The sequence below is a fragment of the Culex quinquefasciatus genome, chromosome 2, assembly GCF_015732765.1.
Source record: "Culex quinquefasciatus strain JHB chromosome 2, VPISU_Cqui_1.0_pri_paternal, whole genome shotgun sequence".
Lineage (NCBI taxonomy): Eukaryota > Metazoa > Arthropoda > Insecta > Diptera > Culicidae > Culex > Culex quinquefasciatus.
The window spans coordinates 155651290-155712237 of record NC_051862.1 but is presented as its reverse complement, the minus strand read 5'-3'; the positions used below and the strand labels follow the sequence as shown (position 1 = coordinate 155712237).

At 36.0% G+C, this 60948-nt stretch overlaps 3 protein-coding genes and 1 long non-coding RNA gene across 10 annotated transcripts in view; 3 read left to right on the top strand and 1 right to left on the bottom strand.

The window, feature by feature from the left end:
- Positions 1-1029: 1029 nt before the first annotated feature.
- Positions 1030-18227, top strand: LOC6050508 (neprilysin-3). Of its 7 annotated transcripts, XM_038254940.1 has the most exons (6): positions 1030-1868; positions 9521-9574; positions 14090-14366; positions 15260-15783; positions 15841-16259; positions 16321-18227. In XM_038254940.1, the coding sequence occupies exons 1-6, from the start codon at positions 1857-1859 to the stop codon at positions 17474-17476; spliced, it is 2442 nt and encodes an 813-aa protein (XP_038110868.1). In that variant the 5' UTR covers positions 1030-1856; the 3' UTR covers positions 17477-18227. The 7 variants fall into 7 exon arrangements, with proteins under 7 accessions (XP_038110868.1, XP_038110869.1, XP_038110873.1 ...); XM_038254941.1 differs by lacking the exon at positions 9521-9574; XM_038254945.1 differs by lacking the exons at positions 1030-1868; positions 9521-9574 and adding an exon at positions 6278-6372.
- Positions 18228-21077: 2850 nt separating this feature from the next.
- LOC6050512 (ovochymase-2) lies at positions 21078-27313 on the top strand. The gene is made up of 6 exons (XM_038250858.1): positions 21078-21759; positions 21816-22112; positions 22199-22360; positions 25953-26097; positions 26164-26190; positions 27034-27313. Exons 1-6 carry the CDS (start codon positions 21078-21080, stop codon positions 27311-27313), a joined length of 1593 nt encoding a protein of 530 aa, XP_038106786.1.
- A 23585-nt stretch (positions 27314-50898) lies between these two features.
- LOC6038728 (regucalcin) lies at positions 50899-52060 on the top strand. Its single transcript, XM_001848416.2, has 4 exons — positions 50899-51089; positions 51148-51567; positions 51623-51761; positions 51819-52060. The coding sequence occupies exons 1-4, from the start codon at positions 50927-50929 to the stop codon at positions 52015-52017; spliced, it is 921 nt and encodes a 306-aa protein (XP_001848468.2). The 5' UTR covers positions 50899-50926; the 3' UTR covers positions 52018-52060.
- A 7057-nt stretch (positions 52061-59117) lies between these two features.
- LOC119767544 overlaps positions 59118-60948 on the bottom strand; it is an 11313-nt gene continuing 9482 nt past the window's right edge. The window contains exon 2 of the long non-coding RNA XR_005277584.1: positions 59118-59198. This is a non-coding gene — a long non-coding RNA (uncharacterized LOC119767544). The remainder of the gene's footprint in view (positions 59199-60948) is intronic.

The window sequence follows — 60948 nt, the reverse complement described above, 5'->3', positions numbered from 1 at the left end:
AAAGTAGCTAATATAGCTTTTTTGAAAAAATCAATTTTTATAATTAGTTTACTGTGTTAATAAGCGTTTAACAAAATACATAAAAATTTTAGGTAAAATTGTTAAACAGTCAGAATTTTTCCCGACATTTTTTAAAACTAGTTTAGTTTTTTTTAATATCGATTTATATTGCATTTTAAACTGAATTCGAAGCACGAGTCAAAACATTACACATTTTATATGAAATTTGTTCTACTGGAAATACCTATAAATTTGGAGATTTTTCTTTAATTGTGTTTCAAAAACACAACATATTTTTTATTTACAAACAACATATTTTTTATTTACAAACTTATTTTACCATCTCCTTGAGGAAAACTTGTCCGAAGAATCCGAAAATGCATTCCATTTTCCGATTCAAAACCATGTTCATTGAGAAAATCATGACACTTTGAGAAGATTAAAATAAAGCTATTCATCGATATTTTCATAATTATAGTTAACTAACTTTTTAAACTTTTAAAATTTTTATGAAAACTTCTTATTGAGGTACTTTGAGCACTTCTTTACCACGGTCAGTATGATTCCATACCATTCCGCACGTATTTGATTTGTACTCCTCATTTAGCGGGAATATTTCATACCTATCAAAGTCACCCCGTTTTACGGTATGTATTCAAAGATTTTGTTTTTTTTTTTGCGTTAATGTTAAACAAATAAACAAACCATATAAATTTTTTCCAAAATCACGTGATAATAAAACTAACATTTAAATGTCTGAATAAAAAACTGAAAACTATCAGATAATGTCAAAACTAAATAAACTTAACATTGAAGAAGAAACACAAAACAAGACAAGTCATCACGACTCGCCATCCGTTACGCTACACACGTTGTATCCGATTTCACGCGCCAAGAAACGGCTCGTTACAGTGGGGAGTTCTGTCAGCGGAGGGCCGTTTGTTTCCCGGCGTTTTTCTGACAGCTGGTGGCCACGCGCAGCCGCCCTGGCCCCGGGACCGGGAGCGCATGCTCGCCGGGGCTCTGTTTTTATCGCCACTCTCACATATGGCAAGTGTCAGAAGACCACAACAACAGCCGTCGTGTATTTTTTCGTGTTTTCTGGACCAAATTGGCGTTCATAATGGGTGTTTTGTGATAAAATTTCCATAAAGTTCGACGCAGATTGCGGTCCGTTCAAGTGCGGGATTTGTTCCGGTCCGGTATCGACTGACCATCACAGGTGGTCGAGGGATTTAAATGCCTCGCAAGGGACGTTGGTGAAGTTGGTCAGCGTTCTCGCAAACAAAAACATAGTTCGAACAAGTGTTTAGTGAAAGTTTATTAGTTTAACATAAAACATTCAACAAGGATAGTGAAAAGCGGAAACAGTTATTAGAACAAAATCACTGCAAACTTCAACAAACTCCAACGACCTAGAAATACGCAAATTTCCAAAGTGAGAATGATCTTCTGTGTGTTTATCGATTTTCCCAAGGATAAACAAAGCAAAAAATAAAAAAACTTTTTGCTGAGCCGGAAACTTGTGATAAAATATTTACTAAAGGTGCCGGAAGAGTTGCGATAAACTTGTGTGAAGTTGCTCTGTTTTGGATAGATTTGATTTTGGAGGTGCCACCAGCAAAAAGGGGCACGGTTTCGAAAAGTTTTTGTTTATATTTCAAAGAGGGAGAGAGAGTGTGTGTGCCAAAGTTTAGCTCTTCCTTCCCCGTCCCGTCTCCTTGAACAACCCATGTTGAGTGCGCTTTGTGTGCGATGTGATACGTAATATATACGACTACAATACAGAGTGGTGGATATTCAGCGTACGACTAGAGTTCGCCACCAGCATCAATCCTTTGGAATATATTGCTACTATGTCGGTTCAGGTAAGATTGATAAGTAAACCTGTTAGTTATATTAGCACATGTTATACTATGTCAAAATACTAATCATTTGAACAATCGAGTTTAGATGGAATTTGATAATTTCATTGATATTTTAAAAACCCTAATTGAAAATAACTGATTATTTCATGCTTGGTTCTCAAGATATTAATTGATTACATTAAAAATTTAATAAAATATCATATTTGCAATATTGACCAGACAAGAAAGCTATTATTAATATTCTCGGCCGTTATTACTAAGGTTAATAAATTGTCCGTACATCTGATTGATCTATTGATTAATTAATTGATTATTGGGGTTGCATACATGTAAATGGGCAAAAATGTCAGAGGTTGGTATGAGCATACATTTAAACTTTTTCAAAATCTGTTTTCAGGGCATTAAAATATACAGTTTTATCAATTGTCAAAACAAATTTGAAGACTATTGGTTGTATCATTACCGAGATATAGCTATTTCAAGTTAGCTAATTCTAAAAACGGGTGCCACGATATCTCAACACTGCTTTGATCAAATCGGCTCAAAATTTTAGTGAAGACTCGATAAACCGGACCTGTGTGCATGAAGAAGGCTGATCTTCAAAAAGATTATATATAAAAAAGATAAAAATATTTTTGATTTTTTTCATATAAAAAATCGTCAGTTTTCAAAATCAGGCTTCGTCATGCATATGGGATATATATTTAGCGTCTTCACCCCAAATTTCAGCCAATTTGGCCCATCCAATCTCGAGATATCGTGGCATCCGAAAATCAAATCTGTGTTTAGAGAAAAACGTTCACAAAGTTTGACAGTTCGCTTTGCGCATGGCAAAATTTTGCACTTAAGAGGCAGTATTTGTAGATTCTGCTCGGTTTGTTCTAGAGGTCGTATCGAGGTGCTTCGATTTGGATGAAACTTTCAGCGTTTGTTTGTCTATACATGAGATGAACTCATGCCAAATATGAGCCCTCTACGACAAAGGGAAGTGGGGTAAAACGGGCATTGAAGTTTGAGGCACTTACGTGAAATTGACCGAGGATTCCGAATATGACAAAATTGAGACCAAAAAGTGCCGTCTTCTTGGCCTGCAGGGCAAAAACTAACGTTGTAAAATGTTTGTTCTAGAAAAATCGTAAAACTATGAGAAAAATTGCGATTGGCCAAAAAGTTAAAACCGTAAGCTTATAGTCCATGAAATTACCTATCTTTTGACCTATGGGAGTATGGGTGTTGGAGGCTGTTGCAAAAAGATATTAAGGTTTTAAAAAATTCAATTTTTAACAGTAATTTGCAAAAGCTATGAGAAAAAGTCAAACCAATCCTAGATGTCTATAGCACATTTTGAAGGGCTTCAAAAGACCATTCGAATGCATCTAAGAGAGTTCGAATTGATGAAGTTTTACGGAAATGCGAGCAATTTTAAGATTTTTCATGTTTTTTGGACCTCAAATTTCAATGCCCGTTTTACCCCACTTCCCTTTGTCGTAGAGGGCTCATATTTGGCATGAGTTCATCTCATGTATAGACAAACAAACCCTGAAAGTTTCATCCAAATCGGAGCACCTCGATACGACCTGTTTCACATCGGTGAAAAACTCGCTCTTAAATCGTCTCTTACTCAGTTCAGTCACGTAATATCTTCATGAAACTTTTAGGAGTGATTGAAAATCATCTTTTTGGTGGATTCATTGAATTTTCTGTATTTCCAAATTTTTGATTTTCTACATGTATGTAACCCCTTAAACAATATTGTTAGCTTGTCAATTTTAACTGCCTCCGATACATTTGGAGTGATTTGTAACTTTAGATAACTTTGCTCAGTAAGTTTATATAAAAATAAAGTACAAATTTACATATTTATGATTGTTTTTAGCAAAATATGACAATTTAAACATTTATTTTAAGAAAATGATTTTAAATATTAAAAGAACACCTTTCTTACAATTCTCAACAAAAACCGTCTGAAAAATCATCTATTTTTTTTCTTTTTAAATCATTAGTTTATCATAAAATATTTGTAATTTGAAATTTGTAATTTATTGGAAACGATAGCCAGTTAGTATAACGCTTTGTATCGGGTTAAGGAGGAACGTTGTGATGATTACTTTAGATACAAATCAAGATGAGAGATTGGTCATCATCTAAAAAAAACAGAAGATTAATTTTTGGCATCGGAAAATTATAACATTTTATGTGGGTAAACAAAATTCGAGATTTAACAAAAGACAATTTGTTCCCTATTTTTTTTTAATTAAACAGAAAAAAGTTCAGCAACATGAAGAAGAGTCGTTTAGAGTAGTCTATTTAAAAAAAATCTATTTGAGGTTATTGTTAATGAAAAGGTGCACTAAAATAATAAAAAAAACCTTCAATTTAGATCTATCTTATTTTCAAAATGATCACCCTCATAACAAAAACCATAACCCAAGTTGAAGATTTTGTTCTAAATCATTTGATGGCTTAATTATTTAAAGATACAAGTTCATGGATTTGACAATTAGAAGATTTGAAATTTGGTGATTTGCAGACTTTTTAATGAAACTGGTTTAGAATTGTTTTAGCAAATAAAATGTTGAAATATTCGTGATTGTCTATAAATTTGCTAATTTAATTTCTCTGAGTTGCAGAAATATTTTGACGATTTCAATATTACTCGATGTATGCAAAATATTTCAATTTATATTAAATTTGTTTCTCAACATTTGTTTAATTTTTATTATGGTAAAGGTTATTAACTAATATTGTAACAATTTAATGATTTTTTTTGTAAATCAACTGGAGCTTAATGCCAGAAACTTCAATATAATTCTTCAGAATTTTTTTAAGAGATCCAATAATAAAATTTCTATTTTTTTTGCTTTTTGTGTGTTTTGAATACATCTGACTCAAGGCAATTTCAAAAACACCCGAAAAGCAAAAAAATAGAAATTGTGTTTATTGGTCCATTAAAGAACAATAAATAAACTTTAGAATTGTTAATTGTACAACAATTTTACTGTCACATTTAAAAAAAATAATAAACAGAATGCCAATCGTGTTGCGCTTTCCAAAGGCGCTCATTCTTACGGTGATAATATTAATATTTGGTTATAACTGGCTTTTTCTACATCGCACACACACGGGTAGCCTTCCGATTTCAGACAGATAAGATAACGGATGTGCTGTTTCGCCAATCTAATTTGATTCAAGTTCGATTCACGAACCGTACTGATTCATAATGTAGGCAATTTTTACTGAAATTGATCAATAGTACTAAGAATTGTTCAAAATCCTACTAAATGATTGTGGCAACCTATTGATCAAAATGAAGAAATTTGAGTCTTGAAAAAGTAAAGTTATGTTTAAACTAAAATTGTTCATAGATTTTAAAAGCAAACCGCTTAGATAATTATTTTTGAATGCTTATCTACACATTCAATAACATTTGGGCTCAATTTCAATATTCAAAATCAAGTTAGGCTTGACGTAACTAATTTTTTTTTGTAAAGTTACTTTCGAGGTAGACGTGCTATTGTCGATATGAAACTACGTTTCTCCAAACGTAGTAGATATTTTGATACGCCAGTCAGGAACAAGCGTTTCATTCAATTGATGCAGTCCGTTGTTGCCTATAGGATGAAGTACAAAAATAGTTCACGAGATGATTTACCGCACATCAAGCGCTCGAGTTTGGAGCTTCTTTAGAAAGCGGGGAATGAGGGTTTAAAATCTTGAAATTTCGATTATTAGTTCATAATTTTTATTGTTAAAAAATTAATTTTTATGTGTCGTTTGTTTTAAAATGTGAAAGTTGATAGCATTGCTCATTTCACCCCAGACAATATCCAAAACTTGATACTCCCTTCAAAAGCTATAGTACACAATGTAAGTCACTGTACTAAGCGCGTCTATCATCACTGGAGAGCAGCAGCGAAGCGATAATAAAATAATGCGCGCGCAATTCGTTCTTTGCCCGAAGCCACACCTACACCAGGCCAAACCTCCCCAGAGATGGTTCTTGGAACTACAGTGGAACTGTGCGTCGTAACAACGTCAAACAAGGCCAGCAATTCACTGCCATGGCTTGTGCTGGGGGTAACTGGAGCAGGTTTCGACCTTGTCAAAACTTTTAATGGGATTTTTGAAATTTGCTGAGAATTGATGATTCAAGAATTGGGTTTGGTAACCTAGAAGTAAGATCATCAAAATAAACCTAGTAGACTCAACAAATGACTGTTTAACTAACTGAAGTATAACACCGATAGTTGAGAATGTTTAATTCAGAGAAGTCTAACTTAAATGGCAACTATGGTGTTGCCTTTCTTTATCTATTATTGATGGTTATTAGTTGCCTTGTCAAATCAGCAGGGTTCCACTGTAGCTGACTTACCCCGGCGGGGTGCCTTACTGGATGAGCGTAGTTTAGTATCTCGCCAATTTTCCCTGTGCAAGCATACTCGTCGGAGGAGCTTCCAAAGCCGTTGTGTGTGAAGTGTGTACTTGTTTACGCCATATAAAATAAGTGAGAATCCGGGGAGTTTGTGTGCTACATACAGACTGTTCAGTAGAGTGCAGAGATAAACATTGACTCAAGGTTGGGAGTTACTTTTTGATCATCTCAAAGGTGAACAACTGCACCAGACCGACGCACGTTAGTGGGTGGATGGCTTTTGAACTTGCACTCCGGTATCGAATGCATTAGCTGTCCGTCGATCCGACTGTCTGTCGGATAGCTGCAGGGAACCGGTGCAGTGTCCTTGGGGCGAACTAATTTGCATCTATCGACAATTAGATAGTCTAGTGATTTACCCCCGCGTTCATTGGCACAGTGGGATAATGTGTGTTAGATGAATTCTAAAAAATCAATCCCATGGATTTTCAAAAGTATATTAAAACGAAGAAGTGCACGATTGTCTAAAAAGCTTAAGAGAAACACAATCATTCAAATGATGGTTTAGTTTAATTTTAATTAATTTAAAAAAAAAAATTATGAAAAACACTTGAAATGGCTTTAGTTCTAGTTTCCAGATGATTCTTTTTTTTTTGCATGAAACTTGGCGGGGCAAAATTCGACCATGATAACAATTTTACTGTAACATACTCATTTTTAACTAAACAAAACAGCACGATTCGACAAAAAAAGAAATTTTCGTAATTGACAGACACATTTTGACACTCAAAAAGTAAAAGTCATAGATCAAATTTTCAAATCCCATAAAACATATTTTCGGAAAAAGGCTTTTTGGTCGCTAAGTTTCATACGACCTTTCAAAATGATAGGCTAGATTTTTGAAATTCCAGAGTGTGTTTTTTTCAAAGCTTTTCTAATCAATTATCATTTGCTAAAATCGGTTGAATGTAATGATTTTTAGAAAAATGTGGAAATGCGAATCCGGCAGTTTTTTGGACCTCCCTTTCACGGCGTAGGTCACCCTAATAGCCGAACAAAAAAAAAAGACAGGTCTAATTATTCTGGCCAAGGAATACTCACGCCAATTTTAGCCCGATCGGACAACTACTTTATCGAATCGTGCTGTATTCGTGAGGTAGCTGAATATTGAAAAATATATAAAAATACCTGGAAAAATGAGTACAAGGCAGTGTTGCGATCCTCACGCGCTCACGCGCTCGTGAGCGCTCACTTTTCGCTCATTCGTGAGGAGGAGCGCTGCGCGAGCTAGCTCACGTTTGCCCGCGCTCACGTTTGCTCCGATTTTTTCAGCTCGCGTTTGCCTCACGCTCACGCTCGCGCTCATTTTTCGCTCACGGAGCGCTCACTTTGGAAGTATCGCGAATCGAATCGTTTTCGTTTTTGAGAAAGGTTTTGTTTTTCAATCCTAGTTAGTTTTTTTGCCTAAGGAGCAGCATGTCAGTGGAAACATAACTTAGGAACATTTTTTTATATATTAATTTGAATAGCTTATTTTCATTAACTATGTTTTTGAATAATAAATTGGATTCGCAAGGTCAAATCATATTGGAAGCCAGAGTTGAAATTATAAATATTTTCGAATTAATCGGCCTTACCTTAATAATAGTTAAGGTAAGCAGAGACAATTGCTGGGAGAAGAGTATGACTGAAAACCTTTAAAAACTTACAAAACAATTAATTAATTCAAGAAGATTTATACTGTGGCAAGTTCGATTAAATGTAATGCTAAGCACATTGATTAAAATATAACATTAAACTGTTTTATGTACCTAAACAGTTTGTTGACTACCATTCCAGTGTGCTAGTGTTTGAAATAACCCATTTGAATGAAATAATATAAATTGGGTACTAAAGCCCTATGTAAATTTTTATGTACAACGGTAAAAAACACGATTAAAAACCATTTCTGAGCACTTTCTTTTTCATTTTAATGCAAACATTTTTTTTTTTTTGACGACATTTTTTCGTTGGATCAACTATGGTCCCCTTGGAACGAGCTGTCAAGTAGGAGCTTCTCTGTCAAGAAGGACCGCGAGGTTATTTTTTCAAAATTGATTTAAAAATCCATTTTAAACTCTTTGTGGTCGTACAAAGGGTCATTGTACTCAGAAAAAAAGCTTTATCGCTGTAAACAATAATATAAGCAATCTAAGCTTCATTTTAGGACCCAATTGTCATTGTTTTGTTTTACCACATAAAGGGTGGCTCCTCTTCGCCCAAGTAAATTATATTTAACACTTCCATAACCAAGCCTTTGAAAATATTCAATTACAGATTCAATAAATGATTTTTTGAACATGGACATTATCTAAAATATGAAAAAAATATTATCCGAATATGAGGGATGATTAAACGGATAAAAAAGAGTTCCCAAAATCGTGAACAAGCGTTCATGAAAATGGGAACCACGAACAAAGTGTTCAAATTTCATGGTACGTTTTTCAAAATCGTACCATGGAATTTGAACACTTTGTTCGAGGTTCCCATTTTCATGAACGCTTGTTCACGATTTTGGGAACTCTTTTTTCTCCGTGTATAACTTTAATAAATCTGCTGTTTTTTGTTAAAGGTCCATTAACACAAATTTTATTTTTTTGCTTTTTTGGTGTTTTTAACCCGCTTTGAGTTCAGATTCTAAAAACTTAAAATAAACATAATTTGTCAATTTTTTTTTGTACATATCAGTGCATCTCTTCACGTCAATGAATTTTACATTAAGAATGAGTTAGCTCTTTGTTAGCTCACTCAAGAGTGATTCATTCTGCCCCTTGGCTGATTCTGAATTTAAAATAGAACGTATATTTCGGTTCGCCGACTAAAACCATTTGATTGCTTACTTTTGTTTGTTTGACCACTTTCTTGTTTGTTTTTGCTGCCTGTGCTGAGATAGTTCTAGAAACTTCGTTTCAAACAGGCAGATGCTTCAACAGGAAAAAAACAACTACCTACTTTGGCTCACCAGCTCACGTGAGCGCAAAACGCTCCGGTGAGCGTGAGCGAGCACGAGCTACCTGATAAAAACTCACGCTCCAGCTGGAGCGAGCACTCCTTCCGTGAGCGCTCGCTCATTCGCAACCCTGGTACAAGGTTGACATTTTTTACATTTCTGAACCTCTTCATCTTAAATTCATAAAAAGTCCAGACTATTTTTTAAGCATTAATACAATTAAAAAAATTCATGATGCCCATGTTCATGACACTGAAAAAGTCAACTTTCCAAAATTTTACTCTTTTCTAGGCTATACCTCAGCAACCAATTCTTAAAAGCCTGAACAGTACAAATAACTCAGAGGTATGTACTGTTTTGTTTTAATTTTAATTTTTTGACATGATTATACACTTGTGCAAGATATTTCAAGTATTGCCTCATGGCTCATGGTTGAATTAAACATGGGTCCTAAAATTTCAGAAATATCAGAGTTTTTTTTTTGTTCTTTAGCTTATTGTTTGTTTTGTATCTTGCATTATTTACGACGTTTCAAATTTCAATCTTTTTTCAAAACAATGAATCAATAAAATATGTTACTAAGGCTTAGTGATTTTTCACGCTCAAAAAATACGATTTTCACGGGTACACATTCCAAAACACCAAATTTCACGAAAAGTTCATAGAACGTATTTTTTTCTAATTTCTTCGATAATATTATGTAAAAATTACAGAATTATTTGTATACCTAATTATCTATAATTCTTCAATCAACTTTAAATTTTCTTCACCAATTTTTATCGTAGCACTTATAGAAAATCTTTTCTAATTTTTGTTTGTGCCTTTGTCACGTAACGATTGTACTGATCGAACAGATAAAAAGCACTAAAATATGTAAAACTGACCTTAAGCTTAAAAAAAAACCTTTTTTTCATTTTCCACGGTAACTATCAAACCAGAACATAAAATTTCGTGAAAATTTCTGGGACTCAGAAAAAAACTTAAATATTCTTAAAAGGCCTGATTGTTTAGATCATAAAATAATGTTATGAAAACAAAATTCAATTAATCTTGAATGAACCAAGTTTCAGCTGACTTCTTTTCTAATTTTGCCTTCAACATATTTAAATTTAAAACGGTAGTGAAAATGACATCACAGGCAATGAAAATCTGATTTAATATCAAATGTTTTGGAAAAAGCTTATTAAATATTATCGATGCTCCAAATAGCGATCTCGGATTTCTAATTTATTTTTTTCTGCTCAGGAATTTTCAGTCCCCCTTCTAATAGCTAATAGACTCATTCATTTTCAAATAAATCTCAGCAATCTTTTACAACTAATCACAATAAACTCGCAAGGTCAATTAAAAGAAATATCGAAAAAATATAAAATTACAAAATAAACACAGAGATTATGTCTGTTCCTCAAACTTAAAAATAGCCAAAATACAAAGAAATTTAAATAATGTTTGATGGAAGAATAAACGCAATCACATACCTGTTACATTTTGTGATAACTTTACGATACCGAAGCTTTTGTTTCAACTGTTATTAATTTAAATCATTCAGGACATTTAGATTAATTAAATTTAAATTTAGTATTAAATTATGGTTTCCTTTCAATTCTTTAAATAGTTTATTCCACGCATTTCAATTTTAAGTTCTCTGGAATCATTCTTTGAAATATGTAAACAAAATAAATTAAATACAATTTTTTGATTGAAAACTTCTGAATCAAGATTTGAATGTTTTTCTAAAAAAAACATGGCCGCCAAATGGCCGATCGGGAATGATGCCTTCCAGAGCCTTAAATGGGAAGAAAGGCCGTAAGAGCAATGTCGTTCCGCCCCTTTCAAATATTGCTCCAGAAATATATTTGAGAAGAACAAATAAAACCATAAAACATTATTTTAGAGAGAAAGTGAGCATCAAAGAGTGTACCGTTGCAAAATGAAGAACCAAGGGTCCTGATTTTCGGCTCAAAGATCAGAAATCACTCACTCGACGCCGAATGAATCTTTGCCGACCGGAGCGCGCAACCATTCGCGAGTGAACACGACCGATAGCTGCCAGCGCCTTGGCCAATCGCTTCACACAGCGAAACAAATACTTCGTGAATTTTTTTGCCTACTCCGTCCGTCGACCCGACTCAGAAGCGAATATGTTTAGAGAGGAGAGAATCTAGAAAAATACCATCTAGAAAAAGGCCTGCGCTGTCACAGTTTGCCGTAAATTTGTATTTGGCAAGTTGGAAATTTCTCTCAAATGCGCCTTTGATGTTGTGTTATCAAAAAAAAAAAAAAAAAAAAAAATGCAAAACATATTTGATAGCAGAGCTGTGGAGTCGGAGTCGGAGTCGGAGCCGGAGTCGGTGGAGTCGGGTCTTTTTGGGGACCTGGAGTCGGAGTCGGAGTCGGAGTCGTCAAAACTCTAACAGCTGGAGTCGGAGTCGGAGCCGGAGTTATCTTAAATTCAACAAAAAATATGTTTTTTTATTGTTCAGTATTTCATATAGAACAGCTTAATTTACAAAACATCTTGTATTTTTAATTGATTTATCAGATGCCATTGTGTTTTTGAAGCTTTTTATTGTGATTGAAAAGCTCTAATTGTGTTATTACACTATAATCACTAAATGATAACCTCTTACCCAAGTATGAAGTATCATAATATTAAAAATAATAAAAAAATATTGGTTATGTAGTCAGACATATCTAATTGATTCTTGAATGCTTCCTTTTGCCTATATTTATGTGCCCTTTCAATTCAAATTTGACCAAATTTCATCCAGTTATTTCTGAAAAAAAGTACACACACAGTCATCTTTTACCCCGATAGCATATGTCTTGGTACGAGGTACATAAAAAGATTAAAAATAGTAATCACTGTTTTTGCTAATCGAAAAAGAGTCACTGACAGCTTAACTTTTGTAACAAATAATCAACGATAATAACAATCTCTTACTTGGAACTCAACATGCGCATTTTGTTTATCAGTATAGTACAAGAAAATCAATATGTTGCATTTAAAATAATTGAAACTAACAAAAAATATCAAAAGACAAAGTTGTAACAAATTTTGAATTAATCATTGATTGTTGAAGTTGATGATGATTTTAGCTAAACTGTTTTGATATCGTTGCAAATTATCGTTGAACAAATCTCAAGAATTCAGTACAAAAATGAACTAATAAAAAAAATTATAGAACAAAATGTCGTCCTTTCCACGAAGAAATTGTTTAGATACATTGATTTGCAATAATAATCTCCTTCAGCCATGGCATGATGTTCATGTACGTCTTAAAAAAACCAAAAAAAAATGTTTCGTTTAAAAATGTTAGTACAAGGAAATCAATATCAAAAGAAGTTGTAACAAATTTTGAATCAATCATTGATTGTTGAAGTTGATGATGATTTTAGTTAAACTATTTTGATATCGTTGCAAATTATCGTTGAACAAATCTCAAGAATTCAGTACAAAAATGAACTAATAAAAAAAATTATAGAACAAAATGTCGTCCTTTCCACGAAGAAATTGTTTAGATACATTGATTTGCAATAATAATCTCCTTCAGCCATGGCATGATGTTCATGTACGTCTTAAAAAAACCAAAAAAATGTTTCGTTTAAAAATGTCATTTTAAAAACAAGGTGTCTGTCACTGTACTTCTTACAAATGTCAGCCTGAAAGTGAGCAAATTGAATTTTTATGTTCAATAGATCATTAAGGCCAGATTTCTTTTAGTTATTCTTTCAAAAATAACAATTTAATATTTAAATTTATTAGCTTTGAAAAAAATATTTTCAAATTTGAGGTTAAGCAAATAAATCCAAATTTACTTACAAAACTGTTCTTCTCAAAATGCCTCTAAAACTGAAGAATTTTTTTGATTTTTGTTTCCATAACGTATAAAACTTGTAACCTAGAAACTTTTTGTCCGTTTATTTACTTTACTTTACTTTTACTTAACTTATTTTTCTTGAGAAAAACATGACGCTTAGAGAGTATTAAAATAATCCTATTTATCAATGTTTTAAAAATAATTAACTAATAATAGTTAACTAACTTTTGAAACATTTAAAAATATGTGGAGTCGGAGTCGGAGTCGGAGTCAACCATTTGTTGAAAGCTGGAGTCGGAGTCGGAGTCGGCTAGAGTTGGTAGGCCGGAGTCGGAGTCGGAGTCGGAGCCAACCATTTGTTGAAAGCCGGAGTAGGAGTCGGAGTCGGAGTCGGCTAATCTGAGAAAGCCGGAGTCGGAGTCGGAGCCGCTTGAAATATGACCCGCCTCCGCAGCCCTGTTTGATAGCATAGATTTTCAGCTGTTTAAAAAACGATCAAAGCAAAACCGATCGCAAACTATTTCGAGTAAGCTTTGGGCGATATAGCGCAATCAGCCTCTCTGAGCCATTTGCTGTACTACCCGATTGGAGTGAGAGGGAGAGCAAAGAGAGAGTATTCGGTAGCGATTGGTGTGGAAGTGATAAACGGTAGGAAACGGTCAGAGCAGTTTTTCGTCGCCTTAGATTTGTGTTCGCGAGTGATTGAGTCTTTTTGGGGGCAATCAGGGCCCTTGCACAAATATCTCTCAGGTGTTTTTTTTTAAATTCCGACGATTTTAATGAACACATATCTGGTTGTAAAAATATGTAATTTTAGATTAAAAAAGATTAAAATTTTTAGATCATTCATAAACAACGGTTTTGGTGACTTTACTTTCGAGCACTGTCGACACGAATATCTCACTGTGTCATTGCGGGGGTGCCTTTTAGTCGTTAATTGAACCACAATTCTTCATTGTTTTATATCTAGCCTGCCTTCGAGGCACTCTTCGGCCTCATCTGAACCGAACGTCTTCTTGTCTCTTTCTCTCTCCCTCAGATGACCCGCTACAAGCAGGCCCAGTTTGCGGACGAAGACAGCAGCAGCATCGGGTCGATCCAGATCAATGAGACGACCCGGAGTCCCACGATGCACATCCGGTACCACACGGCCAGGGGCACCTCCCTGTGGCACGCCCGGTCCAAGCTGGAGAAGGTGCTGCTGCTGTTGATGCTGGGCTCGCTGGTGACGATCGTCGTGCTGGCGTCCATCCTGGCCACCGAAAGCACCCGGATACTGCACGTGCAGCCCCACGTGGACTCCAACATCTACAAGGGTGATAGTGGGGTTTATTTTATCTTCTTTTGTGGGGTGGTGGCAATATGCGCTTCATGGAAATAGAAGTTATCAATTTTCATTTTGTCGATAGCAGCTTTCGACGGAATTCAATTTGTGATTGACGCTTCTGCAAACAGCGATGTAAAATGCAAGTAAAACGTTGTGCATGAATATCGTGCTGCGCAATCGATGATTTGTGGCGAATGAAATTTGCAGTCTTAAAATAGAATATTTAGATTCAGGGTGTGTTTTTGAAACGATTTTGACGCTGTCGTGCTAACTTATCGCACGTCGCTTTATGACGTTCCCAGAAAAACGTGTTTTAATATTTGACCTTGAATAAACTAAAACAATGTAAACAATAACAAACACATTATGTTTGGTTGACCATTCTGTGCATTGTCCCGAAGTTTCGTTCAATTTGGTTGCCGGAGTCCCGAGTTATAATTACAAATGTTTACGGCAGTCGGGCACGTACGTGTGTCAAACGTGTTCTGATCTGAAATCCCTTTGGCAAGTTGTCGCACTTACATCTATTTTCAGGCTGCGTCAAGATAGCACGACCAGCTTGAAAGTTTTTTCATATGAAAAGTGACATAAATGCACGGAGTTTTTTTTCGGTTTTTATTGAATATCTCAGGATTGAAATCGACTTTTGGGGATCTGTGGAAGTCAAAAAGTGAGTCATTGTGAGCTGTAAAAAAGGGCGTTCTTAACTCAATTTGGTCCAAAATGCACGTGCGACAAGTTAGCACTACAGCGACGATTTGCTGTGCTGTCAGGGAAATTCAAATAGTTTTGAACTATTATGACTCTCATTCTACTTTAAAATGAAAATTAAATAAGAATATTTGAAGATAAAGAAAATTGTAAACACTTATAATCTCACAGATGGCTCGATGCTGTCCGGCGACTCGCCGATGCCGTGCCTGAACAAGCACTGCATCTTCGCGGCCAGTGAGATCCTGCACTCGATCGACAGCAGCGTGGATCCGTGCACGGACTTTTACGGGTTCGCGTGCAACCAGTGGATCAAGAACAACCCCATTCCGGACGGCAAGTCCATGTGGGGCACGTTCGGCAAGCTGGAACAGCAGAACCAGCTGGTGGTGAAGAACGTGCTGGAGCGACCGGAGGCGGACTTCAAGTCGAAGGCGGAGAAGAAGGCCAAACTGTACTACGCGTCGTGTCTGGACGAGGACGAAACGATGGAGAAGCTGGGCGCGGATCCGCTGCTGAAGCTGCTGAAGAGCGTCGGCGGGTGGAACGTGACGGCCAATGCGAGCGGGTTCGATCTGAGCAAGTGGTCGCTGCAGAAGTCGCTGCAGGTGCTGCAGATCAAGTACAACATGGGAGGGCTGTTTGGGTGGGCGGTCGGCGAGGACGATCGCAACTCGTCCAAGCATATCATTCAGGTATGGGTTGGGGTGGGGCGGAGGTCATTTATGGAACGCTAACGCTTTCTTTTTCAGATCGATCAAGGAGGGCTAACGCTCCCGTCCAGGGACAACTATCTGAACAAAACGGCCAACGCCAAGATCCTGACGGCTTATTTGGACTACATGACCAAGGTGTCGGTGCTGTTGGGAGCTAACGAGTCCGAGGCTCGTCGTCAGATGACGGAGGTGATCGCGTTCGAGACGAAGCTGGCCGGGATTACGACGCCGCAGGATCAGCGCAGAGATGACGAGGAGAACTACCACCTGATGACGATCCACGAGCTGCAGGAGAAGGCCCCGTTCATCAACTGGCGCGATCATTTCGAGGAAGCGTTCCGGTTGGTCAAGCGCAAGATCACCGAGAAGGAGAACGTGGTGGTTTACGCGCCGGACTACCTGAAGAAGCTGAACGAACTGATCGTGGAGTTTCAAACGACGGACGAGAAGAAGATGTGAGTATGTTTTGGGGGCGGTTTGGTGAGAGTGAAGTTTGACAACGTTGATTAATTACAGCATCTTGAACAACTATCTGGTGTGGCAAACGGTGCGAACATTGACGGCGTGCTTGTCGAAGGCGTTCCGGGATGCGTACAAGGGTTTGCGGAAGGCGTTGATCGGATCCGATGGTGGGGAGGAACCGTGGAGGTATTGCGTCAGTGACACGACCAACGTGCTAGGGTTCGCCATTGGGGCGATGTTCGTGCGGGAAGTGTTTCACGGCGAGTCTAAACCTCGGGCTGAGGAAATGATCAACGAGGTTAGGAATGCGTTCAAGGAGAACTTGGACACGTTGGTGTGGATGGATAACGAAACGCGAAAGCTAGCGGAAGAGAAGGCGGATGCCATTACGGATATGATTGGATTTCCGGATTACATCTTGAATCCGGAAGAGTTGGACAAGAAGTACCAAGAGCTGAACATTGATCCGAAGGCGTACTTTGACAACAACATCAACTTTAACATTTACAGCTTGAAGAAGAATCTGGAGAAGCTGGACCAACCGGTGAACAAGAGCCGTTGGGGCATGACTCCACCGACAGTGAACGCGTACTACACACCAACCAAGAATCAAATAGTATTCCCAGCCGGGATCCTCCAGCTTCCTTTTTTCGACATGAAGAACCCAAAGAGCTTGAACTACGGAGCAATGGGAGTGGTGATGGGACACGAGCTGACGCATGCGTTCGACGATCAAGGTCGCGAGTACGACAAGTACGGCAACCTTCACCAGTGGTGGAACAACAAAACCGTCGAGCGATTCAAGAAGCAAACGGACTGCTTCAACAAGCAGTACAGCTCGTACAAGGTGAACGGGAAGAACCTCAACGGTAAGCAAACCATGGGCGAGAACATCGCCGACAACGGCGGACTCAAGGCGGCCTTCCACGCGTACATTAAGAACGAAAAGTTCAGCACCACCCCGACGGACACCCTTCCCCTGCCCGGGCTGAACATGACCCACCGGCAGCTTTTCTTCGTATCCTTTGCCCAGGTCTGGTGCTCGGCCGTAACTGACGAAACGACCACGCTACAGATCGACAAAGATCCGCACTCGCCGCCGCAGTACCGGGTGATCGGCTCCCTCTCGAATCTGCAGGAATTCTCCGACACGTTCAAGTGCAAGCTCGGCTCCCGGATGAATCCAGAGCGCAAGTGCGAGGTGTGGTAAAGGCGTTCGCCGACGAACTCCAGAGGAGTGGATTTATATCAGTGTAAAGCTTTCGTTTTTTGTCTTTTGTACAAATAATCAGTTAGCAATCTTACCACAAATCAAGATTCTGTTGGCTGGTACCATTTTGACTTCTATTACGAGAGATTATTCTTGATCTGAAATGCCAAATTTCCCCCCAAAGAATCTGTGTAAGATACATACCCTTAATGGATAAAAACACAAATAAATATACAAACTTACTATGCAAATGAAGAAAAAGAAACATTATTGTCCTAGATCAATAAGATAAAAAAAAACAACCATTTGGAACCATTACTAAGTGTACTAAAAAAAATCAAGAAAAAAAAGTTACTAAATGTGATTAAAAATCTGAAGGTGGACAAAGTGGCAGCGCATAGTAGGACAAGCACACTTATCAGACAACGGAGAATCAAATTTTCTACCAAAGAAGAATAGAAAGAACAAGTGTAAACCGTATTATCTAATAAATCTATTAATGTTTCAAACGTCAACACAATCTCAAAAGACATTCGGTTCCTCACACACAACTGTATCAGGAAGAAAAAAAAGTTTATGTTAGTGGAACAATTTAGTTGTATCGATGTGAAATATTTATTATGTTTAGTAAACGAAGTGGCAGCGATTCAACCGATGCGCGCACGTGCGTTGTCAACAACAGCAGTCAGCAGCAACAGCAGCACAATTCAATTAAATTTGAGAAATAAAATAGACAAATTGATACTTAACACTGGTGTGTGGTTGATTTTTTATCCGAAAGTTCCTGATTTTTTCATGTGTTTTTAAGTTCAATTTTAATTTACATTACATACTCAAATTTTCATAATTTGCTTTAACAAATCGACTTTTGGTCCTATTTTGGGTTTGAATGATAATTTTACATGGAAACCCAAAATATGACCAAAAATCGATTTTACGACACTTTGACTCAATTCTGAGGGCAGATTCAGATTCAGCGGGCAAAATTACACGGAAAAACATATATTTGGACAATTTTTGAATTTCGTTAGGGTGGTTCCATATGGTTTTCCCTTGAAAATTAGACTTTTTCAAGTGAAGATATCTTGAGTTTAAATTAGAACATCCCTGAGATTTTCTCAGCGTTTGTAGTTCTGGATCTCCTCTTTCAAATGCAACCTGGCGCTTAAAATTTGACTTGCGCCTTTTTGAGATATTTAGGTTTTAAATTTGCATCTTTCAAAAAATAAAAATATTCGTTATCCAGAGCTTTAAAAGTGCCCCGAATATCACTTTTCTCTTGAAAAGCTCTGAATTGCAACGTTCAAAAACTGATTTTTGAAGGTTTGCTCAGATGCTTTCTATAAATGTGGTCGTAGAAGGCGTAGATTACGAGATACAATTTTGGTGTTTTCAACAAAGTTGCTTGAATTGGCAAGCCTAACAACTTTCTAGAAGACGAAAAAAATTCCTGAAAAGTCAGAATTTCAAAATCACCCTAATCGTGAACCACCCTTATTATCAACCAAACCAAAAGTTGCCTCTTTTCATTTGCAACAACTCTTCTCAAGACACCAAAGCTCCAAAACTTCACAATTTTTCGGAAAATCCATTTTCCACTTAATTTTGCGATGTGGACCACTGTGCACTGGTATCAAATGAAGCGAAATTTGGTTTGGGTTTTCACTAATATCACTATTTTTGTAAAATACCTACTTAAATTTTAACAAAATTCAGTATTTTTTCAAAAATGCTACAATTTTCAAAATTTGCAATATGGGTATCAAACGCTTTGAAATTTTGCATGCATTTTCACTGTTTTAGATTTTTTTTAAGGGAAAGTACTAAAATTTTCCCAAAATATAGTTTTTTTTTGAAAATACTAAAACAAAAATTATTTGCAATTTGGGTATCGAACAATTCGAAATTTTGAATGGAGTACTTTCAAGAAAATACGCTGTTATGTTAAAATTTTCATTCAAAAAAACTCTAAAACAGTAAATAAACAGGCAAAATTTTTAATCGTTTGATATCCATATTGCGCAACATTAAAATTTGAGTATTTTAGAAAAAAATACGAGATTTTAACAAATTTTCAGTATTTAATAAGGCTGGTACAAATTATATACAAAGTTTTTGTTTTTGTAACAAGAACAACAAGAACAACAAGAACAACAAGAATAACAAGAACAACAAGAGCAACAAGAACAACAAGAGCAACAAGAACAACAAGAACAACAAGAACAACAAGAACAACAAGAATAACAAGAACAACAAGAGCAACAAGAACAACAAGAGCAACAAGAACAACAAGAACAACAAGAACAACAAGAACAACACAAACAACACGAACAACACGAACAACAAGAACAACAAGAACAACAAGAGCAACAAGAACAACAAGAACAACAAGAACAACAAGAACAACAAGAACAACAAGAACAACAAGAACAACAAGAACAACAAGAACAACAAGAACAACAAGAACAACAAAAACAACAAGAACAACAAGAACAACAAGAACAACAAGAACAACAAGAACAACAAGAACAACAAGAACAACAAAAACAACAAGAACAACAAGAACGTAATTCGATTAGTTTTTGTTTTTGTAGCAAGAACAACAAGAATAACAAGAATAGCAAGAACAACAAGAACAACAAGAACAACAAGAACAACAAGAACAACAAGAACAACAAGAACAACAAGAACAACAAGAACAACAAGAACAACAAGAACAACAAGAACAACAAGAACAACAAGAACAACAAAAACAACAAGAACAACAAAAACAACAAAACCAACAAGAACAACAAGAACGACAAGAACAACAAGAACAACAAGAACAACAAGAACAACAAGAACAACAAGAACAACAAGAACAACAAGAACAACAAGAACAATAAGAACAACACAAACAACACGAACAACACGAACAACAAGAACGACAAGAACAACAAGAACAACAAGAACAATAAGAACAACACAAACAACAAGAACAACAAGAACAACAAGAACAACAAGAACAACAAGAACAACAAGAACAACAAGAACAACAAGAACAACAAGAACAACAAGAACAACAAGAACAACAAGAACAACAAGAACAACAAGAACAACAAGAACAACAAGAACAACAAGAACAACAAGAACAACAAGAACAACAAGAACAACAAGAACAACAAGAACAACAAGAACAACAAGAACAACAAGAACAACAAGAACAACAAGAACAACAAGAACAACAAGAACAACAAGAACAACAAGAACAACAAGAACAACAAGAACAACAAGAACAACAAAAACAACAAGAACAACAAGAACGTAATTCGATTATCCGAAGACCCATAATCGGATAATCGAACTTTGAATAATCAAACTTTGGATATCCGAGGCATAGAAAAACCGAATCTGGGCTGTATTGTTACTTTGTTATCACATGCTGTAATGTAAACAAACTTTTACATGGAAATTCCACATCCGTACGCACAATCAATCAATTACATCTACGCGATTATCAAAAACAACAACATGCGTTAATCTCACAAGTTGTCCTTCGCACCAGTCCACTCCGTAATCTCGTCAAGTTCAGTGTCTAGCTCGCGCAGTTAACCCTGACAAGATGACCAACTTCGCAATACTTCCCTTGCAGCTTCTCCTTCCCGTCATCGCCGCTGCCCTCCAACCAAAAGCCACCGACCTTCTCTTCCGCTGCGGCCAACGTCCGGCCAACTCGATCGGAGTGATCACCGCAGGGCAGTCCACCTGGCCAGGGCAATTTCCGTGGCACGCCGCTCTGTACCGACGCCAGCTGCTCGGCAGTGAGTATATCTGCGGAGGATTCCTGGTGAGTGACCGCGTTGTCGTAACGGCTGCTCACTGCGTAACGGCTCCGAATGGGTACCAGATGGTTCCGGAAGCGCTGTTGGTGAGGTTGGGGGTTCATGAGCTGTTGGCGATGTCGAGGGATGGACAGGAACATCGCGTTGAGAGGGTTTATCGACACGAGGAGTATGAGGGTAGTTCGTATCGGCACGACGTGGCGGTTCTGATGCTGCAGACTGTGGTGGAGTTCACCAGGTTTGTTCAGCCGGTTTGTTTGTGGAACGTGGGGGAGTTTGGGACGGGGCTTGACCTGGTTGGAACTGTTTCTGGTTGGGGACTGACGGAGTATGACGTGTTGGCGAACTCGCTGAAGTCCGCGAGGCTACCCATGGTCAGCTATTTGGATTGTTTGGAGAAGGATAGGGACGTGTTTGCGCCGGTTTTGTTTGATGGGATGTTCTGTGCGGGACTTGACAATGGTAAAGATGCGGTAAGCGGTTTAAGGTTAGAGACTAAACGAGGTTATTTTGGACAGGAACCAACGTCTGCAACGGTGACAGTGGAGGAGCATTCGTAGTGAACATAAATGGAACGTGGATCGCACGAGGAATCATTTCATTCACCGGATTAAGGGAGTCTACCGTAACGTTGTGCAATCCCAAAAGCTACGCCGGATTCGTCAACTTGCCCAGATACGTGGAATGGATTGAAAAAGTTGCTAATGCAAACCGTTTTGTACCAATTGAATCTTCCACAGACAACGGAAACGTCACGAAGAATGATTATCCCTCTTCCGAGTCCTTCTCAGCGACACAAAGCATCAACACAAAAAGTATTGAATTAATCATCTGCCATCCGATTATTCGCCAGTATCAATGAAAGATTTCTAATTTTTCATCCTCTTCCCCAACCCCGCAGAATGTGCCCAGTATCGGAACGGTTCCGGCGGTACGGGCCAGGATTTGTCCTATCTGGCGTTCGTTGCGAGGGAGACTCCATTCATGCGTGTGATTGATTGTTTCGCCGTATTGATAAGTGAGCACTTTCTAATCTCAACGGCAGACTGTCGTCTTGCCAGTCGTCGTCACTCGGCTCGGAATTTCTCCACCGAAATGAACCGCTCAGGTGTGTCCGGGGATTCTCTGTGGGTGATATATGGATATCGGCGTACACCCAAACGAAACGTTCTCCGACAAAAATAAAGTTCTTCATAACAAACTTTAAAACTTTAAAACTTTAAAACTTTAAAACTTTAAAACTTTAAAACTTTAAAACTTTAAAACCTTAAAACTTTAAAACTTTAAAACTTTAAAACTTTAAAACTTTAAAACTTTAAAACTTTAAAACTTTAAAACTTTAAAACTTTAAAACTTTAAAACTTAAAAAAAAACTTTAAAACTTTAAAACTTTAAAACTTTAAAACTTTAAAACTTTAAAACTTTAAAACTTTAAAACTTTAAAACTTTAAAACTTTAAAACTTTAAAACTTTAAAACTTTAAAACTTTAAAACTTTAAAACTTTAAAACTTTAAAACTTTAAAACTTTAAAACTTTAAAACTTTAAAACTTTAAAACTTTAAAACTTTAAAACTTTAAAACTTTAAAACTTTAAAACTTTAAAACTTTAAAACTTTAAAACTTTAAAACTTTAAAACTTTAAAACTTTAAAACTTTAAAACTTTAAAACTTTAAAACTTTAAAACTTTAAAACTTTAAAACTTTAAACTTTAAAACTTTAAAACTTTAAAACTTTAAAACTTTAAAACTTTAAAACTTTAAAACTTTAAAACTTTAAAACTTTAAAACTTTAAAACTTTAAAACTTTAAAACTTTAAAACTTTAAAACTTTAAACTTTAAAACTTTAAAACTTTAAAACTTTAAAACTTTAAAACTTTAAAACTTTAAAACTTTAAAACTTTAAAACTTTAAAACTTTAAAACTTTAAAACTTTAAAACTTTAAAACTTTTAAAACTTTAAAACTTTAAAACTTTAAAACTTTAAACTTTAAAACTTTAAAACTTTAAAACTTTTAAAACTTTAAAACTTTAAAACTTTAAAACTTTAAAACTTTAAAACTTTAAAACTTTAAAACTTTAAAACTTTAAAACTTTAAAACTTTAAAACTTTAAAACTTTAAAACTTTAAAACTTTAAAACTTTAAAACTTTAAAACTTTAAAACTTTAAAACTTTAAAACTTTAAAACTTTAAAACTTTAAAACTTTAAAACTTTAAAACTTTAAAACTTTAAAACTTTAAAACTTTAAAACTTTAAAACTTTAAAACTTTAAAACTTTAAAACTTTAAAACTTTAAAACTTTAAAACTTTAAAACTTTAAAACTTTAAAACTTTAAAACTTTAAAACTTTAAAACTTTAAAAAAACTTTAAAACTTTAAAACTTTAAAACTTTAAAACTTTAAAACTTTAAAACTTTAAAACTTTAAAACTTTAAAACTTTAAAACTTTAAAACTTTAAAACTTTAAAACTTTAAAACTTTAAAACTTTAAAACTTTAAAACTTTAAAACTTTAAAATTTTGAAACTTCAGAACATTAACTATAATTGTTTAATTCTATTCTCATTTTTTTCAACAAACTTAAGGCTCGTTACAATATACTAGGGTAATTCTTTATCAACTCACTCGAAATCGGGAAAAGTTGCCCCGACCCCTTTTCGATTAACGTGAAACTTTGCCCTAAAGGACTTTTGTCCCTGATCACGAATCCAAGGTTCGTTTTTTTGTATCTCGTATCTCATATGTAAAATTAAACGGCTGATTGGATGGCGTACTTGAAATTCCAAAAAATGTATTTCTCATAGAAAAAAATACAAAACAAAAGTTTTAAAAACTCTGCCATTTTCCGTTATTCAACTGTAAAATTGTTGAAACATATAATTTTAATAGAAATTTTAATGTACTTTTCGAATCTACGTTAACCCAGAAGCGTATTTTTTTCATCTAGAACAAAAATTTTCGTTGTAAAATTTCGTGTTTTTTCTAACATTGCAGGGTTCTTTTTTAAAGTGCAATAATGTTCTACTCACTTCAACTTTTTTTTTTTTTTTAATTGTCTGCTCTACAACTTTGTAGAACATTGTTACGCTATGAAAAATAACCCTGCAAAGTTAGAAGAAAAAAACAATATTTTAAAATGAAAAAAATCGTTCTGAATAAAAAAATAACCCTTCTGGGTTAATGAAGATTTGAAAAGTTCATTAAATTTCTCTAAAATTGACATGATCCAAAAAAAAATACAGTTGAAAAAAATACCAGGGTTTTTAAAACTTTATTTTTGATGAAAATTTCGTATTTTTGGAATTTCGAGTACGCCATCAAATCGGCTGTTCAATTTTACATAAAAGCCCCATTGACACAAAATTTCCATCTCATCAACTTTGCAGGCTGCAAATTATTGAAAAAAAACACCTCTTTTTTGACATGTTAAAACATGAAAGGGGTCGTACCGCCCCTCCGTCACGAGATATCAAAAAAACGGACCTCGGATTCGTGATCAGTAGGGTGCCCAGAATATGGGACTTTTTCTCAAAACCTCGCTCCACAAGCTGAATATTGTTCCTTGAGCTATTTTAGGACTGTGGGACAAATATGAGCAAAATCGGTCAACATTTACCCATTGATACTCGAAGGTGAAGTTTGTATGGGGAAAATCGAAAAAATGTATGAAAAAACCCAATTTTCTTACGGTTTGGTCTGCACGTTGCGCTACTTTCACCAAAATATTCCCAAAAGTGAGATTCTTATTGGAAATTTAATGCTCTACAACTTTTTAGAACATACCAAAGCTGTAAAACTCGATCCTGAACAGTTATTAGCGATTTAAAAAAGTCATTTTTGTATGAAAAACATTTTTTTCACCAACTTAAAATACCCAAAAAACCGTTTTCCGCTTGTGGAGCAGGGGGTCATTTTTTCTGGGCACCCTAGTGATCAGGGAAAAAAGTTGCCCCTTAGGACATAGTTCCACGCAAATCGAAGAGATATTGGAGCAACTGCTGTGTGAGTTGGTGGAGAATGACTCACTAACAAATCGACGTCGTCGTGCTATCTTGTCGCACCTACCATGTCGACGTTCTGAGATAAACGCGTTTTAATGTTTGACCTTGAATAATATTTAAACAATAACAAACACGTTTTGTTTGGTTGACCATTCTGTGAATTGTCTTGACGTTTGGTTGAGTTTGGTTGCTGGAGTCCCGAGTTATAATTACAAATGTTTACGGTAACGGGGCTTGTACTTGTGTCGAACGCGTTCTGACCGGAAATCCCTTTGGCCAGTTGTCGCACTTACATCAATTTTCAGGCTGTGTCAAGATAGCACGACAAGATTGAAACTACTTTCATATGTAAAGTGACAAAAGTGCACGGAGTTTTTTCGGATTTCGTTGAATACGAAATAAATATCTCAGGATTGAAATCGAATTTTGGGGATCTGTGAAGGTCAATAGGTGAGGCATTGTGAGCTGCACAAAATGGCGTTCTTAACTTAATTTGGCCCAAAATGCATGTACGACTAGTTAGCACGACGGCGACGAAATACTCAATAACTTCGTCACCGAATGTCACAGCTCCTTCGTTTGGGTGTACCCGGCCGCTGTCAGCCGGGAACATAATAAATCGAATTTATTTCCTCCCCCAATTCCTTCCGCAGAAGCCTGCCCAGAGCAATTCGTTATTATCGAAACGGAAGGTCGTACGCTCCGGTACGGGATTCGGAATTTTCATCAACATCCCAAGTTCATCGCCAGCCCGACCGAAAACAACCTCGCACTAATTGAGCTGGAAAGAAACGTATCGTATGGCAATCCGCATGTGTAGCTACCACTTTTTATCGATTTTATGTTTCTTCTTTTGCTTTCCAGAATCCCTAGCCAGCAGCTTGTGTGCCTGTGGAGCCGGGAGGAGCTCGATTTTCGCTTCGCTTCGCTTCGCTAGGAGACGGTGATTTTAGCGGATTGCAGACTGGATTTTCGCCATGTGATGTGATGATTGTCTAAGTCAAGTTGCCTAGGAATCGATAATTGGGAATAGAACCAATTCCACCTGAACTAGATTCTCACCACCATGGCAGCCGTCCATTGCCGGCCGCTCCCATCTCCACCGCGCACCAGGGACAAGGAAAGGGGATTTGGAAGACGGGAAGTGTTGATGCTCCACTTTTTTAAGAGTATTAAGGGAAAATCTCCACGGTATCCTCAAGTAAGTTTCGCTTGGAGTTGGACGGTTTTTTTTTGGGAAGGTGAGTGGTCTGAGGAGCCACCCTAGGCGAGTGGTAACGACCGTTTGCATTGTTGTTCGAATTCTTCATGTGTTCTCATTTCTAATGGGAAAGCTTTCAATTCTTCTCATCTCTTATTGGATGAATTCTATCAGTCGCCCAGGCTATTTATAGCGAGGTATTTTTAGATTCAATTTCAACTGCGCTTGCAATCTTGCATGCAATCTTGTTTGAGTTCTGATGTTCAACTTGCATTCAATTTTGATTCTTTGTCCGATTCTTGGATTCAACTATACCAGTCTAATTCCTCCTCAAGCTACCAATGGCTCCACGGTTAAGTGGAAAGCATTTTTGCTTGCCAATCCTAAGGACAGGGGATCGAACCCCGCCGTGAGCTTTTTCATGATTTTCCATTAATTCCAAATTTTAATGAGACCAGAACTTTCTCGTTGGGAGCAGATGGGTATCGAACCCAGAACCATTCGCTTATAAAGCGAACATCGTAACCATTCAGCCACGACCGCTCCTTGTGGAGCCGGGAGGAGCTCGATTTGGCGAAAATCATTCTCTACTCGGCGGTGGACGTGGCAAAACAGCCAACGCCGCCGTCGCCACTAATGGAGTCGGTGAATTGTTTTGATCAACTGCTGGCCCCGTCTATTATGGTTCCCGCGGACGGATTCCTCCACTTGGCCGGGCTGGTTGTGAACAGCACGTGTGCCAGGATTCGGTTCATAAAGCTGTACAAGTTCATCCCGTGGATCGAGGGCATTGTTTGGAAGGATGACGATTGATAAAATATCTTCATTGCTGAGATTTGTTTGATTGTTGGTTGTGAAATTAAAGTTCATCAGAAAGTTTCAATAAAATTTCAATACATAATCATTTTTATTGAGTATTTGTTCAACGGATATCTCCCCATTATTGGGCCATACAAATTTCTGCATATTTATACGACCCAGTCTCACCCCATCATGACCATCAGTATGTCCTGCACTTCTCTACACTGGACCGCACACCTTAAAACATATTCCTCCAGCTTCCCCACTTTATGACTTTATTACTGTCGCGCCGGTACAAAGCGATAAATGAGTATGAATAATAATGACGCCTGGACTGGCATTTTACAACATGCTTGCTCAGCACCACCGCCGCAACCACAGTCCAGTGTCATCCCGGGAAGCGTCCTGGAGTAGAACAGTACGGCAATTTGCATTACAACTGTAAACAGTTAAAAAGAATAAAAAGTTGACTTAAAAATGGTATTCTCATTCATAAAATTTTGTGTTATTTCAAAATAAAATTTTTGACGTTTTACAAAAAACACAACTTTTCTCAACCTTGGAAAAAGTTCTTCCAAACACATTTTTTAACAGTTTAGTTACGATGGTTTTGATAAAGTGCATACCATACATCGCTAGTGGAACGATATCGTGGTGGAGGTGGAGGAGTCTAGAGAAAAATTACCAGCATAAGCTTATTGGCCTTCTTCTTCCAGATAGTTACACGTGCACCTCTATCTCCATATTCTGCCGTAAAGAATTCTCCAAGTTGTTGTGTTCGTGCTTTCTTGTTGCACGTCGCTTTTTGACGTTTAAAGAAAAATGCGTTTTAAAAGTTTGAGTTTGAGTATACAAAGCTTTGAAAAGTACATAAAATTACGTCAATTACTAAATTGAACCAAAAATGCACCTGCGAAAAGCTAGCACGACCACAACCACGTCCCAAACTCCAACGTCAAGCGGTGGCGAAAAACGAAACTAAACTATTGGCACTACGCCCCCCGGGGCATGGCCTTCCTCTAACGTGGGATTTCTGCTCCAGCGCCTCTGACGAGACAGGAGAAACCGGGACCGACGTTTTACTTCACCATCCGATAGAAGCTCAGTGGATAAGGCGGGAATCGAACCCGCGTCTCATAGCATCATCGGGATCGGCAGCCGAAGCCGCTACCCCTGCGCCACGAGACCCACACAGCGGTGGCGGTGGCCCATAAAAATGCAAAGACAACATCGCCACCGAAGGAGCGCACACACTGCGAAGAAGAGGCCAAAGTATTGACGTGACATATTTATAGCATTATTAAGATGCATCAATAACACTTTCGGTTAAACTGTTCTGCTCGGGCGGTATCGATACGGTGGCGAACGCTGACGGAAAAAGTGGCTCATGTGCAGGAACAAGAAAGGTTTCAAATTCTTAAGTTTTTTTTTAAAAAAAAGGTCCTATAAACATAAATCAAAATAGCTTATAGGACCTTTAAAAAAACCAATTTATTTAACTTTAAAGGTTTGTCATATTTTGAACTATTGTTGAATAATGTGATCATAATTTCTATCACACTTAACTCACATCACGAATTTCACATTTTTTTTGTCATAATTTTTTTTACATTTGTGCTTTATTGAATAAAATTAAATGATTTTACAGAAAAGGTTTAAGGACTATTTAATTCATAAAACCATGTGTATATGACATGTTACTCATTTCTATTATCCAGAACCCAAACAAAAACGTAATTTTTGTTTGTCAGGTCCTACTTTTCTGCTCTGAAATGGATGCTGAAAAGTTGAACTACTCAGCATTTGTTAAGAAAAGTACAACTGTCGAATATGTTTTATTTAAACGGTCAATTGTCAAAATACATTTACATTTGACGTATAATTCACGTATAATTCAATTCAATGAGGGTTTTTCGAAATTGCAATAAATTTTGTATGGAACATGTTGCCAAACTTGACTTATTCAGCACTCATCGTATTTATCCAACTCGGTGAACCTCGTTAGACAAATGTACGACTAGTGCTGAAAAATTATTTCTTTGCAGCTTGTTGCATAAACTACTATTTTTAAAAATGGTGTTTTTTAATTTTTTTAAATGTCTCAGATAATCGAAGAACTGAACTTTTTTAAAACTCTAAAGTTTCTTGAAAAATATGTATTGTATTAACCCTCTACTGCCCAATTTTTTTTAATTTTTTTTCCCGTGTTTAGGAGGTCATTTTGAGCATTTTTTGTTCTACGAAAAACTTTACTTATCTTGTTTTATGTTTTTCTTGTTTTATTTCTAGTATTTTAATTTGCATTTATCTTGTTTGTTTTTGGTAGTGTTTGGCCTATTCTACCACCTATCATAATTACATTTTGCCTATCTATTTTTTTACGTTTTTACAGTCACTTTTACAATATTTTTTGCTTGTTTTTCACATTTTCTGCTATATAATGGCACCATCATCATTTAAATTGTAAAAAAAAGCGTAGAGGCATAGTCTGGGATACTACAAAAATTACTGCATACTTCATTTTACTTAAAATATAGGAAATGTTAGGATACTACAAAAATTACTGCATACTTCTTTTTACTTAAAATATAGGAAATGTTAGTAACAAACACAGCCAAAGTTGACCCCAAAAAAAATGAGATTTTTAAAAACATTGGCAAAGTCACATAAAACAAGTTAAACTTCCATTCCGTAAATTTTCTAAAATTTGAAGAGTTCTTCTTTCCAATGCTTTTCAAAGATCAAAAATTGGTTGAAAAATTGATTTTTGTCGATTTTTCAGATCGAAGCCCGTCTAAAGGCGGGGTTAGGTAGTAGAGGGTTAAGCATTTTTCAACGAAAACAGCATATTTTTGTGGCCATTAGGGTGACCTACGACGGGTTAGGGTGGTCCAAAAAATGCTATTTTCGTTGATTTTCGCAAAAACCGCATATTTCAAAATATTTGAAAAGGTTGTGTGAAAGCTCAAAATGCGGTTTTGGAGGTCTCAGGACCAAAAGCTGTGGTTAATGAATGTAAGACATGATTAAATTTGCCCATCCTACAACAAAAAAATATTAGGAAATATTGAAATGTTGTCTTTGCTTTAGCCATCAAATATTACTTATTACTCAAATATTATTCACAAAACAATTGGATTTCCTTTTTTTTTTAAATATCAATATTTTGCTCGAAATTAATTTAAAAATAGAGATCAAATTGAAATTTGTTTTATTCTTTATTCATATTTTTCAGATTTAAATGAAAAATGACACCAGGAAACAAAATTCCAAACAGTAAAAATGTGCAATATAAGAAGAAAAAAAAATTATTGTTAGCTTCAAATGTAAAAAAATGTTCTGAAAAGAAAGATCGTTGCAAATGTTTTTAAGAATTTAAATAATGCCTCCAGAAACGAAGCAGCAATTATTTTTTCATGAACCTAAAAATTCAATGGCCAATGGAAGGATCGGAAAATTTCACGAATGTTTCATATTTTAACATTGTAAATCGAACCATTAGTTGCTGAAATATCGACGTTAGAAAATGGTGGGTTGTTTGAGTGAGACTTGGAAAACATCAATTTTCATGTTTTTAAACCATTGCATGGCAATATCTCAGCAACTAAGGGTCGTATCAACAAAGTCCAAAAAAGCAAAATATCGAGATTTTTCTCAGCCTTTTAAAAATATTTTTTTCAAAGGTGGGCAAACATGGGCACTAATTTTAAAACAAGGAAAAACTGCGACTATTTTCAAAAAAGTCACCTAAAAATGGCTTAAACTCGAAAACACTGCACTTAATCAAAATTTAACTTAAGTACTTTTTGAATGCAAATTTGATTTTACATCAAAAAATTAAGCTTAAAAATTTTTGCGACCAATATTTCGATTTTTTGAAAAATCAGTATTGATTAAAAAATTCATAACTCGGTCAAAGATTTTTTGCACAACCTGGAAATGTATGAAAAGTTGACATTTGATGTCCCGTAAACTGGGGTGACTTTGATAGCCCGGTATGACTTTGATAGGTTTTCGAAATGCCCATCAAATTAATATCTCAACATTTTAGAAAATTTTGAGTATGTAAGCATTAAAGTGTAACTTATTATCGAACATATTGCAAAAATTTGACTGTTCCATTGGATGTATCAAAATTACTGGACAGATCAAATTTCTATCAATGTCACCCCGGGCTATTAAAGTTACCCCAGTTTACGGTCCTCCAAAAAAAAACATATCAGAAAATGAAAAAAAAAAAATAAAAATAGTGTTTTTTTGCAAATCAAGTTTTAGTGACAAAAAGTTAAATAAAAAAATCACCAAGTTTATTTTAACGTGTATCATTTTTTTCCAGTGTAGTCCATATCCATACCTACAACTTTGCCGAAGACACCAAAAAGATGAAAAAATTCCTTCAAAAGATACAGATTTTTGAATTTTCATACATCATTTTTGTATGGACAGCTGCCAAATTTGTATGGAAAATTATATGGACAAACTAATGATGCAAAATGGCTTCTTTGGGCATACCGAAGGCACCAAAAAAGTTTCAGTCGGATTAAAAAATACAAAAAAATTGAATGATTGAAATCTGAGAGACATGCTCATATACTGTCAAGTATATAAATCGATTTCTTTTCATCGCATTGCTAATAACTCATAAGGATCAACTTGGATCTTCTTGCACCCTTCGGCAAAGTTGTTGGGAATTACATTTCCTACAAGAATCTCACACTTGGACAATTTTGGGTGAGATCCGCGCCACCTGGCAGAAAAATACTGAAACGATGTTTTTCTGCATACATTTTTGCGAATTTCCATGATAAAAAGCGACCCCTTAACCTTGACCGATTTGGCTCAAAATTGGCACAGTTACTTATTATTGACTAAAGAATCGAGCCAGGGAGTAACTCTTCAGATTTTCCAAAATTTTCTATTTTTATTGTCACCCTAATCTACACGAATAATTTTGTTTCAATAAGAAAATTATGATATTTACTAATATGGGGTCACTGAACCCAATTTTGATAACAAAGATTTAAAATATAAAAAAAACACGAGAAAACATATTTTTTCCATGAATTGATTATTCGAATCAAGTTTGAAACTTTTGAATAATCGAACTTTAGATTATCGAGGAATATAAAATTGAGTTTGGAATGCACAAATAATTAGTCGAATATAAGAAAAAGGCTAGTTTAAAGTTTAAACAAATCAAGTCCTTCAATCAAAAAACTTTTTTTTTCACAACGCAAATCAGTCACTTTTACCTTTACCCTCGCCGCCTAATAACTGCTCCCGTTGAAGCGCGACCGTGGTCACAATTTACGATGTCGGCGCGCGGTATTATGCTAATAGACTCATTAAAAGTATGTGGTTCGATGAATTATCATGCTAAAACAGTAAACAAAAATCTTTTGCCATGCATCTTCTTTTCCCTCATGTTGCTGCTGCTTCTGATGCAACTCACGGTAAACTACCCGATGTCGGCATGTACTCAATGGGATGATAAATTTCCTACCCCAGAATGAAGAGAAAAAAACCCGAGTGCGTACCCTGCCAGGCAGAACTCGTTCTTCGGCAGGCTGGCCCTGGAGGCTCAATGAACCGAAAAAGTATCGAGGCTAATTTATGCACTTTTATGCGGCCAACATCCAGTAGCGAGATGCTGTGTGACGGTTCATTAAATCTAATAAATAATACAATGTCATTATCAAATTTTTCAAATTCCCCAAACTCTCTAGCGAGAGGGGGAAGCAACAGTTTCGCATTTATCACACTGGCAGACCATAATTCACTACCGCAAAGTGGTTATCGGTGGGTTACAAACGAGTCGGATAGTTTTTCCTAAATCCGTGCCATTTTTTGTGCTGTTTACCGTCCTCGACACGTGCACTCCAGGACCGATAAGAGCAAAGGTAACATTACTCTGAGCAAAAAGGGCAACTGCTTGAACGGAATAACAATTGAGCAATTTTGTACGTTTTTGCAAATCGACTTTTTATTGTATTTTTTCCATTTGGATGAAACATTGATCATGATCATACAAGTCTCCATACACATTTGGGGGCTATCCATAACACCAATTTTGTTTTAGATTTTAATCAATTCGTAATCAAATCTACAATACTGCTAATATCGTTAAGAGCGAGTCCACGAGCAAAGCATACCCATCTCGCATCGACCTCACCAATCTGCCTGAAATTTTCAGGGGTTGTTTGTACATATAAAACTAGCATCTGGTCAAAATATGAGCACTCTAGGTCAACGGGAAGTGGGGCAAATCGGGACACAAAGTTTGAAGGTTCAAAAACGTCAAAATTCTTAAAAAGGCTATAACTTAGGCAAAATTCAATTTAATTTCAAAATTCAAAATGCATCTGAAAGGGCTTGAAAAATGCAACAAAATGCAGGGTAGAGCATCTCAATTGGTTATTTCTAAAGGGAGTTATTGGCATTTTAGTGAAAAAATAGCATAATTTTCAAACTCAAATAAAAAAGTGTTCCATCCAGATATCAACTCGGTTTGACCTGCAGCTTGTAGGGGACATCTGGGACTACCATCTGAGGCTAAGAATGCTTTGGGTAATGCAGTTTAACATATTAAATAGACACTTTTACTTTCAGTGAATTTTTTTGTTGTAAATTTTTGCTCGGGGGACCCCTTAGATCCCATTTTTTGGTGATAATTTTATCATATTCGTGTTTCTGAGACAATTTCACAATAGAAACATGCATAAAAATGTTTGTTTTCATCCATTTTAACCCTTTTAAAAATTAAAGTTAAAAAAAAAATGAGAAGCTGCTTTTTTTCTGGCGTCATCTAGTATCCTTGGAAACGAACTTGATTTTCAATAAATGTGAATCGAAGATTTTTTTTACTTTCATTTTTTAAAGGGTTAAAATGGATGAAAACAAACATTTTTATGCATGTTTCTATTGTGAAATTGTCTCAGGAACACGAATATGATAAAATTATCACCAAAAAATGGGATCTAAGGGGTCCCCCGAGCAAAAATTTACAACAAAAAAATTCACTAAAAGTAAAAGTGTCTATTTAATATGTTAAACTGCATTACCCAAAGCGTTCTCAGTCTCAGATGGTAGTCGAAGATGTCCCCTACAAGCTGCAGGTCGAACCGAGTTGATATCTGGATGGAACACTTTTTTATTTGAGTTTGAAAATTATGCTATTTTTTCACTAAAATGCCAATAACTCCCTTTAGAAATAACCAATTGGGATGCTCTACCCTGCATTTTGTTGCATTTTTTAAGCCCTTTCAGATGCATTTTGAATTTTGAAATTAAATTGAATTTTGCCTAAGTTATGGCCTTTTTAAGAATTTTGACGTTTTTGAACCTTCAAACTTTGTGTCCCGATTTGCCCCACTTCCCGTTGACCTAGAGTGCTCATATTTTGACCAGATGCTAGTTTTATATGTACAAACAACCCCTGAAAATTTCAGGCAGATTGGTGAGGTCCAAACGACGTCCCATACAAAGGGGTATGCCCTGTTCGTGGACTCGCTCAAATTTCTTGTGGTTTTCAAAACCCACAATCCGTACTTATCTGCTAACATTTATGACTCCATCATGTAAGCTTTAATCACAACCCCCACAAATGGATTTCATTTAACCCGGACCTCCTGGTCCTGGCTGGGGTCAGATTGACTGCTGCTGCTGTTGCGGACAGGACGTTTAGAAAACAACCACGTGCACGTGTCATTCCTGGTCATCCTGGCATAAACACACCCATACCCACACTGGTCAAGCTCCCCCCGGATGACACAAACAGAGACCAATTTGCAGAAACCACGAAATAAACTACCGGTTTGGGTATCGTTCCCATCCGCTTGATGGCCATCAGAATTGGCCCCCCCAAATGGTCCCAGGCCCTTTTTAATGGATTGAATGTGGTTAGTGTCGAAACCGATTCAATCAAAAAATCATTCCCAGCCTGGAAATCCATTCCAACGTCAACACAGGCGACCCGGTTGGAGGGTTGTCATCCGGCCGGGTTGTGGCCGATAAAGGGCGATGCCACCGATAAGCGATGGCCGGCGGTGGTTGGTTGGATTTAAACGAAACATTTCCGCAATCTGGGATTCTGGGCTCAGGGGTCTGGTGGTTGTTGCGAATGCATCTGAATTAGAGGAATGAGCTGAAATTGGGTCGAAATGGATACTTGTTTTGGTTTTTAATTGAAGCGCACATTAAATACGAGGAAAAGGTAAATTTTGGGGCTCCATGTGAGGTAGAATGTTATTGTATTACAATTTCATGCTTAGCTCTAAAATGACTGATTTGTAATGTCCGCGGTCTAAAATCATGGCAAAAATAAAAGTCGACGTGATTTAAACATTTTCTTTGAGTTTTGTTTTGGTAAATTGACTATGAGGTCTACTTATTATTGATCAAAAATCAAAATCAAATTATTCGCTCTACAGCATTGCCTTGGCATTCTCGATTGCGAAATTCCTACTCGAAACTAGGTGTCCGAAGGCTTGATACAATTACAAACCTCTTTTTACACCTTAGCTTCCATCCACTCCGGGATTCAAACTGACGACCTTTGGATTGTGAGTCCAACTCAGGGTTACCAGGTCAAAATTTGCAAAATCTGGCAAAGTATCGATCAAAAATCTGGAAAAATCTGGCAGACGAAAATCTAACAAATCTCAATGGTGAAGATGTTTTTAAGGCCTAAAAAAGGTAGAATATACTTTTTATTTAAGAAAAACATATTCTAGTATTTTTGATTTTCAATTACAATCTTTCATTTTAATCAAAAAGTTGTAAAAAATGGGCATAAAGTAAAAAATCTGGCAAAATCTGTCAATATCTGGCACTGAGAAGGACGAATCTTTATTCTGGCTGACACTTAAAAAATCTGGCATTCTAAGATTTATCTGGCAACCTGGCAACCCTGGTCCAACTTCCTACCAGCGACTCCACCGAGGCAGGACCCAGGGAGACGACTCCTACACCTGGTTTGAGCTATCGACCTAATCTCTAGGTTAGACCGGGGCCAACATTTACTTCCCCGTCCGATGGAAGGCGTGATCAGACAAATCTCGTCTCAAAATGTGCCACCGGGACCTTCTGGATTCGAACCCAGGCCGGCTGGGTGAGAGGCAACCGCGCTTACCCCTACACCACGGTCCCAACGATTAATATTGATATCATTACTAATTTAAAATGTCCATACCATGCTCAAAGACATATTTTGTTGCATTATCTAGTGCTGTCATGTCATTAAATGATATTCTCATGCAGGGAGAAAAACAAAATGTTTTCAAAAAACTTCGAAATTTTAATGGAAATAGAAGTGTTATCAACTAAAAATCTCTAACTCTAAAAATACATTTTCGGCTAAAAAAAATCTCGTTAATACTTAGATATTTTGAAAACTAATCCTTGCAAAATAACTGGGCAAGTGTAAAATGTATTTTAAATACTTTTTTTTCATTCAAATGTTAATACCACGGCTTATATTTTTGTTTTTGAATTTGGTTACCAGTCGGGCATATACGTGTGTCAAACGCAATTACAATAATTTTCAGGGTGTGTCACATGATTGAAATTTCTTTCATATATAGAGTAATATCATACATGGAGTTTTTTCGGGTTTTATTGAATATCTCAGGATTCAAATCAAATTTTGAAAGTCATGAAGAGGCATTGAGAGCAGCACAAAACGGCGTTCTTGATTAAATTGGCCCAAAATGCACGTGCAACAACAATCGCACAACAATGACGATTTCAAAGAATTGAAATTTGTTGGTTCCGAGATAAAAAAATATTACCAAGTTAGTCTTTTCCTAAATAACGTGCATGTGAACATTGGCGGTTTCCATGCCAAATCGACCACTTCAAACACGGACCATTTCCGATCTTAATGAAACTGGCAGGATCGTTTGTCCAACTCAAATCACCAACTTCTGTATACTCAGTTTGTTTATTCACAGTGGCATTCGAATTTTAGGAACTTTTTTAGTTTTAAATTATTTGTGATCACGTTTAAATAGAAAAATTCATATCATAAGAAGGGGATGTTCTAAAAATCGATCGAAAATAGGTTTTAACGGAAATCGCAAGCTATTTTCAATGAAAATATTTCCAAAATCATAAACTTTCATTTTGGAGCAAAAAACAATGGTTTAAAATATGATACCTGAGCAGAGAAAATTAGTTGATCAGACTGCTGGGTTCTCAAAAAAAGTTTCTCAAGGTTGTATAATTGTGAAACATATCTTTTCCAGTCTACTTAGCTCATTTTCCAACTGAAGATAACTCAAAAACTATCTATTAAAAATATAAAACTTTTAAGCTTTTTGAGATGCTCTATTAAAAATTGAGGCTGGTACAAATATTTTGAAAAGTTTTTGCCTTCCTTTCCCCCTTCAAAATTTGCCCGAAATCAGGGGGCAAATTTTTTTTTAAGGAAATTCAAAATTTCAATGGAAATTTTAAAGCTATCAGTTGAAATCAATTTTAAATGCATTCCCCTGAGTTTAAAATCATTTTTACATGTTTGGGTTTGTTTAAAAATCTTTAATTTTTTTTTGAAAATTTTTGATGCACAGTGCCACAAAACTTTGTTTTGCTCAAATTTTAATTTTCGTCAAATCTTATATTTTTTTTATTTTTTTGAAATCTAATGATTGCAAAATAACTGAACTATTGTAAAATGCATTTTTTTTCTCAATGAAATGTTGGAACTATGGCTTGTTATTTCAACTTTCATATTTTTTTGGCCCAACTCCTCGACCTTATACAAAAACTTTTTTAAATCTTTGAGTCGGCTCAATTCCGAAAATTTAAAATATAGCATAATTTTTTTTTATTTCTAAGGCCGTTGCAAATATTTTTTTAAGTTTATGTCCCTCGACTCTGACCAAAGTCGAGGGGGCAAAAAAAATAAAAAAAGTATAAAAATTGAAATTACGAGCCATGGTTTCAACATTTTGATGAAAAAAGTGTTTTAAAATGCATTATACACCTGTCCAGTTGTTTTGCCATCATTAGTTTCCAATATATCTAATTATTGACGAAAATTTTATTTTTTGCGAAAAATAAAATTTTTGCGGTGCTGTGCATTGGAATTTCATAAAAATTCAAAACATTTTTAAACAAGCTCAAATAACTATGCTAAATATGGTTATTAATGCAGAAAAATGCATTTTAGATTGTTTTCAGTTGATTAGACTTCTACTTTCATGGAAATTTTGAAGGTTTTTGGAAAAATATTTTTTTTGCCCCCTGCAATTTTGAAGGGGGGGGGGGGGGGGCAACATAAACTTTGAAAAATATTTGCAGCGGCCTAAATCATTTTCCGAAAAGAGCAGGAAATTTCAGAATTCAGTTTTAAAAATATTGAACTGTTCAAAAATTCATATATCTGCTATTATTTTATTCATACTTTAATATGCCTCAAAAGTTGCCTTTATTGGTACCCTGGAAGATGTATAAAAAATACGGTTAGGATAATGCAAATTGTATTTCAGGAATTTGTACCTCCACCTTCAAGGCAGTGAAACATTGAAAATTATAGTTTCTATCGAAAAAATATACAAGTACATTCGATTGTAAACAATTCAAAATACATTGTTTGGCGTTTATTTTTGCGTTTATTATCAACTAAGGACTTGTTAGGTTTTCACAAATTTTGAATTTTGGGCCACAGTTGGGAAAAGGATGTAATATTTTAGTAAAAATATGTCATATAAATTCATAAATATTTTGAAAATTTTTGACCGGAACATAACATTAATAAATTAAAAAATATTTTGTGATAATTTTTGATTCAAAATATTGAATCTTTTTTTGCTCGTCCTCCCGAATGCAATTAAAGCCGAAGGATTACTATTGTGGGAATTTTACTGTTTGTGTAAAGATGATACTTTAAAAATCGGTTATATTTTTAGAGCCTCAAAATTGTTTTCATCATAATCTACAACATCTCTTTTATCGAAAAAACACTAAAAAAGTTTTAAAATCTCTGCCATTTTCAGTTACTCGACTGTAAACAAAATTGGAACATGTCATTTTACGGGAAATTTTATGTACTTTTTGAATCTACATTGACCCAGAAGGGTCATTTTTTCATTTAGAACACAATTTTTCATTTTGAAATTTCGTGTTTTTTCTAAATTTGCAGGGTTATTTTTTAGAGTGAAACAATTTTCTACAAAGTTATAGAGCAGACAATTACAGACAATTGCTTGCAAACATCACGAGTTATCGCGATTTTACGAAAAAAAGTTTTGAAAAAGTTACTTTTTGCGTTTCTCTTTGTTTCGTCGTTTGTGTCTGTCGCGGGTGACCATGAATGGCCATGATCAACCACGACCAACTTTTTCAAAAAAAAATTTCGTAAAATTGCGATATATAAACTATTTAGAAACTTGTATGGACGAACCAATGATGCAAAACAACTTTTTAGGTCATAGGGAAAATTAAAATGAAATCATTTTCCGGATGAAAACTTGAGTTCAATGTTTTACTAATGTTTTCAATTTATTTTATGTATTTTTTTCAAACGTCCCATTTTTCATTACATTTAGAAATGATTTTTGTCATGATTTTTTTATTTCCTCCCATTTTTATTTTCTAACATCACACCTGTACTTCGTTGAACGCTCACAATATGAAATTATTCAACTACTTCTTCTTGATTTCTCAATTTTCCATGCAAATCGAAGCTCTTATTTTATATGCGAGAATGAAAACAAACTTCTATCACAACTTGGTCTGTCTTCTTTCATTAATTCCCATGCCTGGGCGCGATTGTAGGGGGAGTAAAAGTGACTCCGTCATCCCGGCTATAGAAAAATACAAACCTTTCTCCGAAAAGGAAAAGTAGCAAATGAATTGTGATGACGAAGTAAAATCGCAGAAACAAGAGAACAGGCCAAGACGGAACTTGGCTCAACTTTAGAAAACGGCATCGGAGCCTTCGGAAGGCACCCCCCCCCCTCAGTTGAGGGGGGAGCAGAAGGATTACCCCTCGGGTCCGGGCTGGCCCACTCCTGACGTCTGCCAAACTGTAAACAGACTAATGGAGATGTTTGAACAGTTCACCACTTCGGCTGGGCCGAGCCCCCTCCGAGTTTAACCTCCGTCAGGAAAGGGACTTTGGAGGGTAGGAAAAAAATTGTGAGAGTTGGTCACTTAGGAGTGAAATTTTGAATTTAATTTTGATTTTTTACCAAAAATATTTATGTTTAAAATCATACTGCAAAAGAAACAATCAAATAAATTTTGGCAATATCATTTTTGAGATATGTATTTTTTGTTGTGAAATTAAAAATTTCATTTTTTCATTTTTATTTTTCATTTTCATTTTTAAATCAAAACTGATTTCCATTAATAGATAAAAATAATGATGAAATTTTAAGGAGTATTGAATCAATTATCTAAAGACAAAAATAACTCTATTCGAGAAAAGATATCAGAATGACTTGGTGAATTTCGTTCCGGTTGTGCGGTCCTTTCAGCAGTCATCAACGGGGGTGCCCTACATCCTTCTGTGTATCTATATACATTCTTACAGCAATAAAAGCACTCGTAATTAACAGTGAAATAAGAAAGTTCGAAGAAGACACAAAAAATCAGCAGTCAGCTGCAAAAGAATAAGGACCGAAAAAAATCGCGAATCACTTCGAGACGCTTTGCTTTTTGGAGCAAGTTTTTTCTTAAGGTTGAACAAACATCTCCCCCCTAAAAGATACCCATTTTACTGTACCACCCCTCGCAATTGAGAGAAATCTAGAGCAATTGAAAGTAACATTTTTGCGAATCACTCATTTTAATTTACTCCACGTGGAAGCGAGTTTGGGTTGTGCAATTTTCGATTCCCGGCCACTGGCTGTCTGTCCCGTTACCTTGAAAAGTGTCAACCATGGTGGAAAATTTTCCGGTGAAAGGTGGGTTCAAGCCAAGGTTCAAGTTCACGCTTCGTTGACGGGCGATGTGGTGATAAATGCAGTATGAATGTATTTACTTGACAGTAACGAAAGACAATGTTGCAGTAAATCGACAGACTAGGGGGTAATATTTTATTCACTGTGGCATCTGTCAAGTGCAATTATTTGGAATCGGAGTTTTCAGTTTTGGATTGAAAGTAGAGTTCAATGAACTCATCCATTTTGAATTTTATTCGAAAGTGCCATTAGTCTATGTTCTATAGTTAATTTAGATTGAAAACGTCTCGATAACTCGTGATGGTTACAAGCAAACCCCTGATGATTATGTATCAAAATTTTTGTAATTGTCTGTTCTATAACTTTGCAAAACATTATTCTAATCTAATCTAATCTAATCGAACACATATGATTTATGATTTATGATTTATGATTTATGATTTATGATTTATGATTTATGATTTATGATTTATGATTTATGATTTATGATTTATGATTTATGATTTATGATTTATGATTTATGATTTATGATTTATGATTTATGATTTATGATTTATGATTTATGATTTATGATTTATGATTTATGATTTATGATTTATGATTTATGATTTATGATTTATGATTTATGATTTATGATTTATGATTTATGATTTATGATTTATGATTTATGATTTATGATTTATGATTTATGATTTGGGTAATTCTCCGCCAACTCACACAGCAGTTGCCCCGACCCCTCTTCGATTTGCGTGAAACTTTGTCCTAAGGGGTAACTTTTGTCCCTGATCACGAATCCGAGGTCCGTTTTTTGATATCTCGTGACGGAGGGGCGGTACGACCCCTTCCATTTTTGAACATTCGAAAAAAGAGGTGTTTTTCAATAATTTGCAGCCTGAAACGGTGATGAGATAGAAATTTGGTGTCAAAGGGACTTTTATGTAAAATTAGACGCCTGATTTGATGATGTACTCAGAATTCCGAAAAAACGTATTTTTCATCGAAAAAAACACTAAAAAAGTTTTAAAAAATCTCTAATTTTCCGTTACTCGACTGTAAAAATTTTTGGAACATGTCATTTTATGGGAAATTTTATGTACTTTTCGAATCTAAATTGTCCCAGAAGGGTCATTTTTTCATTTAGAACAAAATTTTTCATTTTAAAATTTCGTGTTTTTTCTAACTTTGCAGGGTAATTTTTTAGAGTGTAACAATGTTCTACAAAGTTGTAGAGCAGACAATTACAAAAATTTTGATATATATACATAAGGGGTTTGCTTATAAAAATCACGAGTTATCGCGATTTTACGAAAAAAAGTTTTGAAAAAGTTGGTCGTCATCGATCATGGCCGTTCATGGTCACCCGCGACAGACACGGACGACGAAACAAAGAGAAACGCAAAAGTAACTTTTTCAAAACTTTTTTCGTAAAATCGCGATAACTCGTGATTTTTATAAGCAAACCCTTATGTCTATATATCAAAATTTTTGTAATTGTCTGCTCTACAACTTTGTAGAACATTGTTACACTCTAAAAATAACCCTGCAAAGTTAGAAAAACACGAAATTTTAAAATGAAAAATTTTGTTCTAAATGAAAAATGACCCTTCTGGGACAATGTAGATTCGAAAAGTACATTAAATTTCCCATAAAATGACATGTTCCAAAATTTTACAGTCGAGTAACGGAAAATGGGAGAATTTTAAAACTTTTTAGTGTTTTTTCGATGAAAATACGTTTTTCGGAATTCTGAGTACGCCATCAAATCGGGCGTCTAATTTTACATAAAAGTCCCTTTGACACCAAATTTCTATCTCATCACCGTTTCAGGCTGCAAATTATTGAAAAACACCTCTTTTTCGCGTGTTCAAAATGGAAGGGGTCGTACCGCCCCTCCGTCACGAGATATCAAAAAACGGACCTCGGATTCGTGATCAGGGACAAAAGTTACCCCTTAGGACAAAGTTTCACGCAAATCGAAGAGGGGTCGGGGCAACTTTTCCCGATTTCGTGTGAGTTGGTAGAGAATTACCCATTTATGATTTATGAAAATTTGGGTTTGGAGGAAGGGAAGGGTTTATAGGGATATAGCATTTGATTAATTTAATATAATATCATATTAATAAGGGAAAAATCATCTGGTAAATAATGATTAATGAAAAGGAATGATCTCACCAAATTAGGATTCTACAGCTCAAGCTGTATTCAAATGTATCCAAAAAAACCAATTGATTCGCAATTCTTTTGAGACTTCTGGACATGATCTGCTAATGACGGACGGTAAATTCTAGCTGGTGGAATAACATCTGGGACAGGAACGATGGCATCTTCATGATTACAACACATACGTGGAACTCTGTACAAATTCTCTCCCAAAAAGTGGGTCGGGAAAGATTTGGCTAGTGGTATAATAAGGATTTTGTCCACGACATTGTCATGGCATCCTTTGACCAAAGAAATTTCACTATACCAGATTGACAGAACCCAAACGTAAACAATCAAGCTCTGCTCACGGATGCAAAAAAATATAATATTTATTCGCAGCTAAGAGGTATTTTCAACCAAAGCATTTCAGCAAGTAATATTACAGAAATCTTACTGTAGAAGCTTCCTTTAAGTCACATAGGAAAAGTTGCTGGCCCCGTCAAGCTGCTTGAAGAAACACGACTGTCCAGTCCATGTTCAATCACCAAAAATATTAGCAGCAACTCCACAAACTTTGTTATATTTATACTTGCGTGAAACCAAAATAGAAAACTTATAAGTAGGTTTAATAAACTTAAATGATTTAAACGGCATTATATCTAAAGAAATTTAAGGATAATTCCATATCCAACCATTTTTTTTATATTGACAATCGTTTTGATTGACTGTCCTAGTTTCAGCCATGTTACTTTGATTTTGTTTTGACAGGTTTATACCAGAGTTTCACCGGGCAGCGAGATACGAGGGGTACAGATAGTGAAATCTTTATGTTTTACACAGTTTTGAAACCCCTCGATCCCATCTGGCAGAAAATCTTGTCTAATTGTTGCAGCTCTCCACCGCTAGAGGCAGGACCGTACGATTCTCTCTTTTTGAAATTAAGTTCCACCTATGTGATTACAACCAACTGATGAACTGGTGATTCTGCCGTTCTTGCTTTTTCAACTTGTTCGAGCATATTTGGCAATCACTGGTACTTGCTAACACCAAAAATGTGGACCAAATCTTCGTAGTTTAACACGAAAGGAAGTAAATCGTTTTAAGGGAATTAATCGGGAAAAGCAAGAGCTGTCACAATTTTTAGCACCGTAAAATTTTCACATCCGATCTCGCGCACGACTACTTCGATCCTCCCTATAACTTTGCAAAACATTATTACACTCTAACCCTGCATAATTTAAAAAACACGAAATTTTAAAACGAAAAATTTTGCTCTAAATGAAAAAAATTACTCTTCTGGCTTAATGTAGATTCGAAAAGTACATTAAATTTCCCTTAAAATGACATGTTCCAAAAAATTTTACATTTGAGTAACGGAAAATGGCAAAGCTTTTAAAACTTTTTTAGTATTTTTTGATGAAAAAAACTTTTTTTCGGAATTTTAAGTACGCCTTTAAATCGGGCGTTCAATTTTACATAAAAATCCCTTTGACATCAAATTTCTATCTCTTCACCGTTGCAGGCTGCAAATTATTGAAAAACACCTCTTTTTTCGCATGTTCAAAAATGAAAGGGGTCTTACCGCCCCTCCGTCACGAGATATCAAAAAATGGACCTCGGATTCGTGATCAGGGACAAAAGTTACCAAATCGACGAGGGGTCGGGCAACTTTTTCCGTCTGCGTGTGAGTTGGTAGAGAATTGCCCATTCATGATTTATGATTTATGATTTATGATTTATGATTTATGATTTATGATTTATGATTTATGATTTATGATTTATGATTTATGATTTATGATTTATGATTTATGATTTATGATTTATGATTTATGATTTATGATTTATGATTTATGATTTATGATTTATGATTTATGATTTATGATTTATGATTTATGATTTATGATTTATGATTTATGATTTATGATTTATGATTTATGATTTATGATTTATGATTTATGATTTATGATTTATGATACATAAATGAGGGTTAAACTCCGTATTTTTAGGTTTATTTATTTCAAATAAATTCACTATTTTTAAAATTATATACCAGCCTAGATTTATATTCTGATTTTTATTGTTCAAGACATATAATAAAAAAACCACCCAATTCATAAATTACTGTTTGTTTCTGCGGTCCAATTTACTTTAAAAGACAAGCTTAAACAAATGTTGAGCCAAAACATGAAATCGAAAAGAAAAACTGGACCATTTGCTTGCTAAACTGCAAATGTCTCCTAAAAACGACGAGATGAATCATTTTACTGGGATGCTCGCAAGTAATAGGTAAACATGCACATTGCAAACTGCATACACACACTTACACTCGCAGACAGACACTGACAATTTTCAAGCAAATATTTGCACCACTCCATCCACACATGACATGATTTAGCGTCGCGCGTTGTGAAAAGTGTCTCCTCCCTTGGATTCGTACCCGGGCACGACTGCAAGGACTCTTGAAGCCGAGGAGTCGAAAAAGCTTTTCCGGTGATTTATTACTGTGTGTCTGTTCCTAGTTCCAGCTAGTAAAAGGCACGGAAAGGGAACGAGTAATGTCAGTTGCAATTTCCCAGCCGCGCGTGTGTGTGATTGTGTGGCAAAAAACGAAGACGAATGCGAAGTTGGGAGCTTGAAACTGATGAGGGTCATTCGGAGTTGAAAAGTGACCACTTTTCACTTAACAGTGATTGAATTTTCACCAACTTGTGATGGTGGGGTTGGGAGGGGATGAGAGAGGAGCATGTCCAGTAAGTATTAGTGCTATTAGGAAGTAAACAGTTCAAAATTTTGTTTGCACTTGGAGCTGGAACATTGCAGCAAAGTTTACTTTTAGTTTTTGTTTCGATTGCAGTTTGCTTGTTACTACAACAAGTGACGGGTTTGAGTAATTACTTATTCTTTGAACTGGTTTGTTTATCTCAAGGATATTAAAAAAAAGCAGAGTTTGTTATTCTTCTACTGACAGATTTTTTTCAACAGTTTTTATTTTACTCGTTTGAGTTTGTCAATTTGAGCAACTTTTGATTTACAAAACTTAACTTCACTTGTTTCCTGTTTTAAAAAGTTGACCCCAGAAAAATTAAAATTCTAAACATTTCTGAAAAAAAAAACAGTGATTTAAGTTAAAAAGATATTATGAAGGTGCGAGGAATGTTTCCATTATTAAAAATATAATATTAGATGAATCAATCTTATTTTTATTCATAGCTGATAAGCTTTAAAATTGTATGCAGCACGATTTTTTAACGAATCTATTCAAGATGCTTCTAATTAATCTTCCGTTAAAAGGTATCGTCCACAATCGCTGTCACTCGTGCCCAATATTTGTAGGCAGAAAAGATCCAGTATCTCTCGCTGTGGTAGACGGAAACGTTGGCTGGCATTCTGGCCCAACATACATATCCGAAATGTGCATTATTTTCGGAGCCAGACAATTCGGCGCCATCCTGGGCATTTTTTTTTTTCTTCTCTCGGTTGCTCCTCTCGTTAGTTCGTTTATTCGTTGCCGTCGTTGTCTCTTCTTCTACGCCCGTTTCCTTGGGCTCAGGGATGCTGCCTTTCCCGTTGCCGCGGTCTCGACCGATTCGGCTGTGTGAGCTGCTTCTGCTGTCACTAACTGATACTACTGCCGGCATCACACTCACTTGCCGTTTTCATTTGGGTTCACACTTTTAAAAATAATTATAAAATTTCTATTGGGAGTTAATTTGTTGTAATTATGTCAATTTTCCACAAAAACGACATTCAGATCATCAAATAAAATTCTATTGATTTTTTTTGACAGTGCACCATTGCGTTGCTTCTGTGTACCGAGCAGAGAGACTTCATTTTATCTTCGTTCGTTTGCTCGCCGCATAAATTTATGTGTTATAAATGCAGATGGAATATATTTCCAGCGAAACATAAACTTTCTAGTGTCCTGGCCCTTGGCTGTGCCAGACTACCCGTCGGAGGAGCGTCAAGCGGCGGTGGCGGTGGCGTTGTCAAGTCACCACCCATTCTATTTTTCTCACACACATGGTGATTATCATCATCATCGCGCGCGCCAGAGTCCAATGGAATATGCAGGGGTCTGTCGCATTGAACGACCTTGGCCACAGCCGCCACACCCCCAACTTGGGGAGGCCACGTGGTAGGATTGTGATAGCCAGCTTTTTGGTTAATTTGAATTTTTTGAATTTTTGAAACAGTTCAGAACATAAAAGGAATATAGACAAACTCAACCAAGTTTAGTTCAATTATTAAGCTTGGAGGAAATCAGGCCGTAGGAAATTGTAAAGGTTGCATATTGCAACTTGTAAAACTGCTAAAATATACATTTTCAAATGTAGATATCTCGAGCATAAAGACAAATACTTCAAGATTTGTATTTGCGTTTGTAGTTTTTGGCTTGCGTTATTTCGAGTTTATTTATTTTTCATTTTGAAAGACTTTTAGCAGAACATTATTTGGAAACGCAGTAGCTATTTCTTACAGGAATGAATGATAGGTAAAAAAAATCAAAGTAATCCACTTTAACGACCCCCGGGTCTTTTGTGGTCTCTGTTGCAAGTTTCTTCTCATTTCTAGGCGTCCGAAGGTTATGTGTGGTGAGTCACCCAAAACCTCTTTTACGCAAATGGACCGACGTTTTACTTCCCCATCCGATAGAAGGCGTGGTCAGGCAAATCTCGTCTCGAAAAATGCCACCGGGTCCGTCTGGGATTGAACCCAGGCCATACTGGGGTTCAGAGGCTACCACGCTAACCACTAAACCACCGGAATGATAGGTATCAGTTAGAATATTTTTAAATCGTGCTTTGATTTTTTTGCTTTGACACAAATTTGATTATTTCTATTTTTTTCTGCAGGATTGTGAAAAGGGTATGTATTAAATCAATAACTGTAAATGAGTAGTTCTCTACGATTTCGCTTTTTTTTTTTCATTTTTGTTACATCCTATTGGTTATAGAAAATGAGTATGTAAATGTATGCAATTCTGTATCTTGGGAAAGGATTTTCTGATCGATTTGATGTCTTCGGCAAAGTTGTAGTTTATGATTAAGACTTTGTAGATAAAATACTTACTCGGTTTTGTCAGATTTTTTATTTAATGTTTTATTCCCAAAATAGTTTTTTTTTTAAATTTTGACTTTTTTAAATATGTTTTAGGGGACTAAAAAGACATCTTCTCAGAGAGAATCAGAGTAGACTTCCGCTCTCTCAATTGCTCCCAATTGATGACCATGATGATAAGCTGTTAAATATCGCGATGTCAGCCAAAACAAAACAAAAATTAAAAAGAAAAGTTAATTTGCAAAATCGTAGCGAAAATGTGAATGTATGTGCATTTTTACTCAGTTGTTGACAATTTTGGAAACATATCGATGCATATGAATTCGACAATACACAGAAAAAAAATTGATGGTAATATTCATCAGCAAATGGTGACAGATTTTGTGTCAATTTTGTGCAGTGCTCTATAATAACTATTACGGCCCCTGATCGCATAAATGTCCCATATGCATTTTCATCGCTTTTGAGTTATTGATGCAGTTTGGTTCAAAATCGTGTGTTTTTCTGAAAAGTTTACAACATCCAGTACTTTGTTCTAGAAATCAAGAGGAAATATAGAGTGCAGTGTACTGCCCATGTTCGCAAAAATGTCTTATATGCATTTTGCCGATTTTGAGTTATATACTGGAATGGCTTCTTTTCATGTCCAACATTATGCTACGTATTTACCTCTTTGTTCCAAAAAAATGAAAATTAACGGCAATTTTGTTTGTCCCATCCAAAAAAAGTTCGAATATAAGACTCATCGTGAAAATAAACATAAATCAGTCCCTCTACAAAATATTATGTTCTGAAAATACCTTCCGGGTTTTTGAACCTCTGGAATTAAGACAGTATTTCTTAAAGCCGGTCGTTTTGAATTTGGGTGTTTTGAAACGAATTCAAATCCATACTGCGTATTTTTTAAATCGAAAGTCATGAATCAATACAAATTGCGATAGAAACATATCAAAAGTATAAACAAGAGCATGTTTGATGTTCCTGTTGAAAGAATTATAATTGAAATGATTGTTAAATTGAAATTTATAGCAAATCATTAGGGCTAGTGATTTTACGTGGTCTCAGCTACTTGTCCCTCTTTTTCTTACCGAAGCATTCAAGAGAAAGAAAGTGATAACAACACGACGCCGCGTAAAATCACTAGCCGTACAAATCATGTTTCAAATCTCGACATTTTTTTTATTAGGTCCTATAAACATATAAAATACAATAGTTTATAGGACCTTTTCAAAAAAAAAAACTCTGGAAATTTCCATGCTCGTTTTCTCTACTTGCTGAAATTGCATATGGGACATTTATGCGAACAGAAGGCACTATAATAGCAGTCGGAAGGTTAAAAATAGATTCCAAATCGTCGCCGTCGTGCTAACTTGTCGTACGTGCATTTTGGGCCAAATTGAGTTAAGAACGCCATTTTGTGCAGCTCACAATGCCTCACCTTTTGACCTTCACAGATCCCCAAAATTCGATTTCAATCCTGAGATATTCAACAAAAACCGAAAAACTCCGTGCATGTTTGTCACTTTACATATGAAAGTAGTTTCAATCTTGTCGTGCTATCTTGTCACTCCATGAAAATTGATGTAAGTGCGACAAAAGGCCAAAGGGATTTCAGGCCAGGAAAGTCAGGATGCGTTTGTCGCACGTACAAGCTAGGCTACCGTAAACATTTGTAATTATAACTCGGGACTCCAGCAACCAACTTCAACCAAACTTCGGGACAATGCACAGAATGGTCAGCCAAACAAAACGTGTTTGTTATTGTTTACATTGCGTGCTTTCGTTTTTGTTTATTCAAGGTCAAACATTAAAACGCGTTTTTCTCGGAACGTCAAAATGGCGGGTGCGACATGATAGCACGACGACGTCGAAATACTGATACTGAACTTCAGTCGTTTAAATACAAGCTGTCCGGGCCAGTAGCTCACACTGCACAATAGGGTGGTCCAAATCCGGGCTTTCTCGGGGCTACCCCCTGAAATCAAAGATTGACCCATAACTAGGCTAAAATCAAAATTTGAGCTCATTCTGACCACGGGAACCCCTTCCTCTTAAGCTCTCCACATGAAAAAAAAACTGAAACATTTGGGTTTCTCCATACATTTGGACGATTTTTCCCATACAAACTTCAAGCGATTAGAGGGATTGGTTCTTGTGGTCAGAATGAGCACAAATTTGGATTAATGATGGGTCAATCTTTGATTTCAAGAGGTAGTCCCGAGAAAGCCCAGCTTTGGACCACCTTATTGCACAATTTAAACAATTGCATTTATTTATTAGTTTCTGGCCTCAGATTGCGACTGAACTGTGCTAATACTGTGTGAGTGATATTTGCCTGCCAATATAGTGCAAATATTATCGCAATTTATTAAACAAATACAAACGGCATGTTCACACTTTAAGTAAATATTTACACATCATTATCAACCTGGTGGCTCGCGCCGCCCTGATCGGGTCGATCTGATAAAAGGAACCTTATCGGCGCTAAGCTCAGTCCATCAGTTATTGTTCAGCCAAAATGTCTAGCTACAAGGTGCAGGAGATTCCCGGCGGTCAGCTGGAGCTGGGCGAGGCACCCCATTGGGACGCCGCACGGCAGAGTTTGTACTACGTGAGTTTGACGGAGGCGACGATCCACCGGCTGGACCACAAGCAGAACAAGGTCTACAGCGCTTCTGTTGGTAGGAGTTCTTTGGAATTGTGAAGAGTTGGTTGATTTTGATGGGGTTTTCCTCTTAGATGGCTGTTCGAGTACGTCGTTTATCGTTCCGGTTAAGGGACGAAGCAGTGAGTTTGTGGTTGGTGACGGAACCAGGCTGATGCTGATCAGCTGGGATGGACTCTCGGCGAAGGCGCACATCGTGAAGGTTATCGCGGATCTTGCCGGACAGGAGTCTGGTAACCGGTGGAACGATGGAAAGGTTGATTCCAGGGGACGACTGTACGCTGGGACGATGACAACGGACGAGAAATGCTTTGAGATTTGTACTGGCAGCTTTTATCGATTTGAGGCTGACAAGATCGGCTTTGTAAAGCAGTTTGGAGATGTTTTCATCTCGAATGGATTGGCCTGGAACGATAGGACGAAGAAGTTCTACTACGTGGACTCTGCGGCGTACGAAGTAAGAGTGTTTGATGTGGACAAGGATGGGAACGTCAGTACGTATTGATTTGGTGTATCCTATATAACTTCGAGTAATGATCCTGCTTACAGGCAACGGACAAGTACTATACGACTTCAAAGATAATGGTAAGAAACCGGTTCCCTTCCCGGACGGCATGACCGTCGATGAAAAGGGAAACTTGTACGTGGCCGTGTTTCATGGATCCAAAGTTCTCAAGATCAATCCCAAGTTAGGAAAAAAAACTATTCTTAAGGTCAAACCTAAAAAAATCTCTTCATCTTCCAGAGGGAAAGTCGAGCAGGAGATCCTGATTCCAGCAAAGCAGGTCACATCCGTTGCTTTCGGAGGACCAAACTTGGACGAACTGTACGTCACAACCGCCCGCAAGCAGGTCATAGATCCGCAACTCGCTCCGGCAGGCGCCACCTTCAAGGTGACCGGGCTGGGTGTCAAAGGGACCCCCATGTATGAAATGAACCTGTGAACAGCTTCCATGTAATAAAGAAAGGTGCCAAAGTAAACAACACCCTTCGTCCCGTGTTGAGTGAAGTCAATTTTCCCAGTGATTAAATTCTCAACCCCAACACGACTAATCCACCGAACCAGGTGTGTTACTGCCAGCACACCTCACTTATCACATCCTGGCAGCACTTTGTTCGTCCTATCAGCTCCACTCGTAGAAGAGGAGAAGCCAGCAAAACTTGCTCGTCCTGTCCAGTTTGTTAAAACAACAACGACCAAACAACAACAAACTAACCGCCCTCATACCACCCTCGAACTACTACACGTGGGAGGAATAAACTAAACGGCATCGTTAACGATTACGTGTGTTATCTTGTTATCTTGCAGACTTAATGCGATTAAACTTAATGTAATCTCACCTCTAATCCTCTCCCCTTTCGGCGTTGGCTAATTATTTCTGGGCGCTCACAGCGCAGCATTCAACAAACGTGGCACAGCTGCCCGGTGGTGGTTTTTGGGGGGAGGTGGATGTCTCTTGCAGGCAGCCACAATCCGGTGGAAGAACGGGAAGATTCAGTGCATTTTATGTCGGGCTTAAACATTAGAATGGACTGTCAGCAAGAACACGTTCATCAACTTTATGTGGAAACTTTTTGAAGTTGAAATAATTACCGAACGATATTTTAATGATTTATTTCAGCTTTTTAACATACTGCACAGTGCTTTTATGCACTCAATCAGTTCATTCCTAATGATTCGGCAGTAGCGTGGTTCACAAAAGTGTTTAATTTCGAACGCATCAACTGGAATTTTTAAGCACTACAGTCCCAGAAGCCAGCCTGAAAATTTGAACTTATTTAGTTGCTCTAGTTTTGATCTGAAGTTAGAGTGAAATTTCAATCAATAAATTATTTAAATTTTTCACTTTTTAACTCTTCTTCTAGAAAGTTTTCCTCGACCGGATAAAATTTAGAGATCATCTTAGAGATTTCTAATAGGTTTTGCTCCAGGGAATAGTTTTGTAGAACATCGCAAAGCGCTAGGAATTGATCCCGAAAAGAAACAGGTAAATTTTTCGAGCAAGTTTTGATATTTTGCCGAAAAAAATAAACTTCAAAAACATCGTGCATTTTTTCGGGATAAGTTCCTAGCGCTTTGCGATGTTCTACAAAGCTGTTTCCCGGAGCAAAACCTATAAGAAACCTAACAATTGGAAAATTTGGTAAAGTTTAGGTATTTTTTTCTAAGAAACTATTAAAAGTTACAATTCTCAATAGTAAATTGATTAAAACTCCATACTTACTAAATATCAAAACTGGAGCAACTAAACCTTAACCAAATGAGCTCAAATTTACAGACTAGCTTCTGGGGCCATAGTACTTTAAAATTCTGGATAATGCGCTCGAAATAAAACACTTTTGTCGTGTTCATATATCTGTGAACCACGCTAACCAGCAGTTTGACACTGAATAGCTTTTGATATTTTAAATGTCCATGATTGCATTTTAAAATGTTTTCAAAAATTTGAAGAAAAAAAACCATGCAAATTCGTCTATTTGTTCCTCAGTCACTACAGCCACTGAAATTTGAACAAAAAAAAAATGATTTAAATTTTTCTCTCAAACATTTTTCTATGATTATTCCGATATCTTATATATCGATAAATTTTATGGTCATACGAAAATCTAAATGACATGAAATCATGCCAAAAGCATTTTGCACTAAAGCTTTAAAATCGGGGTTATTTTTTTTGTATTTTCTTAAAAGTAGTACCATATAAAAATTTACTCTTTTCAACATTAATCAGAATACACCACAGAAACTTAAATTAATTGGAATGGAATTACACATAAATATCAAAATACTTGAAAATGCATTTCAAATTGTTCAAAAATAACAACCAAACTGACGTGATTTAAAAATATTTGCGACAACAAAATTTTGTTAAAGAAATTTAAAAAAATATACTGGTTCAATCAGACTTTTTTCTGAAAAAGTTTTTTTCGACTTTTCTAGTCAATATATCATTATTGGCGGGAAAGGGGAAAGGGTTCCCCCCCCCTTAAAAATTTGTCCGAAAAATCAGGAAGCAAAACAATATTTTTTTTCAAAAAACTTGAAAATTTTAATGGAAAGAGAAGTCTAATCAACTGAAAACAATCTAAAATGCCCTATTCTGTATTGAAAATCATTTTAACCATGTCTGGGCAGACTGGACAGATGTGTAATGTTTTAAAAAATCATTGAAATGTTAAAATCGTGGCCTGTAATTTCATCTTTTTTTTATTTTTTCAAAAAAATATAGAAAATCGATAATTGATCATAATGATTAGCTGTTATTTGCAATTGAAAGCTTTTGTTGTGATATTTTGACTGATGCGCCAATAAACTGCACATTTGAATGATTATATTAAAATGTTAAACAAAAACCAGGACTTTATATCATTTACAAAATATTGACTTCACACTTTAAAACTTATGAAACTGAAGCTAACTTTTATTTTATGAATGGTCTTATGACTGAGATAATATCAGTTAAATTAAGGTGTTCAACAATTGTGGGAGGAACACTAAAATCCCACAATATACAAGACTTAAATTACAGTTCATTACAGAGGCCAGAAAGAAAAAAAAAACTGTACATCCAGTCGTGTTATATTTATCAACTTTTCTGACAAAGTGCATACTATTTTACCATCGTTTGGTTTTCTTTGTTTAAACAATACACCGCTTTAAATTTAAAAAAAATCTCAATATTCGTGAATATTTTGTATACAATAAAGTTAATCACATGATTTCCGCATAGAAACTTAATCGTTTGAACAAAGTCAAAAAATGTAAACCCAAAAAATATCAAGTCCCGAGCATTAATTAAATTCGTTTGCAACAATGTAACGTGCATGGCAGGGGGCCATCACATCGGCTGGGCTACATACCGAGTTACATCGGTGTAATGGGATGATCCTGGGGTGTCCAAATAAAAACGGGAGGACGGGACGGAACCATCCACTGCAGCAATAGTGAAATACTGTTTACAGAAAGATGCACATACGTATGCCCTTCGGAAAGGGACTCCCAGGTCAGAACCAAAGCCAGCGGAATCTGCCAAAAATTTCCGTCAGAATGCGCATTCATGGAATCCCCTCCCCGGGAGTAGACTCACTCAGGACTCTCCGGGTTCGGGCCATGTAAAATAATATTTTATTAACTTCTGTCCGTTTTACAACATAATCCTTTGGGCATACGGACAGAGCAGAAGCTAAGGGTTGATGAGGTTGCTGTGTGTCGAAATTCAGGACTTGAGACACTTCAACCCGTATTTTTTTCCAATTTTCCTGAAATTTCCAAAATTTCCGAAAAAGTATCAATTCTCTTAGATTCCATAAATTTTTTTAGCAAAAAAGCTAATTGAGTTGAGATAAAATGGTAGAATTGAACTGAATAGTTTCTGGGGTCCTGAGCTACCTCTCTGGCTCGCTACAACCCTAGACAGGGATGGGCCCGTCCGGAGTCCGTCCATCCACCCTTTCCCCGGACGTTACAATGGTCCTCGGGTCACGGCGCCTCGTGGTCCGCAATCATCACCAAATCGGCAACGCGCCGGATGCTGGTCCCATTTTTGGACAACCCCTTCATCCTCTCTACCTTCCCTTCGTCTCCCCGCCCCAGGACAATGAATGATGCCATATGAACTCGCAGCCTGTGCCTCTGGCGAGCGGGGATTATTTCAAACTCTTTCCATAGAGAATAAATCACGGCGCAACATAAATTGTTGCATAAATTCTGCCAAGGATTCGCGCAAAGGGGCTGGACATGCTCAAATAATTATGAGCATCTCTCGCCAAAAGCCTCGAAGGATGTGCCGGGGATTTTTTTGTCTTACTGCACTCCCATCACAAAGTCCCTCGAATTTATTGCATTGCCGGAAGCTGCCTCTGCCTTAAAACAGAGGCGCACTCCTCGCCAAGAAGCAGTTCATAAATCTTTGCAACTTCTATCTGATGTGATTAACCCATCAGTGAACTTCCCCCGTCGGACTCCCGTTTTCTGTGCTCCAAATTTGCATCTCCACCAGGGAGTTGCCCACCACACCCGGAGTGACCACACACAAACAAACAGGTAAAGAACTCGCCGTGGAAAACCAACTCCCACTTTTTTGGGAAACCAGTTTTCATTAGGCAAAAACCACCCCCGGGTAATGAATCATACGGTGCTGTTGCTGGGATGACCCTGAGAGAGTATCACCGGACACCGCGGCGGGAATGACCATTACACAACTGTGGATGATATTGTTGGCCTCATTCCGCAGCCAAACCTCCATTTGTGGACCGCTTCCGGTCCAGCAAAAGCCGAACTTCCTGCTACAATTTATGTGAATTTATCATTCTCGAGGAGGCGGCAGAAAGTACACATACCTACTGACACCCACTTCCTCAACCGGGGACCGCTGAGGAAACGCTCGTCGAGCAGTGTTGTCATACGGTCGTGGATTTGAATAAAACAAATGAAAACTTAAAGAATGGTAATGAGACAAAAATTTAATGATTTTTTTTTTTTCAAATTTACTTGTAGTTGCTGCCAATTTTTAATATTTTTTGGCATAGCAGCAAGCATTGTGGTTTTGTTGTGTGAAAATTATAAAAAATAAAAATATTCAAACATTAATATATGAGAAAGGACATGATTTAACACGTTTTCTTTGAATATTTTCTTAGAACTTACTTTCTTTCATTTTTAATAACGTCTAATACGTCGCATTCGTATTAATTCTGCATTTTAAGATGAAATGGGACGCCAGTTCTTGGACAACTTCTGCTCAACTTAAATCAATTAGGGGAAGGTGAGGCAAGACGACCATATGGGGCAAGAGGAACAATCGCTCGTACGGCCGTAATTTTTACAATTTTGATTATTTCCAGTATGAGGAATTGTTGCTAGCAATGCAATTACTGATAACCGCCAAAACGACGAAAACGTCACGGGGCATAAGATTTAATGAAGTTTTTTTTTTCAAAACCATTGTTTTCTTATAATATTTGGAAAGTACAAAATAAGGCTTAGGGTTCGTTTTAAGGCTCATTTTTATCAAAATGCTATTTTTCCTAGATCAGTAGTGTCCCTTTCAATGACTTACACCTATTATTAAGTATGATGTAACTTTTAGTTATTTTTGTTGATAGCTTTTTAAAAATCTTGTTTAGGTGGGGCAAGTGTACCATATGGATTTTTTAGTACATATTGTAAACATATTTTATTGGGAAATAAATACATAAAAATACTTAACAACTGATAAACAGTTGTTTAATAAAATTGTCCATACAAAATATAGTGATATTATGAAAATTTACTATTAATCGTCTAGGTAATTTTGTTTTTCGTAAAAACGATAAAATTTTTAGTAAAAAATATTATTATTTAATCTAAAAATGAAAGAAACGTTTTAAAACATTCTAATCTGATGTATTTAAAAAATTAACATGTTTTTTCATGCATTGTTCCTCTTGCCCCACCAGGTGAGTAGAACGTACAGAATATCAAAAATTTTAAAATCATTTTTTTACATAAAAAACAGGATTTTTTAAAATTTTTGTCTATCAAAGTCTTAGCCTAGAATAAGATGATTATAATACAATCCGACAGATTTTTTAACTTTTTTAATGGGTTATAACGAGCATTTCCTTAGCTTGTTACACTTGCCCCACTATCCCCTACTGAACTCGAAAGATTGCTTGCTATCTTTGTATTTATCGTCTGCAATAAACAGAACCTGTTCAAGTTACGGAATTTTCCTTAATGGTGCCTCCAAAAACACGAGTCGTGGAGTCAATATAGCGCTGTCTTCCCATTTCACTTTGATTTTCATTGTTTAAAATCTAATCAGGTTGTTCCACCATTATCTTGTCATACTGTGAAATATTACATGATTTTTCTTCAACTTTATAATGTTTTACTGAAGACCAGTACAAACAAATTTGCATTGTCATAAATGTTTTAAATTGATTGAAACATTTCAAAATGTCAAATCAAAAAATCATCGGAATGCTTGCTGAAATGCAGCTTTTTAAAGTTTAAATTTTGTGAAAAATGAGTTTTTCTCAATGAATATTGAGTTATTTTTTTAAATTAGACATCATTTTTCAGTCAGAAAATGAACCTTTCGTGAATTTCTGCTCTGTTCTGTAAAATAAAATTCGAATTTTGAATACAAGCCATAGTCTCCACACTAGAATGCAAAAAGTGTTTTAAAATGCATTTTACACTAGTTCAGTGGTTTTGATTAAAATTGATTTTAGCTGATTGCACTTAAATTTCCAATAAAATTTTGATGTTTTTCGATAAAAAAAATGTTTTACCCTCTGATTTTTCGGGCCAATTTTCAAAAGAGTGTGGGAGTTCCACTGAGGAATTGAAGAGCCCTGGACCGAAATCAGTGGCAGGACCAGAACCGAGTTGTCTGGGCAGTCAACAATACAGTGCCTTACAACAATATTTTTTTTTTAAATTATTGTACTTGTTCTGTCTATCAAATGTACTACTTATGATTTGCGTGAAACTTTGTCCTAAGGGGTAACTTTTGTCTCTGATCACGAATTCGAGGTCCGTTTTTTGATATCTCGTGACGGAGGGGCGGTACGACCCCTTCCATTTTTGAACATGCGAAAAAAGAGGTGTTTTTCAATAATTTGCAGCCTGAAACGGTGATGAGATAGAAATTTGATGTCAAAGGGACTTTTATGTAAAATTAGACGCCCGATTTGATGGCGTACTCAGAATTTCGAAAAAACGTATTTTTCATCGAAAAAAACACAAAAAAAGTTTTAAAAATTCTCCCATTTTCCGTTACTAGACTGTAAATTTTTTTGGAACATGTCATTTTATGGGAAATTTAATGTACTTTTCGAATCTACATTGATCCAGAAGGGTCATTTTTTCATTTAGAACAAAGTTTTTCATTTTAAAATTTCGTGTTTTTTCTAACTTTGCAGGGTTATTTTTTAGAGTGTAACAATGTTCTACAAAGATGTAGAGCAGACAATTACAAAAAATTTGTAATTGTCGTGACTTTCACCCGATTTATTCCCCGATTTATCAATATTTCGGATTCAAATAACAAGACGCGTCTTTTCATGCCCAAGCAAAACACACGACTGATTTATTTCTCGTTTTCTCACGCACACATTCTCAACTTCTCTCTCGGCTGACCTGCTCTCTCATTACGCTACATGAACGCTCTCTTTTCTCACTCTCTTTCTTCTCTGCCACACTCATTCACTACATCCTCGTTCTTTCCTACTCTAAAAATTCAATCATATATTCAGATTAACATCAGCTTGGTGATCCTTTTATGCGGGAAACTCAGCTCATCTCAGAATTCGGCTTCAGCAGATGCTTCTCCGGTATCCTTGATCGTGACACATATCAGCCAGAACCCAAACGTCAACGTGGTTATCTGCAATTAAAGAAATAAAAAAAACGACAACTTGGAAAGCTATCGTGTAATTAATTGATTGAATAATATATGTGGAAATATACCCTACAATCTTCCCAGAAATTCTATTAGGAGCTCTAATTCAAGTGGTGTAGGTTACAAGCCTATCGTTTCTTAAATCATCACTTCAAAAATAATGAAAATCTAAACAATTCCTTTACTAGCTTGTTCAACAATCACTTATATTCATCTTTTCTTCATCTTCCCTGAATTCAATCATAAACTTAAATTTAAGTTTTGCAAGTAATGCCTATCGATTCTTAAACCATCACTTTAACAATATTGAAACTCTGAAAACAACTTTCCAACTTCCCAAAAATCGATAAATTTTAGCTCTTATTAAATTTTCCTTGAATTCCAATTATGAGCACGAATTCAAACCTGTCTATTTATAAATCATTTCTCAAAGATATCTGAAAAAATAAAAGTTTTTCCAAACTTTTCCAACAATCGATTAATATATTTTCCCTGAATCCAATTATGAACTCAAATTTTAGTCGTGTAGGTTACAAGCCTATCGTCTGTTAAATCATCACTTCAACTTGTTCAACAATCGATAATATACCATTTTATGAATTCCAATCATTGTCGTGACTTTCGCGCGATTTTCCATGAATTTTGAATATTTCGTACACAAAAATAAGCTCTAAATTAGGTCGTGTAGGTTATGAGCATCGATTCTTAAACCATAACTTTAACAATATTTAAAATCTGAAAATTCTATTCCCAACTTCTCCAACAAGCGATAAAATTTATCTTTTAAAATCCAAACATGAGCTCAATTTTAAGTCGTGTAGGTTATAAGCCTATCGATTACTAAATCACCACTTCAAAAGATTGAAACTTCGTAAAAAATCACCTACTTTTTCAACAATCGAAAATATTTATCTTCTGCTATACCTTCCTTGAATCTAATCATAAGCTCAAATTTAAATTATGTAGGTTATGAGCCTATCATTTCTAAAACCATCACGTTAAAAGATTGAAAATGTAAAAATTCTTTTACCAACTTTAATAAATCGATATCATTTATCTTTTACTAAATCTTCCCGGAAATCTAACCATGAGCTCTAATTCACGCCTACCGATTTAAAATCCTACCCTCTCACGGAATTCACGCTAAAAGACTCCCACATCGACGCTTTATACTCACAAAAACGCAAGCCAATAGCTAAAACATCCACGCGTTACCCTATAGGGTACTCAAGCTCAGAGATTTATCCTTCACGCTCTATAGGTAAAAAATATATCATCTTCACAGGGAACTCAAGCTAAACATATACACTAAACTTAAGGTGGTTGGTCACTTTTTCGTTTGACACTTTATAGTTTGGACTCAAGCTAAAAATCATCTACCATGCTCTACCCTCGCAGGGGACTAAAGCTCACAAACTCCAATAATAACGCTCTACCCCGGGGGGATGGCAACCCAATTCCGACCAAAGCAAACTGACAACAGTCGAC

Excerpts from the sequence above, each read along its gene's own strand:
- LOC6050508 (XM_038254940.1), top strand. Across the intron at positions 15,784-15,840 it reads CGTCCAAGCATATCATTCAG|ATCGATCAAGGAGGGCTAAC; the intron begins GTATGGGTTGGG and ends TTTCTTTTTCAG. Across the intron at positions 16,260-16,320 it reads ACGACGGACGAGAAGAAGAT|CATCTTGAACAACTATCTGG; the intron begins GTGAGTATGTTT and ends GATTAATTACAG.
- LOC6050512 (XM_038250858.1), top strand. The coding sequence starts at position 21,078 with ATGACCAACTTCGCAATACTTCCCTTGCAGCTTCTCCTTCCCGTCATC. Across the intron at positions 22,113-22,198 it reads ACAAAGCATCAACACAAAAA|AATGTGCCCAGTATCGGAAC; the intron begins GTATTGAATTAA and ends CCAACCCCGCAG. Across the intron at positions 22,361-25,952 it reads AGACTGTCGTCTTGCCAGTC|AAGCCTGCCCAGAGCAATTC; the intron begins GTCGTCACTCGG and ends TTCCTTCCGCAG.
- LOC6038728 (XM_001848416.2), top strand. The coding sequence starts at position 50,927 with ATGTCTAGCTACAAGGTGCAGGAGATTCCCGGCGGTCAGCTGGAGCTG. Across the intron at positions 51,090-51,147 it reads GGTCTACAGCGCTTCTGTTG|ATGGCTGTTCGAGTACGTCG; the intron begins GTAGGAGTTCTT and ends TTTTCCTCTTAG. Across the intron at positions 51,762-51,818 it reads GTTCTCAAGATCAATCCCAA|AGGGAAAGTCGAGCAGGAGA; the intron begins GTTAGGAAAAAA and ends TTCATCTTCCAG.